Raw genomic sequence first — 72,089 nt, 5'->3', positions numbered from 1 at the left:
CAAACGCGATTTCTCTTTGGGGCTTTCGTTATGAATCTTTGAATAAGAAAAGAAGAAAGATCACTCCTTTCGGGAAAAAAAAAAGATCATGAGTTCTCAGCGTTCATTTCAGAAATTCAGAATACCAAACAAAATTAGAATAAAGAAAAAGAAAAAAGAAAAAGGGATTACCAAACCTCCTCCTCATCTCTCTCTCTCTCTCTCTCTCTCTCTCTCTCTCTCTCTCTCTCTCTCTCTCTCTCTCTCTCTCTCTCTCGGGCAACGGCATGGTTAACCGGATCAATATAATGGACCGAATCAATCATCGGGTCAAGCTAGGTCCGATGAAGTTTGTTTGGTCCAACCGATTGGATCGGATCAGTGGTCATGTCCAAATTGATCCGCTTTGATGTTTCGGTTTCACTGCATGACTGGGTGTGGGTCCTTTTTTTTCCTCCTTGGGCACAAGCGGATCCGACCTAATTTTCCTAGCATTGTGGCCCATAATCCAAACTCCTAAGGAAACCCAAAGTTTCAGCCCAACTTCTATGTCACAATGATACGGGTACGAGCTGAGTGGTGACACGAGTTTGACAAGCAAGTTGGAAATATTTTTATTTGGAAAATGGGATAGGAGGACACAATTTTTAATTAATAAAAAACCATATTTTGATATTTTAATATGAAAATATATTTTTACTAAAATATTTTTAAAACTATTAAAATAACATTTAAACTAATGTCCACAGGGGTTGTGTCGGCATGTCAGTGCTAGGGATGGCAGTAGATCCAGGCGGGGGACAAGGTCTCCATCCCCACCCCGTCTCAAAATCTTGCCTTCCATTCTTGCATGGGTTTTGATTTTAACCTTCATCCCCGCTTTCATCCTTGTTTCATGTCCTTCGCCTTCCGTCCAAACAGGGCAAGGCGGAATGAAGCCATGTTTCTCCTTTTTAAAGTAGGAGAGAAAGCTTTAATAAAGGGGATCAAGGATGTGGCAGGGTGAAAAAAAGGGTAAGTCCATCCTTGCCTCCCTCCTCGCATGGGTTTTGATTTTAACCTTCATATCCATTCCATGTCCTCCATGCCCGGTCCAAACAAGGCGAGGCGGGGCAGGGCCCAGTTTCCCCCCACTGCCATCCCTAATCAGAGCATGTCCCATTCGTATCATATGATAGCTCTCTACAACACAAACATGACCCATTTAATAAACCGGTTAGGCGGGCGGGTCAACCCATTTACACGAACCCATACCCCTTTACACGAACCCATATATATATATATATATGGGTTGTGGGTTTATCAAACGGGTTAGCAGGTTGGCATACCCCTAACACAAACATGACCCATTTAATAAACCGGTTAGGTGGGTCGACCCGTTTACAACACAAACCCGTTTAAGCCAAACCCTAACCCGGCTAAGAAGTGGGTCGGGTCAGAATTTGCTACCCCTAGCTGCCAGTGAGTTGGGTACCCGACCCATCAGGATGTAACCAAACATGAGATAAGGAACTATTTCTAACCTGAAATATATATATGGGTTCGTGTAAAGGGGTATGGGTTCGTGTAAAGGGGTATGCCAACCTGAGATAAGGAACTATTTCTATCTTACCATTTGTAGGTTATGCTCATTATTGCTTGGCCTTATATCCACGGAAATATAAGTTGGCATGTTCGTGAATTAGCCTATTAAGACATAATTACAAATATCTGCCCTTTTCAATTTCTTGCAGCATGATCTTGTGAACTTTCAAAAACTTTAATCTACTGCAATCTCTTGAATAATTCAAAAAGTCCCAGAACTTTGAATTTCTTGCAGACAATATCATGAAAGAGACATTATTTTTAAGATGTCACAAAATATATCGTACTTCTTTAAGAATGAAAAAAAAATCTATAAAAAGCTAACCACATTTTTTCTGAGAAAGGCTGTCTTTCCAAGAAATTACATTCTGGTGTAGCGTGGCTGGCTTGGCTGCTGGTCCCGGGTCTGCTGCCTTTCCTGTTGCATATTCACCCTTACCAATCTAGTAACCCCCTCTGCTTGCTCCACTTTGCTGGACACTCATTCTGAGAAGACACTTTTGTTAGTGACATGAGTTCTATCTTTGTGAATCTCAGTCACGAGATTCGGTTCAGACATCTCGCCTTGTACAACACAAACATGACCCCTTTACACGAACCCATCAACCCACAACCCATATATATATATATATATATAGAGAGAGAGAGAGACTTATCTAACCCTAACTCCTAACTTTATACTTTAGTCACCTACCTAACTCCTTCCTAACCCCCCCCCCCCCTTTATATATATATTGAAGTTTTATGTTGATGGTTTATATTAATGTTGGCAGTACAATTTCATATAGTATAATATGTATTTTTTTGTGTGTTTCTAATTGTGTTATTCAGGTTAGACAGGTTATTGGGGTTACTCGGGTCGGTTATCGTGTCTATGTTATCGGGTTGACCCGTTTAATAAATGGGTTGGTGTGTCATGTAAACGTGTCGTGTGGACCCGATCTGTTTATTAAACAGGTTAACCGTATTGTGTTGGGTTACCCGTTTAATAAATGGGTCATGTTCATGTTCATGTTTGCCACATCCGACCCGTTTAATAAACGAGTCGTGTTCGTGTTGATGTATTCTGACCCACCAACCCGTTAACCCACCCCACCAACCCCCAATTGCCACCCCTAGTTATAGACACATACAGAGTTTTAGGCTTAAGCCTGGCCATACCTAAGTCTTCCACATAAGCTATCATTATTTTCACTTTACATTTATTAACATGTGCCAATTTAGGCCCACAAGGCTCTGAACACCTGGCTAGGTAAGTTGAGTTAGGGCTTTCAAGTTGAAAAAGGTTGAGAGTTTACCTAAGTTTTTCTAAAGCAATCATTATTTTCACTTTACATTTATTAATATGTGTCAATTTAGGCCCACTAGAGCTCTTCCCATTTGACTAGATTAGTTGACTTAAGGCTGCCCCAAAGGTGTTTGAAGTAGTAGGCAGGCGGTCTAGGTTCAAACCTCTCGACCCATATGAGACATCCAAATCATAATGATGGTTCTCCATGCAATATAAAAAAAAAGCAAACGTGTACCAATCTAGCATGCCAAAGTTATCATCGTCATCATGGAGCTTTGATGTATGAATCATCTGATGTCTAAATTAGTCAGTACTGCGAGCCCTACAATGGGGGATAAGGCAAGAGTACACAATTCATCAACTTCTCAAACATGGTCATCAGCAGACAACTAACCAAGACCCAAAAATATGTCCTTAACAAATATTAAAAAACGCTCGTCCTTACGGACGGGTCACCTGTACGCATAAAGTCACACGCTGATCAAACATGACGTGTAAGCACACTTTTTTTTTTTAAAGGCAAGCTGGGGTTAGGCAGAACCACTTATACAACTATATCATTGGCTTTTGAACTTGCAACGTCTCAACACAAGGTGACGTGCACTGGCTGCTCCCACCCCCTCCCTTGGTGTAAAAGCACACATATAGTAAAGCATGACATCAAATAACAATGATAACTGCCAACATTGATTTTGGCAATTAAAAAAGTTATCTATAATTTAACTAACTTTTATAAATAAATACATTATTAATTAAGTATATAGAGAAAGAGAGGGTGTCATCAAATCTATGAGTGTAACTTGGTCGGGTAAACCCAAACCGGACCAAGTCATGAAATGACCCAATTTTGAGAAATCTATGGGTTTGGGTCAAGTATAAAATCCCAAAACATTTAAAAAATGGGTAAGCTCTGGATATGATAAACGAAAAATGATTGTACTGTACAAAAAAAAAATGACACATTTATCAAAATCTTCTAGAATTTTTGAAATCTGCCCTATGTCCAAATTCACAAATGCTCAACTTCTTTAGGACCTTTTTACTGTTTGCACGAGCAACCATCATGAGGTTCGCACTATATATCAATACACTCTCCTAGTATCATAAACTCTCACTAAAATGTAGGTTCACACTTTTTTTTTGCAGACCTCACGAAACTCGCATACTAAATTTGTGAACCTCCTGAAACTGAAACCTATGTAACTTTGCATATATAGTAAGACATTCACGAGATACCGTGTGAACCTCCTTTCAATAACAGATCCTCAAGAAGATATGCAAATATGTGACTATCTACACAAATTTTTGGCATGTGAATTTTCGTACATTCGCATGTTTGTTAAATCATATATAAAGTCATTTTTTTATATTTTTTTTCTTGCAAAGAACCTGAATCCTATTTCCTTTAGAACCCTCAATATTTTCCCTCTAGAACCCTTTTCTGCAAAATATTGTGTGATTCTTCTATATTTTTTTTGTTGTATTTCGATGAGGTTTTATTTTTCTTCTCATCGACTTCTCAAGTTAGGTTGAAATGTGAGTTCCATACAAACAAACAATATATATATATATATACATATTATTTTATTTCATTCCAAACTTTTTATTTTTTTGGTACATATGAGCATTTAATGACCCCATGTGTATTTTTGTTTTATTGTTGTTGCAGATTTTTTTTTTTATGTTTTCTTGTATTTTATTTAATATTTTTATCAAATTTATCGTTTAGGGTTTATTATGCTTAGTGTTTTTTCATAGATATATATTTATTTGTATTGTAAATGATTTGTGTTTGTTTGTTTGTTTGTCCTTTAGTTAATATTCAATGTTTTTGTGTTGGTGTATTGGAGCTAGGGTTGATTGTGTACAAGCATTGAATTAAGGTTAGGGTTTATTGTGGGTAGTTCGTTTTCAGAGTGTATATGAATGATCTTTTCTCATATGCTATTTTCATTAAATGAATGATATGTTGTGTGGTTGGTGCAGGCAGTTAATGATGACCTCTGAAATGGTTAAAGTATACTATCATAATACCGATCACCCTACTTAAAGATCTATAGTAGTTTTAAAGAACAATTGCTATAAGGAATTTATAGCTTTGATCTCTCATAAAATATAATATATGAAAGAGTCAATGATCATTTGGTATAGTTGTTCTCCAAAATTAGATAGCCAATATCTATTTATCTATCTATATGTATGGATAGATGTCTTAGACGATAATGATATAGAATCAATATTATTTAGTGTTCGCCTGATTGACAACAATACAAGGGGTCATAGACACCATAAGTTCATCGGCTTTTTCATGTGGTTGCATGCAAAGGACCTTTGTTGTTCTCAGGTAGCTACAAGCAGAGGAGGAGCGTTGAGAGGCCGCTCCTCTCTTCCTCAATTTTGCAAATCGAGGCACCGTAGAGGGGAGCCTCATCATTCACCAGTGGAGAGCTCTCTGGTGGCCGCTCCTTTCCCTCTCTCTGCCTTTCGTAGGCATATGTGGTGCAAAGGTGGCGGAGGCTTGCCGATCGACGCCGAGCCGCACTCTTGCGACGTTCTCCCTTCCCCACTCTCATGAGGTGTAAAGGTGGTGGTGGCTGACAGATCACCAGTGAGCTGTGCTCCTGTGATCATCGCAAAATTTTCCCTCTCTTTATGGTTTCTCTCTCTTCCTTCTCTTTTCCTTTTCTAACCTCTATTCTCCTCCTTTTTGAAGGGAGAAGGATAAAAGAAAGAAAAGAAAGAGAGAAGAGAAAAGAAAGAAAGAAAGAGAGAGAGAAGAGGAACTATTTTGCGTGGTTTTCACTTGACCTTTATTTGAAAACATTTAGAAAATTACTCACCTCCGTTTTGAAAATTCGCGAGAAAAATGGAGAGACGGGATTTGCTCGTCGGTACGAGGTTCGACCGTTCCTGGCGCCTTTACCAGGGGTAATCGAACCAAGGATCGAATCTATGCCTTTTGCTTTGCCTAAATATAATCTAAGGTTTTATTCTAACTCTAAATGCACAAGGAATCATGCTTGTGCAATGCGAGGATGTATGCTCTTTCGAAAAGATGTTTTGAAAAACCTCCAAGTATTGAAGAAATGATTGAATCTAACTTTAGAACTTGAGATAGATCAGAGAAGTTCTAAGTTTTTGAAATAAATCAGGATTGGAAGAATAAATGAGAAAGAAGGACTTTGAAGCTTTGAAACGAAAGGAAATGAAGTTTCAAAGTCAAAAATGGACTTTGAATTTGAATTTAAGAAAGGAAAATGAATACTTGAAATGGAATTGAATTTGAAATCTAGAATTGGGAATGGAATTGGATCTAAAGATGGATTTAAGATATGAGATCTGAGATCCGATATAAAATTGGGTTCTGGATCCTAAGATGGATTTGGATCTGAAGTTTAAGATTCAATGTAGAATTGGATTCCGGATCCTAGGATGGATTTTGGACTTGTAATTTGAGATCCAAGGAGAGGTTGGATTCTGGATCCTAACATGGATTTGGATCTGTATTCTGAAATCCAATGTGGAATTGAATTCTGGATCCTGAAATGGAATTGGATCTGAAGTCTAAGATCCAAAGTGAAGTTGGAGTCTGGATTCTAAAGGGGAATTGGATCTGAAGTCTGAGATCCAAAAGTGGAATTGGACTCTGGATCCTAAAGAGGAATTGGATGTGAAGTCTGAGATCCAATATGAGTGTCGAATCCTGGATCCTAAAATGGATTTGGAGTTACATTCAGAAGATGAATCAAGAACTTCCAAGTTTAAATCGAATCTTGAAAATGAGATTTAGAATTTGAATATACAAACAAATTTCAAGGTCAAATTAGACCTTGAATTTTTGAGTTTGGAATTTAGAAGATGAATCAAGAGCCTCAAAGCTAAAATTGAACTTTGAGTTAGGGTTTTGAATATAAAATGAATTTGGAGTTTTAAAGTCAAATTGAACTTTGAAATCTGATTTGATTTTGAATACAAAAATGACTTTGAAATCTCAAAATTAAATTGAACTTTGAGATTGAAAATAGAACTTTGAAAAATGAAAGGATGAACTGGATTTGATAAGGATAGATTGAGGAGGATATTTACATTTACTTGAAGTTTTTGAAAAAAACGAATTTTTGAAAGTATGATGTAATTCTATCCTAAATGATGAATGCATTTGAAGAATTTGAAATTGGAAAAAGCTATTCCATTCTTTAAATGAATTAAAACAAGATTGAGGATATAATACATCCTTGACTATGGTCATTGAATGTATTATATAATAATCTATATTTAAATTCAAGAGAAGAATAAAATACATTTGGTGCTTTTATAGGATTTAACATGAAATTAACCCTCAATATACCCTGACTATGGCCATTGGTATATATATTGAATTAATTTTAAGTTAAACTCTGATAAAAGATGAAATATTTGAAAATATGATGATTTTTGAAAAGGATCCAGTGTGGATCCAGTGTTATTTCATAAAAGATAAAAATACTAAGTCTTGTTTACATCTCGACTATGGTCGTTGATGTAAATCATCAACTTAGCATTAATTTACCTCTTACGAAATGGTGCATGTGCCATTCGTGTTTCACCATTGTGAGATTTTTGCAAAAAAAAGAGAAAATGATGTGGAAAACAAACAACTCTAGAGAAATATGTATGCTCCTACATTCTGATCTAGTGTAAGGAATAAGAATTTCTTATTACAATATTAAATTGAATTTGAGATTTGGATTTAACATTCCTAAGCTAAAATGATATTTTTAACTTACTTCCTACAAAATAGAGTTAGTGAAGCAAGGACATAACTTGAGAGAAATAGTGGAAAACATCAAACCAAAATCTATATATTTGACTAATGAAGATGTATATACCTGAATGCCTGATGACTGAGTCACCTACATGATTCATTTATATTTGTACAAGCAATTTGTAAGATGATACATGAATATACTGAGATATAACAATGTGGATATGAAAGCAATGCCACAAGAGGTATGCTAAAGGGGAATTGATTACTAATGTAGGTTGCTGATATATGTTGTGTATTGAAGGTATACAACAGATGTGCATAAGTGGTACTGGAGGTGCTTTTGAAACTGTACCAAATGTGTCACATTTGTGATAGCAGTGAATGAAGGCAATGGGGGATTGAGTGCCGACGATGGTATGCAGCAGTGGTGTGCACATAGCATCCATGCATGTATTTACAGCAGGAAACGATGTATGGTGGCAATGTGTTGAAGTTTACTACTTCACAACAAATAAAGACATGATAAAAACTCAAATGTAAGAAACAATTAGTTGTAAAACAATGATTATGACACACTACCTAACACACCCATTGCTAATCATACTCTAACTTTGTTAATAATATGCTAACATATACTGACTGCTAATATACAACATTAACCCCTCTTTTAACTTTTAGAAATACAGACCATTAACCACTAATGCTAGTGTATATTCGCTGTTAATCGTGATTTTCATTGATTGCCTTAACCATAAACCCACTCCTAGCCTAACTGCAGACATCATACCATTTTGCCTTGATACTAACGATACCAGCATTCTGTGTTAACACAATACATACTGACAAAGGCCAACACCTACATTATAACACATACTCATGATGTATCACACTGCTAATATACCTATCCACCAATGTTTAATATCCAGCTTTCAATTGCACTGTATACATTACATCCTATCACACTGAAGATACAATTTGTTTGCTACCCATATTTACAAAAAAAAAACTGACACGCCATACCATCAATATATATATAAGTATATTACACAGGTCAACCACCTCACACGACACTAACACGTTCTGTTAACACCTACTAACTACATACTGATTGTCACATTCTGCACTAGTATTCGATAACCAGTACTAACCCACTAGATATTCATCTATAGTAATCAAATTCCACTTCCAAACCTGCAGATAACATAATAGAGCTCATATTTAACAATGCCCAATGGCAACTGGCTGTGAAGCAACGAGTATGTATGCAGTGGTGATGGGGTACTAATGCAGATGCTGAAGTAGTGACAACAGCAAGTGAATGAGGTGCTGATGGTATGGCAGGTACGCTAGGACTGTAGTAGGAAACAAAAATAGCTGAAGATATGTGAAATGATGCTGTGTGACAAGTAGGTGAATATGTAATTGTGATATACAAGGACAAAAAGATGTAGCTGAAATGTGTAATATGAGACCGTGACAACAATGCAACAGAGGAATGAGCTGGGAGTGTTCGTAGTGTAATAACTGCAAATTTTTCCATTAAAAATTTTAATGTTTTATGCGTAAAATAGGTTGAATTGGGCACGGATCCAAGTTTCGGATCCAGAATCCATACTTAAGTAAATACCACTTATATATATATAAACCTATTAAATATCCATATATATACGTAAATGAGAAAAATAGATAATATATATATTATTAGTTGAGGTTTGGACCCAACTATGGGTCCACATCTTTAATGAGACCCGAATCCAACATGTTGGATCCCGGGTGCGGGTCGCAGTTCGGACTCGGACCCGGCCCACATTTTTGTAAAACGAAAAGGGGGGGGGGGGGGGGGGCAACCCGATATGGGTTGCCCGATAAAGCTATGAGGGAGAAACCCTCTTCCCCGATAAATCTCACGTTAGGGTTCTTTTGAACCCTAACACGCTGAGAGCATGAGCGAGGGGAAGGAGAGCACACCGCAGCCGCCGGGAGGAGGAGGAGCCCTTCCTTTTCGGGAGGCCACCCTCCTACAAAGAGGGGACCCCGAATATCTCTCTCTCTCTCTGTTCTATTCTCTCTCTCACTCTCTTCTACCTCTCTAAACTTCGAATCAACTTCCGATCTCGGGCTGCAGCTCGAGGCCTTGCAGTGAGGAGCCAACCTCGTCGGTGGTGGTGTTGTCCAGGCCGACCGACCCTCTTGTGGATGCCGCAACAACCTCGCCGGATAATGGTAGGTTACTGTTTTTTTTTATTCTGTGTAGGTAGCTCGCGTGCTCGGGGTATGAGTGAGTGGGGGAAAAGAACATCCCCAAATCACGAGTGGTGTGGTGACAGTTGGGGATTTCTACAAATGCAATGTCCATGAGTAGATCTCCCTGATTGTTTCTTGGGAGTTTGGGGTCAAGTATGAAGGGTTGTCCGATTATCCCCAAATCAACTAATTTGGGGGATCTCGGTTGTTGAGAAAAAAAATAATATTTTAAATAAATAAAAAAAATAGAACCCCAAATCTAAACTAGGAATCTGGGGTTTATCTTCCCAGATCGTTATATTGTATAAAGTTATGGAACCTGTATTCAGTGTTATGCAAATAGTTTTTTTTTTATTGTATTATGTAACTTCGATTATGCTAAAAAGTAAAAAGAAAAAAAAAATTCTGGAAATCCTTGTTACATGATTATTCTTTGAACTAAATTATGGTCGGCATACGTGTAACCTGTCGAAATGGGGCAGAATGGGTTATAATAGGGAAAAGTTGTAAATTAATCCCCTAGTATGATTCAGTCTGGAGATGGGTAAGAGAAATTAAGTTTTGCTGTTCTCACAAAAGAAAATATACATAAAGAGGTTAGCCACGCCCTTGGTATGATAATTTTGAATGTTCATTTGTATCCTATTAAATTGTTACAAGTTCTTTTGGTTATGTGTAACTGGATTAACAAGTAGGAAGTTTTAGTTTTAGTTTTTTTCATCAGTATATGACCTGTAATATGCAGCCTCTATGAGCTGTCTATGTTAGAGGAATGGGGATCATGAGGGTTGGTGTACTATGTTCTGGAAAATTTTCAGTAACAGAAATGATGCATTCGGGTAGACTGACACACAGTCTGTACACGTATGACCATGCTTGAATACCGTAAGGATCTGGACATTTGTTCTCATATGATTAATCAATGGAAATGCATGTTTAAATCTTGTGTTTTTAGTTTGAATTACTTATGATAAACCCAGGTGCTGCCCATGTTTGAGTCTTGTATATGTCCAGTAGTTGTTCTTTTGTTTTTGTTGGTTCTGCATATTACAACATGTTGTTTAATACTTAATAATCCTGTAAAATGCAGTAGAATGGCTGAAACCATTGTTGGATGTATATGCGGTATGAGGGTTGAACTAAAAAAAAAAAGTAGGGGTGTTTAGTTCATGCGGCTAAATAAATTCTTGGTTCTTTCCTTTATTTTCTGTGTAACACACCGTACTGTACTTCACTTAGTTAATCTGTGGGATATAGTAGAATGGCTGAGTGATTCATATGGGATTTTTTATTTTTGAATTCCTGTGTTATATAACTGAAATAGGTAGAATAAGTTACATGCTCTGTTATTTTCGGCATGTATTGTGATGCACATCAAAAGGATTTGTTTTGGTATATTGGCTGTAGACACTGCATATGTTAGTTTCAACAATTGTAATTAGTTCGAGATCTTTAGGAGATGCCTATTTTCCCTTTGACATGTTGTAAAGGGTATGCATAGAAATTTCACGTTCCTATTAAGGAACTATCAATAGTGGGTTTGTGAATGTGCAAATTATCATTTTAGTAAATTTTATCACCATGGATCCTTATAAAGGGCCGAGCTAAGTTAATGACGATTCCAGTCAAAGAGAGTTGTAACCACTCTTTTAGTTTAAGAAAACCATGGTAGTGATTGATAAATAAGAATAAATTTTCATCTATGTGTGGGTGTTATGGTTTAAGGCTGGCCTGTGAATCACCAGGTACTGGAAGGCTTTACCTTGGTACTCAAGTTAAAAAGGGTTAATAACCACATAAATTTTAACATCCATGCTTGACTGGTTTAGAGGCACCAGCGCACTTTGGGTGGGTTATGCAATAAATATAACAAAGGATTGTGATGGTTTTATACCCGGGTAAATAAACTAAGGATGGGAATTCTACTGCCGTGGTAGTAGAAGGAAGTTGGGGAAATGCCCTGTACTTCGGGAAATAAATTTAAATAAAAAGAGTAACCCACTCAGTTTCAGGCTTACCTTGGAGAGGGTAGGTGGTACAAAACTCTGGGGACATGTGTTTAGTTTCGAGCGTAAAGCGACTCGTTGGTCCCAGTCCTCAGAGTCGGGGGACCCGGACTACCAATTGTGTCCTAGGCGGTAGTTCCATGTTCTTCTGCAGAAGTTCGGGATGCATCCTGTCTTGGTTTTGGCCTTTGGGAGTTTCTCTCGGTCACTGGCCGCTCCCTTGGGATTTCAGTCACAGTTAGAATGTTCGGGTAAATAATACAACCCTGAATAATATACCCCCGGAAATTCTCTTCTGTGATGGTTGCCTTGGCCCGTGTGTACCCGCGGGATAAGAAAAGATAAACATTAATTAGAACAGTTAGGTATCACTATGTTGGAGTCATTAAAGAGACATTTGCATACTCTTTCATCATGCTTTATACTCGGTATTTATGATGAAGCGACATCCTAAAACTGTGCATAGATTAGTTAATTGAATTCATATTAATGATGTTATGTTGATGTTATTCATGTTAGTGTAAGTTCTGCTTTAATTGCTTAATACCTTACCTGCTTAATTGTTGTAGTCGCATAAACTGTTTCTTTGTGCTTAAGTATAACTGTTACATAATCTACCTTTCTATTTAGACATAGGCCTGTTATTGCTGTTGCTTCGAATTCCTTAGGTGTTTATGTTTAGACTGAAATTTAAATACGACACCCACATCACACACCTGACACATGATCTACTTGCAAGAATAATTACAGTTTTCCTACTTAGACGTGGTAGTCTAATTCCTATAATTTCTATTAATTTCAGGAGAAGAGTAGTTCTATGAGCGATGCGGGATGAGGCGCTGACCGAGACTTGATCCATTTGTTCCCTGGCGGTTCTGCTTACTTTCAGATTGAGATTTTTGTTTTGAGACTAAATGTGAAAACTCTGATGTTGGATTTTATTATTATTGAAGTGGAAATAAATGGTGTGGTTTGCTTTTACCTTCCTGTATCGTTCTGAAATGCTTAACCCGAGAATTATTAGTTGTTTCCGCTTGAAAAAAAAAAAAATCCCTAAAAAAATTTGGGTTAAATTTCGGGGCGTTACAGTTATGGTATCAGAGCCTGGGAACAATAAATCAAGGATCACGGTCATGCCACATCCTGAGATCGCTCTGTGAGTATATTTGTATCACTCTTACTTTATTAGGCCTGATAATTTCATTGTTTTCTATATAAGTTTAGATATATACTTGTGATGATTTTATGGACACTACAATTCAAAGACAGTAAAACTGTGTATTGAAATGATTATTAGATGTATCGTCGATCCCAAGCTAGTTCGAGCACGGCGAACGAATGGCAGGACCAAAGGGGTTTCGTGATAGAAACTCTCGGTAGTCTGGCTCAAACCATGGACACTCAAATGCGCCATCAGGCGGAGTTAGCCGCAGCCATAAGTGAAAGGCATAATACAAACACAATCACCTATGAGAAGTTCTTGAAGTTGAACCCGCCTACCTTCTCAGGCAAGGCTGATCCTGAATTAGCTGAGAGTTGGATTGCCGAGACAGAACGAGCTTTTCGGGTTCTGTCTGTTCCTGATGATAAGCAAACAGACTTCGGCACATACCGCTTGACGGAAGATGCACAGAAATGGTGGGACACAACCCGAACCATCCACTTTGCTGGAGTGGATACTATTCCATGGGAAGATTTCAAACGAACATTTCTCGAGACATATTTTCCCCAGTACGCTCGTGATCAGAAGCATCAGGAGTTCTTGGAGCTTACCCAAGGAAATATGAATTTGGTGGAATACACTACCAAATTTCGGACCTTGGAGCGGTATTGCCCAAATTTGTTCGCGAATGATAAAGCCAGAGCAACTAGGTATGTCCGCGGACTCAAGGACGGATTGCGACCACGAGTGATGATAAATCTGCCATCTACCCTCGCACAAGCCATTGAAGTGGCTACTATGCTGAATGAAGAATGGGAGAGATCAAGGAAGAGTAAAAAAGACACACCGGGGAAACGGGGAGCCGGTCCGCCGCAGCATCACAGTGGCAAGAAGTACCAGCCACCTTACAAGAAGCAAAAATACAATGGTGGAAATCGTCCTCCGCAGCATCAAGGACAAAATCGGGTGTGCCAGAAGTGCAACCGGTCCCACTATGGACAACCTTGCCCTAGAGACACAGGAGCATGTCTTTACTGTGGAAAGATGGGTCACTATGCCCGTCAGTGCCACAAGAAGATGGCGGATATGCAGAAACGAAATGCCGGGGGAGGACAGCAACACCAACCATCTCAGCCGCAGCAATCACCGCAGCAAAATGCACAGAAGAGGGTGCCGGGACGAGTATATGCCACCACTGCGGAAGAGTTGGAGAAAGGAAATCTGGTACAAGGTACGGTATTTGTCAATGGCTGTGCTGCACTTGTTCTATTTGACTGTGGTGCCACACATTCGTTCATATCCGTAGAATTTGCAAAATTACTTGGTGCACATACTGAATCTCTGAAACATGAATTATATGTGTATAATCCGATAGGATATAATTCGATATGTGTAAACTACATCCCTGATGTCATAATTGTACTTGAAGGGCAGAACTTACCTGCTGACCTAATCTTGCTCGATATGACTGAATATGATGTCATTTTGGGGATGGATTGGTTATATGAACATTATGCCAACGTTCTCTGTCGACAAGGGAAAGTGGTTTCGTCCCGACCAGGACTGCCAAAGGTTGAGTTTCGACTCTCTAGACCTACAGTGAAGGGCCGAATTGTATCGATATTAAAGGTTCAGAAGTATATGCGACAGGGGTGTCGAGCATTCCTAGTAAATGTATTCTCCGGCGAGTCGAAAGTCACACCATTAGAAGAACTTGAAGTGGTTCGTGAATTCCCGGAAGTATTTCCGGATGAGCTGCCTGGACTACCTCCACAGCGTGAGGTGGATTTTCATATCGAGTTGGTGCCTAGGACGGCACCGATCTCGAAAGCGCCTTATCGTATGGCCCCGGTAGAATTGGAGGAGCTGAAGAAACAACTCCAGGAGTTGATGGAGCAAGGTTTCATTAGACCGAGCGTATCACCATGGGGAGCACCAGTTCTTTTTGTGAAAAAAGAAAGATGGTTCTATGAGGCTGTGTATAGACTATCGGATGTTGAATCAAGCAACAGTCAAAAATAAGTATCCCCTACCTCGTATTGAAGACTTGTTCGACCAATTGCAAAAGGCTAAAGTGTTTTCAAAAATCGATCTTAGATCTGGTTATCACCAACTCCGGATAAAGGACGATGATATTCCTAAGACAGCCTTTAGAACAAGGTACGGTCACTACGAGTTCGTAGTTATGCCATTCGGACTGACAAATGCTCCTGCAGCATTCATGGACTTGATGAATCGAGTATTCAGAGCATACTTGGATACGTTTGTAATTGTCTTTATTGATGATATACTCATATACTCAGAAAGCATAGAGCAACATCGTGAACATTTGAGGATCGTATTGGGGACTCTCAAGGAACACCAGTTGTTCGCCAAATTCTCCAAGTGCGAATTCTGGCTCGAGAAGGTCATGTTCTTGGGTCATGTCATATCGCGTGACGGAGTCGCTGTAGACCCGGCTAAGGTTGAAGCTGTATTAAATTGGGGTCAACCGAGGAATATCAGTGATATCAGGAGTTTTCTGGGATTAGCAGGCTATTATAGAAGATTCATTCAGGACTTTTCACGAATCGCCATGCCCATGACCAAACTTCTAAGGAAAGGAATCAAGTTCGAATGGACGGATAAGTGTGAGGAGAGTTTCCAAATCTTAAAGAAGAAGCTACCACCGCACCAGTGTTGGCTTTACCTTCAGGTCATGGTGGTTTTGTGGTCTACTCAGACGCATCAGGTACTGGGTTAGGATGTGTTTTAATGCAGAATGGTAAGGTGATAGCGTACGCCTCTCGCCAATTAAAGATTCATGAGCGAAACTATCCAACTCATGATCTCGAATTGGCAGCCGTAGTGTTCGCTTTGAAAATATGGCGACATTACCTGTATGGGGAACAATTCGAGGTATTTACTGATCACAAAAGTCTCAAGTACCTGTTTTCCCAGAAAGAGTTGAACATGCGACAACGACGATGGTTGGAGTTTATAAAGGATTACGATTTTACCATTTCCTATCACCCAGGAAAGGCAAATGTGGTAGCTGACTCTCTCAGTCGCAAAGTTGGTTGCAGTTTGTCCAGTCTATTGACAAAAGGGTGGAATTTGGTGGAGGAATTCATGGATTGGAAACCGTTTTCAGATGTCGTGGGGAGTATCAAGTTATCTAATTTATCTGCTCATCCGGAGATCCTTACAAAGATTATTGAAGGTCAGAAAGAGGATCCCCAATATGAGAAATTGAAGTCACTAGCCCAACAAGGGAAGTCACATTTCTCACTCAAGGAAGATGGCAGTATTTGGATGAAAAAGCGACTTTGGGTCCCTAGTGATCCCAAGTTGAAGGAAGAACTATTGGGGGAAGCACATAGGTCCAAATACACCATACACCCAGGAGGCACGAAAATGTTTAAAGATTTACAACGTGGGTATTGGTGGAATGGAATGAAGCGTGAGGTCGCAAGTTATGTCTCGAAGTGTTTGACTTGTCAGCAAGTCAAGGTAGAACATCAGAAACCTGGTGGAATGATGCAGCAAATGGAGATTCCACAGTGGAAATGGGAAGAAATCACCATGGACTTCGTGGTGGGTTTGCCCAAAACACGGAAACAACATGACGCTATATGGGTAATAGTGGATCGACTAACCAAATCGGCTCACTTTCTACCCATACGAATAAATCAATCCCTCGAGAGCTTAGCAGACTTATACATCAAAGAGGTTGTTCGACTGCATGGAGTACCAGTTTCTATTATATCCGATCGAGATCCTCGATTTACTTCTCGGTTTTGGGGTCAGTTGCAACAGGCTTTGGGTACGAAACTGAAGCTGAGTACTGCTTTTCATCCCCAGACTGACGGACAATCAGAGAGGACGATCCAGACACTAGAAGATATGCTGCGAGCATGTATGCTGGATTGGAAAGGTGAGTGGGACAAGCATGTTGTGTTAGCCGAATATGCCTACAATAATAGTTACCATGCGAGTATCGGCATGGCTCCTTTCGAAGCTCTGTATGGAAGACCATGTAGATCACCTGTGTATTGGGATGAAATTGGTGAACGGTCGGTAGAATCACCAATCGTGTTACAACATTATACCCAACAGATAAAGATGATAAGAGATAGACTTCTCACAGCCCAGAGTCGACAAAAGAGTTATGCAGATCAAAGGCGCAGGGAGCTCACTTTTGATGTGGGGGATCGAGTCTTTGTGAAGGTATCGCCCACCAAAAGTGTGTTTCGTTTTGGTAAGAAAGGAAAATTGAGTCCCAGATATGTCGGACCTTTTGAGATTTTGGAACGGATTGGAGAAACGGCCTATCGTATAGCCCTACCTCCTCAGTATGCTTAGATACATAACGTATTCCATGTATCTATGTTAAGAAAATATCTTCAAGATCCGTCACATGTCATCCAATATGAGGACGTAGATATAAGAGAAGACCTAACAATGGAAGAAAAACCAGTGGAGATATTGGAACAAAGCGAGCGAGTCTTGAGATCAAAGACAATTCCTCTCGTCAAGGTGAGATGGCAACACCATGGCATCGATGAAAGCACGTGGGAACCGGAGGCTAATATGCGGGAGAAGTACCCCAACCTTTTCGAGTAAGCAACCACAGGTAAATTTCGAGGACGAAATTTCTTTAAGGGGGAAAGAATGTAATAACTGCAAATTTTTCCATTAAAAATTTTAATGTTTTATGCGTAAAATAGGTTGAATTGGGCACGGATCCAAGTTTCGGATCCAGAACCCATACTTAAGTAAATACCACTTATATATATATAAACCTATTAAATATCCATATATATACGTAAATAAGAAAAATAGATAATATATATATATATTATTAGTTGAGGTTTGGACCCAACTATGGGTCCACATCTTTAATGAGACCCGAATCCAACATGTTGGATCCCGGGTGCGGGTCGCAGTTCGGACTCGGACCCGGCCCACATTTTTGTAAAACGAAAAAGGGGGGGGGGCAACCCGATATGGGTTGCCCGATAAAGCTATGAGGGAGAAACCCTCTTCCCCGATAAATCTCACGTTAGGGTTCTTTTGAACCCTAACACGCTGAGAGCGTGAGCGAGGGGAAGGAGAGCACACCGCAGCCGCCGGGAGGAGGAGGAGCCCTTCCTTTTCGGGAGGCCACCCTCCTACAAAGAGGGGACCCCGAATATCTCTCTCTCTCTCTGTTCTATTCTCTCTCTCACTCTCTTCTACCTCTCTAAACTTCGAATCAACCTCCGATCTCGAGCTGCAGCTCGAGGCCTTGCAGTGAGGAGCCAACCTCGCCGGTGGTGGTGTTGTCCAGGCCGATCGACCCTCTTGTGGATGCCGCAACAACCTCGCCGGATAATGGTAGGTTACTGTTTTTTTTTATTCTGTGTAGGTAGCTCGCGTGCTCGGGGTATGAGTGAGTGGGGGAAAAGAACATCCCCAAATCACGAGTGGTGTGGTGACAGTTGGGGATTTCTACAAATGCAATGTCCATGAGTAGATCTCCCTGATTGTTTCTTGGGAGTTTGGGGTCAAGTATGAAGGGTTGTCCGATTATCCCCAAATCAACTAATTTGGGGGATCTCGGTTGTTGAGAAAAAAAATAATATTTTAAATAAATAAAAAAAATAGAACCCCAAATCTAAACTAGGAATCTGGGGTTTATCTTCCCAGATCGTTATATTGTATAAAGTTATGGAACCTGTATTCAGTGTTATGCAAATAGTTTTTTTTTTATTGTATTATGTAACTTCGATTATGCTAAAAAGTAAAAAGAAAAAAAAAATTCTGGAAATCCTTGTTACATGATTATTCTTTGAACTAAATTATGGTCGGCATACGTGTAACCTGTCGAAATGGGGCAGAATGGGTTATAATAGGGAAAAGTTGTAAATTAATCCCCTAGTATGATTCAGTCTGGAGATGGGTAAGAGAAATTAAGTTTTGCTGTTCTCACAAAAGAAAATATACATAAAGAGGTTAGCCACGCCCTTGGTATGATAATTTTGAATGTTCATTTGTATCCTATTAAATTGTTACAAGTTCTTTTGGTTATGTGTAACTGGATTAACAAGTAGGAAGTTTTAGTTTTTTTTTTTTCATCAGTATATGACCTGTAATATGCAGCCTCTATGAGCTGTCTATGTTAGAGGAATGGGGATCATGAGGGTTGGTGTACTATGTTCTGGAAAATTTTCAGTAACAGAAATGATGCATTCGGGTAGACTGACACACAGTCTGTACACGTATGACCATGCTTGAATACCGTAAGGATCTGGACATTTGTTCTCATATGATTAATCAATGGAAATGCATGTTTAAATCTTGTGTTTTTAGTTTGAATTACTTATGATAAACCCAGGTGCTGCCCATGTTTGAGTCTTGTATATGTCCAGTAGTTGTTCTTTTGTTTTTGTTGGTTCTGCATATTACAACATGTTGTTTAATACTTAATAATCCTGTAAAATGCAGTAGAATGGCTGAAACCATTGTTGGATGTATATGCGGTATGAGGGTTGAACTAAAAAAAAAAAAGTAGGGGTGTTTAGTTCATGCGGCTAAATAAATTCTTGGTTCTTTCCTTTATTTTCTGTGTAACACACCGTACTGTACTTCACTTAGTTAATCTGTGGGATATAGTAGAATGGCTGAGTGATTCATATGGGATTTTTTATTTTTGAATTCCTGTGTTATATAACTGAAATAGGTAGAATAAGTTACATGCTCTGTTATTTTCGGCATGTATTGTGATGCACATCAAAAGGATTTGTTTTGGTATATTGGCTGTAGACACTGCATATGTTAGTTTCAACAATTGTAATTAGTTCGAGATCTTTAGGAGATGCCTATTTTCCCTTTGACATGTTGTAAAGGGTATGCATAGAAATTTCACGTTCCTATTAAGGAACTATCAATAGTGGGTTTGTGAATGTGCAAATTATCATTTTAGTAAATTTTATCACCATGGATCCTTATAAAGGGCCGAGCTAAGTTAATGACGATTCCAGTCAAAGAGAGTTGTAACCACTCTTTTAGTTTAAGAAAACCATGGTAGTGATTGATAAATAAGAATAAATTTTCATCTATGTGTGGGTGTTATGGTTTAAGGCTGGCCTGTGAATCACCAGGTACTGGAAGGCTTTACCTTGGTACTCAAGTTAAAAAGGGTTAATAACCACATAAATTTTAACATCCATGCTTGACTGGTTTAGAGGCACCAGCGCACTTTGGGTGGGTTATGCAATAAATATAACAAAGGATTGTGATGGTTTTATACCCGGGTAAATAAACTAAGGATGGGAATTCTACTGCCGTGGTAGTAGAAGGAAGTTGGGGAAATGCCCTGTACTTCGGGAAATAAATTTAAATAAAAAGAGTAACCCACTCAGTTTCAGGCTTACCTTGGAGAGGGTAGGTGGTACAAAACTCTGGGGACATGTGTTTAGTTTCGAGCGTAAAGCGACTCGTTGGTCCCAGTCCTCAGAGTCGGGGGACCCGGACTACCAATTGTGTCCTAGGCGGTAGTTCCATGTTCTTCTGCAGAAGTTCGGGATGCATCCTGTCTTGGTTTTGGCCTTTGGGAGTTTCTCTCGGTCACTGGCCGCTCCCTTGGGATTTCAGTCACAGTTAGAATGTTCGGGTAAATAATACAACCCTGAATAATATACCCCCGGAAATTCTCTTCTGTGATGGTTGCCTTGGCCCGTGTGTACCCGCGGGATAAGAAAAGATAAACATTAATTAGAACAGTTAGGTATCACTATGTTGGAGTCATTAAAGAGACATTTGCATACTCTTTCATCATGCTTTATACTCGGTATTTATGATGAAGCGACATCCTAAAACTGTGCATAGATTAGTTAATTGAATTCATATTAAGGATGTTATGTTGATGTTATTCATGTTAGTGTAAGTTCTGCTTTAATTGCTTAATACCTTACCTGCTTAATTGTTGTAGTCGCATAAACTGTTTCTTTGTGCTTAAGTATAACTGTTACATAATCTACCTTTCTATTTAGACATAGGCCTGTTATTGCTGTTGCTTCGAATTCCTTAGGTGTTTATGTTTAGACTGAAATTTAAATACGACACCCACATCACACACCTGACACATGATCTACTTGCAAGAATAATTACAGTTTTCCTACTTAGACGTGGTAGTCTAATTCCTATAATTTCTATTAATTTCAGGAGAAGAGTAGTTCTATGAGCGATGCGGGATGAGGCGCTGACCGAGACTTGATCCATTTGTTCCCTGGCGGTTCTGCTTACTTTCAGATTGAGATTTTTGTTTTGAGACTAAATGTGAAAACTCTGATGTTGGATTTTATTATTATTGAAGTGGAAATAAATGGTGTGGTTTGCTTTTACCTTCCTGTATCGTTCTGAAATGCTTAACCCAAGAATTATTAGTTGTTTCCGCTTGAAAAAAAAAAAATCCCTAAAAAAATTTGGGTTAAATTTCGGGGCGTTACACGTAGAGTGGTAGCAGCACTGCGTGTGTATAGTTTCAGCAGATAGTTATGAAGGTAAAACACGCGAAAGCACACTTTAAAGAACAACATATATGTGACTACAGTGGATGTGTGGTATACGATTATACCCTATGGAATACAAGTGTAAGATGGGAAGTGAAGTAATGAGGAACAATGATGTTATGCATGTTAGTGGGGCATAATTAAATGGTGTGGATTTATGAGAAAAATAATTGTTGTGCTGAAAAGCAAAAAAAAAAAAACAACTTTCATTACAAAGTGGATACAGCAAGGGACAATGGTTGATACAAATGGAGGCATCAATATACAACTATATGGTGATTGTAAGTACGGTGGAGGTAAAATGAGGATGTGGGGAAATGGCTGGATGTAGCAGATGTAATCTGATTGTGATTCTGTAGAGCACCCAATTTTAATGCACATTTTACAACAAATCATGAATTTGATATTGAACTATCAAAACATCATGGATGACAGAACCATGCAAAAGTGAGTCTGATTCCTTTCTTTAAGGATGCCAGAAATGATGCATTATGCTGCAATTCTATGACCTTCCTATAGTCAAATATTACCGTGACAATATCATATGACCCTAGTACACCGACTCCCTGATAAGTTTTGTTATATCCGAATCATCACTTGTAGACATGCAGGTCTCCTGTTCACTACCAGCCATTGGGTCCTTGCATGCTTGTCCTTGACATCAGAAGACTATCCTTTAGCCTTTTTAATCATACCTTCTAAGTTACAAGCCTCAACAATACTTCTATATATAGAAACCTTAACATCTTTCTCAGCAACGAATGAACAATATCATTGTTTTCAAAATTCTGAAAAGGGTTGGGATTAATGGAATGAACAAAGACTACTGTGAGATTGACAAATATATTGTTGTGGACATACATGTGAAATTATTTGGTTGAGTTATCAGAGACAAACGTCTGGGGGAATTGACGTGGAGTGAGAATCACTGGGTTTAAATGTTGGAAATGGGGAGCTAGTGGGGAGTGATGGACTCAATAGGTATGCCTACTGTGTGTATGCATGCTGGTAGTATGTGATGAAAATATGCACAGATATATATGGAAAATGTGACAAACCGTTGTTAACATGTGATGGTATTTACAAGTTATGAATGCTAATACACATATCAAATGCAGATGAAGTAAACTAAATATCAGATAAAAGCAAAATAATGCTGAATCCAGGGGTTCAATGTTTACGAATATAGATGACACACAAAAGAAACACAGAAAAATGCTTAACATGAGAGTGATATTCAGAGCCAACCACAATAAGGAGAAGACTGCGAATCTAAATGACGATGGTTTGCTATGCCCAAATGAACCGGTGATATCATTGAGGGATATCATCGATTATTAAGGTGTAATGCTACTGTAGATGCAAATCAATCTTAACAGAGATTTCTGCAAAATGATAATGGGTTTTGCAATGCGCGTTACCAACAGAAGATTTAATTTCCCCAGAAGTAACTACATGAGGCAATGGGAGCCGAATGTCATAGTAATAATAATAAAAAAAGATAAGAAAAAAAAAGACAAGACTCAATAATTCAATAAAATGATTACAGGGACTGCAAAAGAAAATAAAAGCGTAATGATGTATATATAAAAAAAAAAAGGATGAGAAGGGCCGATGCTAATGTGATTACTTCAGAAAACTTATAAAACAACCACGGGTAATGAGAAATATGAAGAAGCCAGATGAATTTTGATACTGAAACAAGATGCAGAGGTAGATGAACGGGAAAATGGTGATGATTACAGTAAAGAAAATGGCGTAAACAGAATAAAACGAGTCACAAGAAGAAGGGAAAGGAAAAAGAAAAAAAAAATTTGTCGGAATATGGAGTATTCCGTTGATTTCACACAAATGTAGACCGATCTTGCCACAAGCAAATCGGTATTACATGGGTATTTCAAAATAAGAACAAGAAAGAAAAAAAAAAAAAAAGAAAAAAAAGAAAAAGAGAAACCAATCATGAAAACAAAGGGAAAGGAAGAAGAGAAAGGGGACTTACTGTTTATTCGATCCAGTGTTGGTGCCCCCTCTGGAATATGAAGATGGATCCAATTCTTTTGTTGTCGCTGCTGAAATTGAAGCTCACCTTGGTTCTTCGTTACAGGATTAATCTGGACTGCTGAAGGATTGATCGACCATAGCCTTGTTTTGCAGAAGAGGACTTAATGTTCAACCGCGTAGTTGATGCTTCGTGATTGAAGTTCTTTCAATCAATGGGGAAGACCAATAGAGCAGAAGAAGAAGACGGATCGGAGGGAGGAGGATCGAGAAGAAGAAGATGGAGGGGTAGAAGCTGGATGCCGATTGGGAGCCATGCGCGCTCTTTTTAAAGAGGAAAAGGGGAAGGTTCGGGAGGGTTTGTTGGAGATGGGCGGCCGGAGGTGAATTCGTTGGTGATGGAGGGCTTATGGAGGAGAGCACATGGGGGTTCCAGTGTGTCGTGGAAGGGAAGACGAGAAGGGGAGAGAGGTGAGAGTGAGGGGGCGGCGTTCTTTCGCCCCTTCCTCGTTTACGAAGGGTTTTCAAAACCCTAAAATCCGTTTTTACAGAGGAGCCTCCTTGAATTTTCAAGATTTTACAAAGAGGGACTCCCCTTAAAAAAAAAAAATTTGATTTTCTCGTAGATTTTTCCATTTTGTTTTGGTTTTTTTTTTTTGTGTTATTCTTCTATTTTTTTGTATTTTTAAAATAAAATCCTAAGATTTACGAGAGATAAAGATTTAAAACTGATTTTTTGTATTTTTGCAAAAATATTTACAAAAGAGAGTTTTCTGAGAAATTTTTTTTTCTCAAAGAGGGGATCGGATCCGATTTGGATCAAAATTGGGTCAGAGCTAAGACTTTGGGTCCGAATTCTAACGAATCCGAGGGATGAATGGAGTTTTTTTTAAAAATTGACCCGATTACTCAGATGACGGAGGTCAGGGGCAAAAAGGTCATTTTTGGAATTTTTGGAAAATTTGGGGTGTTCACAGCTCCTACGACATTCCCCCTTCTCCACTCTTGCCCCCAGCCCCCCTTTTCAAGTAAGAGAGAAGAAAGGGAAAAGAAAAAGAAAAAGAAGAAAAAAAAAGTGGTTCTTGTCTTAATGGATGCAGGCATGATGTTCAGATTGGTTATATAGACCAAATCACAATGGATCAGGTCTATTTGGATCCAGTAAAACAAGACTGGATCTGATTGAACCAAAATATCATAATGGATCAGACCCATTGATATAGATCAAATGCATCTAGAGTGGGTCAAGCCTTTGGACTGACTCAGTGCACTTTGGGCCAACTAAATTTGGACCTAAATGTTTGAATAGATCTTATTAAATTTGTTTAGATCCATTCAAACTAGATTGGATCCAAGTACTAGCATTCAAGCTCACCAGTCTTGGAGATTCAAGTGAACTGGATGGGATTTAGTCAACTAGATTGGACCAAGTGGACTCGTTTGAAACCAGTTGAACCAATGAGACCAGGATCGAAACTGAACCAATTATAATTTGGGACTCATGTACATGTATGATGGACTATTGTTTGCATGATATTAAGGTAAGTCCAACTTGATGATTTGGATTTATGTTGATTATCATATGTATATGGGTCAAACTTATGAGTTTTGTGGATAGTTTTGGGTTGGGTAACCCAATATTGGATCCAGATATTGAGATTCAACTGAATGGTTGATACAAAACTCAAAATATACTTTGGATCCAGTTATGATTTGAATTGGATCATCACCTGTTTGGATCCAGTTATGATTTGAATTGGATCATCACCTGGGAGAGGCTGATCAATCTGACAACAACACTATGCTGGAAACTCATAGCTCAACAAGTGCAAACTGCTATTTGGATCAAGGAAGCAAATCAGTCATGTCGTCTAGAGCATGCTAAGGAGAAAATTTTGAATTTATGTGTCTCAGGAAATGATAGGAAACCATCATGGCAAACACCACTAAAGAATTGTGTTAATCTTAGTCCTAGAGAAGAAGAAATTAAGAAGCTCCCTTCAAGACCAGAACGTCTTTCTGTATATTCTAAGAGTCTGGAAACTACAGGTTTGTATTTTATTTATATTCATCTAATCATCAATGTGAAATATTGTTTAAGTGCATAGTTTTTTGATAGTCGGTTCCAGATTGCCAATGCTCTAGAACAATGTGCTCTATGTTACAATCTTAATATGGTAACAAACACTGCACTCACAAAAGCATGCTTGTGTGTAAAATCTTTGTTGCCTATATGCTATGTCACATAGGTGGAGGTACAGATGCGGGTGCGGGTGGTGTGAAGGTATATATATATATATATATGTGTGTGTGTGTGTGTGTGTGTGTGTGTGTACCATAAAATATATTTACAATTCTACAATTATAAGTTTTTAAAACCTAGACGATTTTGGACTTGGTCAAAGTTGACCAAGTCCAAAATTGGACCAAAATGGTTGGTGCGGGGTTGACTGCATCCAACACTTGTTGATCTATACTCAGCTGTGTCTGGTGCTGCACCCACACCCATGTTGCACCATGTTGACATGGGTGCTTTGGAGGTGTAGAGTACCCATGTTACATAGCTTATACATCACTAGGATCTGAAATAGAAAAAGATAAAAGGCAAAAGTTGAGGCCATAAATTGGGCTTTCTTTTGCGCCTTGTTTGAAACAAGCGGATATGGTGTTTATATTTTCTTAGTAGTTTTTATCTGTTGGTGTCATATTTTGTTGGATATGTTGATGAAACCCACATTTTTCTGTGGCATGATCAAAGTCTCTTTTATCATCGTTTGTTTCTTTATATTCATTTGTTATTTACCTATTGCATTAGTAGCTGAAGGAAATCCTTTAAATGAATTATTCACAAGAAAATGGCTAGGACTGGTAAGCGAACCGAGCAGCTCATGACTCGGCTCAGTTTGGCTCGTCACATATGTATTCACGATCGGTTTGCATAGTTGATGAGCTGAGCCACGAGCAGCTCATTTAGCTTAAACAAGTCGAGCTCGAACAAAGGGTGTTTGGCTTGGCTTGGCTTGGCTCAGGTGAGCTTGTATAGATAAATATATATTTTTATGCATAATATATATGTTTGGCTCAGGTGGCTTGGCTTGGCTCAGGTGAGCTTGGCTTGGCTTGGCTTGGCTTGGTTTTTATTGATTTAGAGAAGGCATACGATAGAGTACCTAGGGACGTTCTCTGGTGGACAATGATGAAGAAAGGTGTTTCTCTCAAGTACATTAGTATAATTAAAGATATGTATGAAGGAGTAGTAACCAATGTCTGCACTTGTGGAGGGGTGACAACCAATTTTCCGATAACGGTTGGGTTACATCAAGGATCTGCTTTAAGCCCTTTCCTATTTGCGATAGTGATGGATGAGCTTACGAGATCAATTCAAGAAAATGTACCGTGGTGTATGTTGTTTGCTGATGATATTGTTTTGATTGATGAGTCTAGAGCTGGGGTTAATGCTAAGTTAGAATTATGGAGACAGACATTGGAAGCTAGAGGTTTTAAGTTGAGTAAGAGTAAGACTGAATATATGGAATGTCGGTTTAGTAAGCAACGAAGTAGTGATGGGAGTGTAGTGAAGCTTGGTGAGCAAGATATACCGGTGAATGATTATTTTAAATATTTGGGATCCATCATTCAAAAGTATGGAGAAATTGATGGAGATGTAAATCATAGGATAAAGGTTGGGTGGATGAAATGGAAAAGTGCTACTGGAGTGCTGTGCGGTCGTAGAATGCCATTGCGGTTGAAGGGAAAGTTTTATAGGACGACTATTAGACCCGCTTTACTATATGGTACGGAATGTTGGGCTGCCAAGAGACATCATATTCAAAAAATGAGTGTGGCTGAGATGCGGATGCTTAGATGGATGTGTGGAAATACAATAAAAGATAAGATTCGGAACGAAGAGATACGTAAGAAGGTAGGTGTTGCACCCATTGAAAATAAGATGCGAGAGAATCGTTTACGGTGGTTTGGACATATTCAGCGAAGGCCTAATGATGCTCCAGTTAGAAGGTTGGAGAAATGGGAAAATATATTAGTTAAAAGAGGTCGGGGTAGGCCTAGGAAGACTTGGATGGAGATGATAGGAAAGGATATGAATGCTTTGAACCTCACCGAGGACATGGCGTTGGATAGAAATGATTGGAGGAAAAGGATTCATGTGGAAGACCCAAAATGAATTTCTTTTTTGGTTCATATCGCTGACCCCAATTGTTTTGGGATGAAGGCGTAGTTGTTGTTGTTGTTGTTGTATGCATAATATATATGTAAGTGTAATATGTAAAGAGAAGCATAGAATATATATATTAATATATATATATATATATATATATAACACGAATTATTAAGTGTAGTATATAAAATATATATATATATATATTCCATGTATAAATAATGTGGAATTTTTTACATGAACCAGGTTGTGTTTGCCTCGTCTCATTCACGGATGAGCTCTAGCTCTAGCTTCAGTTCGGCTCAGCTAAATATGAGCATGAGCCGATCGGCTCGTTTACCAGCCCTAGAAAATGTTAGTTGCCTGATCTCTTGTATACAAAGAAGTGAAGTCTTAATTGACTTTTTAAAATTGAAGCGCACAGGATATTGGCCTAAACCTGCGATGCAGGTCCAATCTCTTTTGCCAGGTCAGATTTAAGCTATTTGTGTAGGTGGCTTCCCCTCACCATACATTAAAAACTCTACAGGGGCTGATGGATGTGCGATCCTAGCATGGCATTCTTCACTCACATATCTAATTCTCTTTGACATCTCCATTGTTTTTGAGGTTTAATGTGCACTTAATATGTATCATAGTCACCTATATTGTTCAAGGTATTATCTTGGCAAGGGTATTTCTTGGAGAGATTTTCAAAAGTTGAAAAAACTCAGAAAAATCTCAGGAGTTTAAAAAATTAAAAAATATAAATAATAACCAAAAAGATAAGAGAATAATAAGTTATGCATTATTTTTCTTCCAAAAATATAAAAAAACAAAAAAAAGGAAACACAAACTTGAAATATAAAAAAAGAGTTTTTTTTAAAAAATATTGTGATATTATCGCAATAATTTGTCTTCTGGCAACATTTTGAAAATATCACAAGATATTTCCTTTAATATCGACTACCTTAAAATATCAGTATTTCTTGCTCTATTTTCAAAATATTGCCGATACTGGTGACAGTTATATATAGGACATCTATTTAATTCAGTTGATTGTAGGTACAATCTAGTTGAAATCACCATGATGCAAGTTGTTTTAACTCAATCTAACTTCGTAGATGTGTTCAGCATGCTTGATTTAGTGGGAAACGACCCTTAGGTCATGTTTTTTCTGAGTCAGAAAAAATTGATGCATTTACAACCATCGAATTTTGCATCACTGGAAAAACCGTATACAAGTCGGATTCTGGCAATTCAAAAGCCGGTTGCCACTAAAAGCATGTAAATCACATCCATGGGGTCATTTGGACCAAGAAAAAAAAATATAAAAAAATGGAATTTGCTAAGTCATACATACAAATGATTGCAGCAAACTTTAATCCATTATAAATTTATAATACTGATCAGGCTGATCCTAGCACAAGTAATTGACTCAAGTACAACCCAAGAAGTATGGAACAACCTAAAAAATTCCCATGTACATCACTCTCAGTCCGACACCATTCATCTAAAGAAGCAACTTGCTGACTGCAAGAAAGAAAACCAATCCGTGTCGGAAACCAAGCTTAAATTGGCTTAATCAAGCCTGACAAACTCATTAGCCCAGTCAAGCTCAGCTCGTTTGTTTATTTTATCCATTCTATCTTGCAACCAGATTTGTTTTGCTTCTGTGTCACCTTTTGTCAAGTACAACTCATTTTGCTGCTCACTCTCTAAATTTTTTGAGCCAAGGAATTATCAACTAGGCAAATAAATTGCATGCCATTTCTTTTTCAACTTGATTGTCTAGATTTGTCTAACAAGTAGATAATGATTCATCCTTTTCAGCAAGTTGGAGAGAATTATGTAATGAAACACTAGGCAAAGAACAATGTAAAAAATGACTATAAGAGATGCACAAGCATACAAGTACGAGGCCACTAATGGGCAAGATACAATAGGCCACAAAGTGGCAAGTGACAAACACACAATATGAGAGAGGACTTAAAAATATAAATGAACTTCTTATTGAAAAGGGCTCTCAAAAGCCTTACGTTATAGTGGGGCAAGACCCCCTATTTATACAACAAGAGGGAGCAAATAGGGGCTCCCGTAGAGTCATTGGGAGCCCCTCCAACGGTCACATTTGTGACCGTTGGAGAGGGTCCCAAACGACCCTATTCCAACAAAAAGAAAATAAAAAATATAAAAACAAAAATAATAAAAATACAAAAAAGGAAGTTCCTAATGGACATGCGTATTTACAAGTGAAAAGATGAATTTGCCCCTAGTGGACATTACAAAAGTCATATATATATATATATATACTTTAACAAATTATTGCTCTTTTGCTTCTGCCTGGAGTGTCCAACCAAATTCATCCTTTGGTGTAGGCTAGATAGTCTTATTGCCTTTTTCTGTCTACCTGGAGAGTCCGTCTTATACACGTGCATGGGTTGACATATAATGCAACTTGTCAGACAGTGGGTAATGTGGGATTTCCCTGTTTTCTCACCCAATAAATATACTCTCTTTCGGCCAAGAATGATTGATTGAATTGTCCATTCAATTATTCACTCAGGACCCAAATGACTCAATTTTTGCCTATGAACTATTTGTGCCCATGGATTAGTTCTATCCAAGAGTATCTACAAGATGCAGCTGTTATGCCTTCAGTAGCAAATAACATGCTTGATGTACCATGCAAAAAATAAAAATTTGAAATGCATAAATGTTTTTCAGTTCAAATGTTATTTCTGAACAGGGCCTAAATGAAGAAAATAGAAAGTAAAATCAAAATTAACCAACTGTAGGAAAGAATATTTAATAGAATACTAGTAGTGGCAAGAGGGATATTAGGAGGGTACAAATCAGCAATGCATCTGCCTAGTGGTCAAATGCACTACTAATCATTCAACTAGTTGCCTAGTTGTCCTAGATCCTGGCTGACTGTCTTAGTCCCAGCACTGTCCAGTTACTAGTCGACCGACTAGTTGCCTTAGGTCTTCTATTTGTTGACTAGGCAAGCTGTTAACTAGGCAACCAGGACTCAAAATTTTTTATTTTTCTAAAGAAAAAGTAGTAGACTCTCTCTCTCTCTCTCTCTCTCTCTGAGCTAGCGCAAGAAGAAGAGGAACAGGATAGTCCAAGTACTCTTCCTCCCTCTCTCTAGAGAGTACTTGGTCAATCCCATCCATCTTCATCTTATTTGTCTCCCGACTCTCCCCCACCCTTTTGTTCTTCCTCTTCTTTTTCTCCCATCTGGTCCTCTTTCTTCTTGTTCTTCTTCTTTTGGTATTTTTATTTTTTGGATGCTTTGATGACGTTTAGGAGCATAGCAGCTAAGCAGCACCTAGGACTTTTGACTACTTAGGCATCTAACATATATGTGTTGTGTAAGAACCATATTTATGAGTTCTTGAAATATTGTCTTCAAGTTACCCATTAAAGGATGGCATGTTTTATGTACATGATCATGTTTCTAGAGTAAAAAAAACAGACTAATTCTAGAGCTTCAATTTATTCAAATGTTTTAGTTGCAAATAGTGTTGGGATTTTGGCTCAAAACTATTTAGGTTTGCTTACTCATCTTCCTACATTTACCTAAGTTAGTGGGTGTTCATTTATTCCTACAAGTTTAGTCCCACATTAAGGAGTGTGAGAGCTTCACTTGGCTTTATTAAGTGAGGTGTTGCCTTTATGGGAAAGACCCATTGGGGACATATCAATTTGAACCTTGAAGAACCTTGGACTTTGGACTATGGACTTTAGACCTTGAATTTTGGACTTTGGATTTTAGACTTGGACTTAGATTTGAGTTTTGGTTTTTGTTTTGGTTTCGGTCTAGTCTGGCTTAGCTCGACTCAATTCAATTTGGTTTGGTCTTTGACCAATCTTTTTTGGAATTTTGGGATGATTTTATCTCCAAGTATTTAACCTACCCATTATGAGCCTTGACCATACTCTTTTGTACCTTGACCCAGTCTTCTTATCCGTTGAAACCCTTTTGACTTTGACCAGAACCTGCCCAACGTCTTTTGCATGGGGCATTTATGGTCAAACTGTCTATTAGGCACTCCTCCCTATTGACTGCTGACCGCGACCCAAGATTTGAACCTTCTTGACCTTGGTAGGGTCGTTTTGGACCAAGGTTATACCTTTCTGTCTGTTGACCATGCTTAGCCAGTGTGCCTCCCTTGACAAGTCGTTTGGGCCATTAAGGCAGGTTGTTTGGCCAACCTAGGCTCTTTATTTCTGGTTGTTGGTCTGGGGCCTATATATACCCCAACCTTCTCTCATTCTCTCCATTACTCGCCTCTCTCTCTCTCTCTCTCTCTCTTGAGTTCCATAGCTCACTCACGCTCTCTTTTTCTCTAGTGCTTTTCCTATTTCTCACTCTAGTAAGTTCAGACCTTAACTTAGTCAAGGCTTTGCCTAAGTTTAGCCTAGGGTCAGTGCCTAAGTTGTGTAAGGAAAACAAGAGAAATACAAAAGAGCCACCAAGGGCATACAATAGACAACAAGAGAATGCTCAAACACAAGTTCACAAATGGATAATACACAAGCCAAACAGTGGCAAATACAAAAGATTACAATAGCCACTGGTGGGCATACAAAAGAACACAAAACACATAAAAATATGATTTTTATTATGAGAGAATGCTTTGAAAATCATTAAGAAACAAGAGAAGGCATTACAAGAGGCCATATAGCTGTTGAGGAGATCCCAATTAACCCATTTAAATAGGCATTACAAGAGGCCATATAGCCGTTGAGGAGATCCCAACGATTATATTGGACTGTCCAATATACCTCATACAAAAAAGAGAAAAGACAAAAAAAATATAAAAAATGTACAAGGACAAAACTGCCCCTAATGAGGGGTACCTATTACATAAGTGCAAATAACCAAAATGCCCCTACATGGACAAAACCTATACAATAATAAAATAGTTAATATATACATATATACTCCTATATGAATATATACACTCATATATATATATATATATGAATTAATACATTTTAACTTTACCCTTCAAACTTACAGTGTGATTATCGAAAGTTTGAAAATACAAAAAGAAACAAAGGGAAGAATCCAAGTCTTCATTGATAATCTTCACCAAATGCTCTTATCGGCTATCTCCATCTTCATAATGCATAAAAAATAAAATTTCTTTCTCGACCCATATCATCTTTAAGAACTTGCAGAGAGAACAAAACAAAGGTTCCAACTATACAAAGGAAGATATCATAAAAGAAAACATTTTAACCCAATAGTTATAAGATATATGTATATAGTTTCAAAACAAATATATATTTTGAACAAGAATAACACGGATTAATATATATATATATATATATGAAGAGAGGATGGTTAAGTTCCCCAACAAAACATAAAAACACTATAAACTAAACCATTTTTAAAAGCGAGTAAGATGTTCACCTTAAGCTAGAAACATTAGCAACAATTCAAGCAAGGTACAATAGTCGTTAAGATAAACACAAGGAATATACTTCAAAACTATTTTTTAAGAATTTCTTGTTTAGACAATCATATAAAAACAACATATTTTCAAGGAAATATAAATTCTAAACATATTAAAAATTCTTATCCTTAAAGTCTAAAAGACACACACATGTTAGACATAAAATAAACAATTTTGCAATAATGTCTCAAAGGCTTATGTAAACTTTCAAATAAAGATACATCTCATAAAAAAACCGAAAACATGTATATTAAATGTAAGAACTCAAGGGAGTTTACAATAAATGAGGAATTAATTAAATTCATACAAAAATGCAAGATAACCAACATGGAACAAATCTAAATATCCTCAACATATATATCCAACATGCAATTAAAGCATATTTAATGCACATAATAATGAATGAGAGCAATCTCATAAATCACAACCCATTAGGATTCACTCACACAACCCGAAATTGATTTAAGTACAAAGGGCCAAACAACAATCATAAAAGTATAAATATTATTATCAATGAAATACACATAAGATGCATGAATGAATAAACAATTTTCATACAAGGAAATGTGGGCAGCAAAAAAGATTATAAAGTACATGGAGAGATTTTAAAAATCCTACATACAACAAATCATATCAAAAGAAATGATATTTGCAAATTTCAACAATAGTTTGCTCATTACAATCAATCACCTCTTTGACCTCCAATTCAATATCTTCAAAATTTAAGTATATCAACGCGTAGGATAAGAGATAAAACACAAATGTTAGCAATAACCAAACCATTGACCATGCACCTGCAATACCGGCTATCTAAAATGATAATAACAACCAGCTACAACTACAAGAGGTGCACATCCCTCACCTCACAAATGATTGTAAAATTGTAAGCAACAATATCAATTTCAACGGGTGCACATAACTCACCACACTTATAAAACAAAATCTCTTAACCAAAGGAAAAATTACTCAAATAAGAGGAGAGAGTGAAGAAAACAAGCAATAAATAATATTTTAATGGAAACAAATTAATGTTGATAAGCAAGGAGATTTGAAAACAATACTCAAATCAAGGTAAAAGCAATAAACTTTGCAATATTATGAGATTTAATTCATAAGGACCAAAATAATCACAAGCAAATAACAATTGAACCATCATTAACGAAGATCGATACAAGCATCTAATAAACAACGGCCAAATAAGCAATTGAGTGATACAACTCACTCATAGAACCAAAGGTCAATCAAGTGTCCGTCAGAACCAAAACAAGTGTCAATACAAGGATAAAAAACACAATAAATTTGAAGTCATACGTAAGGACATGTTTTGATATTTATAACCACAAAGTGTTCAAATAAAGTATCTAAGTGTCAAGAACACATAAACTCAAAAAACAATAAATCACATACTTACATGTTAAAAAGATTTATAAAAGCATACACTTGCATAAATATTATTTCACAAAATAATATAAGCCCTGTGAAAGCATTTTAGCATAAATATGAGTGCAATTTAAATCTAACAATAAATTTGAAAAATCATTTTAAATATTTTAACAAATAACCCCATATACCCAAGGGAATTCAAAAAAACCCAATCATTTACTAATTAACAATCATAAAACAAAGGAAATTTCAAAAAAGTTTAAGAAATAATAAATAATTTTTCAAATATAAGAAAATGAGTGTTTTTTTCATGCATAAAGCATGAGATAGACAACTCAAGTAAAAATAACTAAAAGATTTAAGTTATATACCGAGTCAAGAACTCCCTTGAATCCCAAGCCATACATCGATCATGATTTCTTCACGAAGCATGAATCTAAACCAAGGAATCCCAAAACCCAAATAAGCAAAATACCAAGAATTTTTCTCTTGGCTTTGATACCATGTAAGGAAAACAAGAAAAATACAAAAGAGCCACCAAGGGCATACAATAGACAACAAGAGAATGCTCAAACACAAGTCCACAAAGGGACAATACACAAGCCAAACAATGGCAAATACAAAAGATTACAATAACCACTAATGGGCATACAAAAGAACACAAAACACTTAAAAATATGATCTTTATTATGAGAGAATGCTTAGAAAAGCATTAAGAAACAAGAGAGGGTTTTAGCTCATTTAAATAGGCATTACAAGAGGCCATACAGCCATTGGGATGCTCCCAACGGCTTTATTTATAGCCATTGGGGAGATCCCAATGACTATTTTGGACTTTGGCCAATATACCCTCATACAAAAAGGGAAAAGACAACAAAAATGTACAAAGACAAAACTGCCCCTAATGGGCAATACCTATTACATAAGTGCAAATAACCAAAATGCCCTACATGGGCAAAAAACTATTACAATAATAAAACAATTACAAAAATATATAATATATACATATACATGAATCAATACATTTTAACAAGTTGAGCTTAGGGTCTAGCCTATAGTAGAGATTAAGTCAACCATACATAGTCAAGAGGCTATTCAAGGTGGTTCATGTCGAGTTTATCGGTCTCACCCAGTGCAGAGCTTGGGTTGATCTTCGCGAGAAGGCAAAAGCTCAGCTGTATCCTGCGAGCAAAGTTGCACGAATACCCATTGCACAAAGGACTTGATCTTAAGTGGGGCAACTATCGCTTGAAAGACAGTGTGTGTAATGCGTGCCTTTAAACACACCTGATTCAAGCTCAGTTGCCTTATCCATTGAGTGAAATATTTTTCAACAGGTAGGGCTGGTAAACGAACCGAGCAGCTCATGACTCGGCTCGGTTCGGCTCGTCATGAACTTGTTTGTGATCTGTTCATATAGTTGGTGAGCTAAGCCAAGAGTAGCTCATTAAGATGAAACAAGTCGGCCCCATCATAGGGTGTTCGGCTTGGGAGAGCTCATATAGATAAAATATATATTTTTAATATATAATATATATTGTAAGTGTAATATATAAAAATAAAAATGCATAAAATGTATATAAAAAGAGAAGGATGAATGAAAAATATATACATAAAATATGAACGATTAAGCATAATATATAAAAATTATAATATTTTAAGTGCATTATATGTATATATATATATATATATATATATTCCATGCATAAATAACATGAAATGTTTCAAAACGAGCTAGCTCATGTTCAGCTCGTCTCATTCAGGGATGAGTTGAGCTCGAGCTCATCTCGGCTAAACACAAATACAAGCCGAGCCACGAGCTCAATCCATTGGTAAATGAGCCAAGCCCGAACATGCCCTGTTCGGTTTGTTAGGCTCGTTTACCAGGCCTAGCTGCAGGGAAGTATTCTAGATGACGTTTCATTTACTTTCAGTTTCTAATCCTTGTGATTTCTTACCTACTTTGGGGCTTTCTGTTAAATCAAAGGGTTTAGGTGTTAGTTTTGAGCTACCTTCCTTTTTTTTCTTTTCCCCCCCTTTTGTTAATCATGCTGGATGATGTCCCCTGGTATATGTTGAATCAGAGACCTGTTTGGCTGGTGACATGACTTATTGACCAAAGCAGTTCTGATAAGTCTTACCTAAAGATGGACATAGTTGCACATCACCAACTTAGTTTAACATTTGTCCAATTTGGTCAATGTGGAACAATGGCGATAGCTAGAAACAATCATGAAAACTTCTCAAGGGAAAGATGTGGAAATTTATGTGCCGCATATATAGTTTACTTTCATACAGATGGTAATTTGCATGCATTGCAAATGAACCATAACTAGAGGATATTTTTAGTTTATCATGTTTGTAAAACCGAAGAACACAAACCATAGTCTCCTTTTCCTGTGGATAGTTTTTTTTTTTCCTTGATTATTCTGATCTGTTGCCTTCTACAGGCATTAGTCCAGACATGTTTAGATTGAATACCATATTTTGGCAAGAGCAAGTGATTCAATATGAGCAGCTGATGGGAACCAACTATACAGAAATTCAGAATGTCATGGATATGAATGCTTATTGTGGTGGGTTTGCAGTTGCTTTAAGTAAATTGCCTCTGTGGGTTATGAATTTAGTTCCTGTGACTATGAAGAACACACTAGCTGCAATATATGACCGTGGGCTGATTGGTGCTTTCCATGATTGGTGAGAATACCTGCATCATTAGGTTTTTCTCTTTTCCTTTTGTGCATATTTTTTATGGTCCTTCTCCAACTTGTTGGTACCTCAGGTGTGTGCCTTTCTCCACATACCCAAGAACGTATGATCTGTTACATGCTTCTCACCTTTTTTCACACTATAAGAACCGAGGTGAAGGTTGTTTAATGGAAGATATTATGCTAGAAATGGATAGGATCATCCGGCCTCAGGTACCGTGCTACACTTTTTGCATGACCCTCTTATGGTGCTTCTTTGATTCTGCAGATAGTCCATTTTACGATGTCCACTTTATTCAACATTTCATTTCTTTTTATGCAATGCCTTGAGAAAGCTGCTTAGTTCTTATATTCTTCAAGTTGAAAGAACTCCATGGTTTCTCATGTGCCATGTTATTTGTTTGCATTCTTTATGCCAATGCATGTTTTGTGAAATTTTACTTGGTAAAAAAACATTGTAAAACTATTCTTCAATTTCTGCCTCAGAAAGTCAAAATCCAAATGAAAATATGCTATTTTGTCGTGTTTGAGTGCAAACATTAAATTGGCAGCAAATACCTAAAATCTTACTATGTTAGGTATACTAGATAAAAAGTTACAGTCATAGCATGGAGGGGAGGGGGAGGAGAAACCAACCTTCCTTACTACCCATGGGAGGAGAAAAAAAAAGGAATTTTAATCTGCCACCCCCGCTCCTAGTCAGCCATGAAGACTAACACAACAGGTCACTGAAAGAGTTGAAACCATGGTTGCCAGTCGAGGAAGCGGGAAGCGATACCGGAAGCGGAAGCTGAGACAACTTAGGAGCGAATCAGGAAGCGTCTTGGAAGTGAACCGGAAGCGACCTAGGAAGCGAGGGGGAAGCGAAAAAGAGAAAAAAAACAAAAATAAAAATAAAAATACAAAAAAAAAATGAAAAAATGGGGGAAGCGCGCTTCCCCCAAAAAATGTGCTTCGGGGAAGCGCGCTTCCCCAGTTACCTAGGCGTTTCCGGTAACTCTGGTTGAAACCCATTATGGCAACATTAGAAAGTGGACAATGGAGAAAGAGGTCTGTTTTGGAGGAGCCTGGGAAATGATGGCTGAGGATTTCAAAAGAATCTGCACATTTTCATTGGTTAATTGCATGGGAAACCATAGTTTGATACTAAAATAATTATGATGTTGAACACCAGATTTCAGATGTTTACAAGTTCACAAACTTTTAGTGCCACCAATATATTTCATAATTTCATAGCAGTACTTTGTTTTGACTAGCACCAAACCTAGTTTTACAAAGTTGCAAAACATATAAACACAATAAATTGTATTTTCAGTGGTAATTACATATGTTATAAGTTATCAGAAAATACTGTTGGTAGTCTTATTCAGGAGAGTCCTACAACGAGTTCCAAAAAATGTCAAGGGCAGTAAATGATGGTCAACTTGTTAGTATTTGCTATAGGCCATAGGCTAAACGGTAGTCCAAGTCAGTAGACAAATAAATAGTAGTGCAAGTGTGACTATCTAGAAAGCGTTGTCATACAATAGTTGATGTTCAGTATAATTTATAGATATATTCACGATGCATTTTTCAATATAATGACATCAGAGCAAAATATAGAGAAACTTTTAAAAGGAAGGATGGGTAGGACACTTTTCAAACATCTCCGATCGAAAAAAGGAGGAGTTGGAGTTGCTTGCAAAATATAAGTTGACAATCTGTAACATGTTTTTTACCATATAAACCATTTAGGTTATATGTGTAGGGCTTTTTTTTTTAGAGAAAAGATAATAAAATTATTAGAAATAGGCACAATGTAACAGATCAATCTAGTTAGGTGGCGTGTGATGAGGTATCACACCCCCATTCAAACCGAATAGCCAAATTCATTCCCAATACACAAAGTTAGAACATGACCAATCCAAAATCAGCAGCAAAGAGAGGAAATGTGCAGAACCGAATGTGACCGAGCATGGTGCTCATGTCGCAGCCCTGTTATTCCCTAACCAATCAGTTAGCAGTCCGGCCATTTGCGATGCACCCGTTCCTTGACTTCCCACTTCAGCTGGTACAAAATGCCTTCCAGATCAGGAGCCTTACCCCTTGAAGATGCGTTGATTTCTTTCGAGCCAAATAAGTCTCCAAGCTGTTAAGAACCATACACGCCATACAAATTTCCAGCGAGAGCCTTTTGAGTTCATGCGGGATGCAATCAAGACCTCTCTTAGGAAAGCGATGTTGTCCCAATTCATGAAATGGTCATTCCACGCTCGGTGCATTAAGGTGCAGATGAAGATACAATTCCAAAAGAGCCGAGAAGTGGACTCCTCCTCACAATAACAAAGCGAGCATTGGCTAGCAAGGTGACACCCCCGACGCTTGAGTCTAAGTTTCGTATTAACTGCCTCACAAAGAATCATCCAACCCATGAGAGACCCTCTAAGTGGGAGCCCACCATCCACAAAGATTTCTTCAGTAGCCATGTAGGGGGGGGGCATGCCAAGGAAACGGTACATGGTAGACACTTTAAAGTCACCTTCCTTAGCTAGTGGCCAACAAACCTCATCTTCCCATTGAGAATCAGGAAAACTATCTAATTCTCCGGAAGAGTAACCCTCCAATAATGATGCCATAAGTGTTGTCCATTCGCAAAAGACCATATCTGATGGCTCTCTTCTTAGTACAATGTCCCATACCTCTTCTAAACTCAACCAAAAATCACTATTTGGCTCTAGCTACATTATACAAGTTAGGGAAGTTATTCCGAAGTTTGGTATCCCCACACCAAACATCTTTGCCAAAACAAAGTACCAGAGTATCGTTACCCACCTCCACCCGAATAACCGAATTGAAGTGGTCCAATGTCGTGACCCACCCTTTCCAAATCCTGGAACCTTTTTTCCATTTATGATTTTCGGACCAGCACCAACACCAACACACCAAATCATGTTTTTCCAATAAGATTAGACTAAGTGTGCCCTCTTTCGTATATATCCTCCATAGCCATTTAGACAAGAGGGCAAGGTTGAATTTTCTCAAATTATGGATCCCTAATCCCCCAACTTGTAGTGGTTGGAAGACAAAAGACCAATTAATGGGCGCCTTAGACTTCCCTTCGATCTACCCGTGCCAAATAAATTTTTGAAAGAAAGTATTTAGGTGCTTTTCTACCTTGGGCAACTTGAAAATTTATAGGAAGTGAAGCGCGAAGCAAGAGATGTTGAAACAAACAAGGTTTATTCTACCCGCTCTTGAGAGCAAACGGGAAGCACAAGACTGAACTTTTTATCAAATTTTATCCACCATGCTCCAATGAGACTCCGTAGAGACCCCCAAATGTAGTTGCAGCCCCAAGTATTTCAAAGGCAAGGAACCCTCTTCACAATTAAAAATTGCCGGGGCTAATCTTTGGGAGTCCCCATTAGGGTCATTCAACGCCATTATTTGTCTCTTTCCTTCATTCATACGAAAACCGAAAATTTTCGAAAAACATTTAAGCAACACCCATCGGGTCCACATGTTATTCTCCGAAGCCTTCCCAAAAATCAAGTCATCCGCAAAAGGGTGGGAATTTGTAATTGAGTCTGATACTTTGCATCCCTTGAACACACCTGCCTCCTCGGCATGTGAGATCATCACCGATAGCGCTTCCATAGCCATGATGAAAAGAAGAAGTGATAACGGGTTGCCTTGCCTCAACCCTCTTTTTGGCATAAAGAAGTCACCATTCTCCTCATTAAGGGAGACCACAATCGAGGTTGCAGAAAGAAACCCTTCAATCCAATGCTTCCACTTCTCACCAAACCTCATCTTTTGCATACAACACAACAAAAATCTTCAATCTAAAGAATTAAAGGCTTTTTTAGGGTCTATTTTTAAGACAAAAGATTTCTTACCTTGGAGCTTGATGGAGTGGAGCGTCTCATGTGCAGTAACACACGCATCATGGAGGCGGCGACCATGAATGAATGCGCTTTGCCATTTTGAGATGAGGTGTCCAATAACTCCCTTGATTCTCATTGCCAAAATCTTTGATATGATTTTGAAGACGGTGCCCACCAAAGAGATGGTCTAAATCTTTCAATGTTTTGGGCTTGCGGGTCCTTAGGGACGAGGACAAGTGTCAACTTGCCCATAACCCCTGGTATCTTGGCATTTGAATGAAACTCCATCATCAATTAAAGTAGATCAGCCTTGACACACTCCCAAGTGAGCTTTAAAAACTCTATAGGGAACCCATCAATACCCAGGCTCTTGCCATTTGGAAGAGACCAAATAGCATTCTTGATCTCGTCCACGGTGAAAGCGCTAGTGATGCTCCTCCTTTCCTCTTCGCTTATGGATTTGAAAGCCATGTTAGAGATGTCATAATCCGCACCCACCACATAAGAGAAGCGGGCTTTGAAGAATTCGGTGGTACAAGGCAAGATTTGAGAGCCCTCCTTCCTATAGGGCTTGAAATTCAAGAATAAAAAACAAGGGTTTCTACTAATGTATGGTACTAATACAACTAGCCTATTTTTTCCACATGTATACATGTAACTATGCATTTATGTACCCTTATCCATGTCTTTATAACATAGTTCAGAGAATGTATTTCTCTTGTATAAATAATTGTTGTATTTGGTATATTTCCTGACATTTTCGCACTCTCAATGGGTATGTAAGATTTCACAACTCTTCTGCATCATTTAAGAGATTTACCCTATTTCCTGGAATTGGACCATAGGGTAGCTGTTTTATAAGATCATCTCCTTTTGCAGGGTATCATTATTATCAGAGATGAGGCAGTCATTGTGTCAAGAGTCAAAGATCAAGCTCCTAAATTCCTGTGGGATGCTGAATCACATGTTCTTTCGGATGAAAGTGGCAATAAAGAAAATGTATTGATATGTAGAAAGAAATTTTGGGCAATTTCTTAGTATGTATAGCTTTTTAGCTATTGGCTGAAGGCGGTCCCGATTCTTTGAATGCATTTTGTTGTAATTTCATTAGATGAGCTCAACTTTCTTTTATGATCAACAATCAGTTACTAAAAGTGCTGATTTGTGTTTTCCTCTGATATTCTATGTAGCATGCAATGTACTAATATTACTAGAGTAACTATTTGCTGGTTGGAAGATATTCATAGAATTGCCAAGAAAAATTTGGATCCTGCTGTGCAGCTTCTGCCATTTGAACAAGAGTACTCAATAATAGGTGACACTTTTTTTTTCTTGATAATGGGGAGAAACCAACACTCTAGTTTACATGTCCTGTTACAGGTTGAAAGGTGTCATGTTGACCATGCCCTGTTTTGGTGTTCACAGTATAAAACTCCTCGAGTACTCCCCCTTCCCTTAAGGCAGGGGTTGCCCTTCCCGAGTATCAAACTCTTGACATCCAACTTAAATGTCTTAAGCTGACCTACCCTAGCCAGATGTGTGGAGCCCCTGTGATCTAGAAGGCCTCTGCTTTTAAAAAGAAAAGGCGAGTAAAAATGGGAAGGGTCCACTAGCTCTTGGATTGATAGTGGATTTACCACCTACCATCTCATTGTTCCACAGATTGTACTCCCAGATCTGCACATCATTGGGGATGTCTTGGTGGCGGTCTAATAGATATGAAGCATTTTATCATGCCTATAATTTATTGATTTTGGGCACATGGTCTTGGATTTAGGGACCTCAATGGTTGTATTAGAGGTCAGATGTCCAACAGAATCCAAATCCATTTAGTCGGATTTAATAAGAGCGAATGACATTTGTTCAATAATCAGATACAGATTCAGTTCAGTGTATCACATCCCAATCAGTATCCTATGGATACTTGAAATCCAATTACGTGTAAAGGGCATATCCAGTTAGCTACTTAAATTGTAATCTGAAACGGAGTCAGGCCCCAAATATGCAACATTTGACTAGGTTGGATTTAGTAATGCCTACTGCATCCAAACCAATATGTTTCTACTAGGATCAATTTCAAAAAAAAAAAAAAACGGAGTCTGTATAGATAGAGTTGATCCAAGTAGGAACAGACTCCAATTAAGCTCTGTATGGGAGTTGTAGTTGAGAGTGGCGATGGAGGGTTCACCAAATCCCAAGCATCTCCATTGATTGGAGTCACCGTTTTGGGAGGGGAGCCGGAGATGGAATCAGTGTTGGGAGGGGAGATGGTATTATAAATGGATGGACTTCAAAAACGTCCTCATGAGGATGTTGTTGCAAAATCCACCAATTTCAACACCGCTCCCAACAATGGCTCCCAAACAGAGCCTTATTATTACTTATTTGTTATTTCAAGCGAAAGAGTTGTGAGAGAGGCGACGTGCTTATTGAGAATTGATTGCAATCGAAAGACAAAAAATCGTAAAGAAGTTCACTATTCTCCATTAGTTACTGCAGTGTAATTGGATGTGTATAAGTAAAACTAATTCATTCCAAAAAGTGATTGGGTTGCAAAAATAAAGAACTTATACTAAAGAAACATTACAAGTCCTGGGATTTATTTTTCATTGGATTTTGACAAAGCCATTTTTTTTTTTAGATATGAACTATGAATCATTCAATAATAGGAATCTTTATATCCTTGTATATAAAAAAACAAATACATGCATGTTATGTTCGTTTAAACATATACTGCATTTAGCTGTTGGAGTAAGAGAAAGTGCTAAGGTCCATCTGTCAAAAAGACAAGTAAATGATGAATATCTTACATAAAAGAGAGGGTTAAAATCAAAGTCAGCTGCTATGGTTCAACAAAAGGACATAATTTATAGATTTCAAGATAAATATTCAAACGATTAGGTATTTCAATTTTCATGGGGATAAATTTCAAAGCTCAATATGAACCATTACCAGAACATAAACACAAGTGACTCTTGGAAAAGGAAGATCCTTTCCAAAGTCAGGCCAGCTTCTTCCTGTTCATTCTTTGAATTCAGAGTGTTCTACTATTAGATTTTATATGATAAGGAACCATCCCTTAATCACAATCTATTGTATTCTGACTCAACGATTCAATTGTAAATTGCTAAGATCATGCGGTTTGATCTGAGTTATGGTTTAGTAACCCTGAAATATTGAGTTGTCAACCTAATCGATTCATCAAGAGAAAGACCATGATCCCAATCAATTCTCTATTTATACGAGATGTTCAGAGATAGAGTGGTTCATACCATCGAGCAGGATAGGGATGACCATTTTATACTGGACAAATGGAAGATTGAATCATGTGAGGATGGAGCATTTCCTATGTTCTTTTGGCAAATTCAGCCCTGCAGATGTGTTCGGCATGATCCATTTGCTAGGAATCGACACTTGGATCGTGCATTTTCAATAAAAAAATGACTTTTTGATCATTGAATATTTATGAAATTTCTCGACTGTTGATTCTCAAGCTGTAAGAAAACATGCTCACTTGTCATAATTGGGTAATCCAAGAGCCTACCCCTATAAAACAAAGCATGTAGGATGCATCTGTATGGTGAAACTTAAAGGTAAAAAAAAAAACTGAATCTTGGTTCAAACGAAAGTTCACATATTTCTAGTGCACAAAATAAAGTTGTACTCAAGAAAAGTTATAGAGTGCAACTGCGTGAGCACCTAAAAACAGAAGCAACAATGACTTCAAAGATTAGTTTGACACGAGACTAAGTGATAGAGACACATTGATAAATTAGTAACTGCGGATTTGTAAGAGATCATCCGGGGGAGAAGATATGGAGGGACGATCAGGTGCAATGTGATTGCACACTTTTAGTGTGCTGTTGCACCTGATCATTCTCCATCTTGGGGATACAGGATGTTAGCCATGGGGCCCAACAGCAAATGGTGGGTGATCAGGTGCAGCAGCACACCAAAAGTGTGCAATCACATTGCACCTGATCTTCCCTCAAAAATATGAGACTCAAAAGGATTCCTAGGTCAGTGTCCGAAGCCTGCTGCCAAGTTAGTGCTCTAAAAAGATGACTGGTTTCATGTCTCAGATCAAGTGAATCCAATTATGGCTTTGTTATGATTCTCTTCCAAGCACAGGGGAATCCAGTCATCTTGAGCAAGTCTGACCAAGGTGTTGTCCAGACAAGGATAAAGCCTTCCCCAGCCTTCAACTGAGAGATTATGCCAGGTTTGGTAGTTGATCAGCAAGACTCAGTTATGTGCAACACCTAATCAATAAAGCCAAACAAGACTACTGACATAAGGACCTCAGTAATGGCGAGAACCAGGTCTGTAGCCCAAGAGAAAGTTTGTTCAATGTCTATGCAATCAAGCCACCAGACTGGCCTAGCGCTTGGTCTGGTTTGGCCAGCCTTCCATTCGTTTTTTGCCTGATCAATACAGGGTCTAAACCTGACCCCATATTCATCAGGTTGGGTCCAGGCTGGGCTGATTGGAGGATAGGCCGGGTCAGTAAAATATTAAAAAGAAATAAAACAAATTGAACTAAGACTTTTTCAAGCTTAACGGACCAGGTTCAGCCTTGTTCAGGCCCGAAATTGCCTGATAACCTTGCATACTGGGTCAATGTGCAGGCAATGGATTTTTTATCTATAACTAAAGCCCTCAGTAACAGAAAGAACTACTCTAAAAACACCAACCTTCTTCGTTGGGAAAGATGCACAAATACATGGTAAATTCAAACGCATGTGGATGCATCAAAACTAAGTGTCCTAGATAATTAGCTAGCCAGTACATGCGTTGCATCTACTTTGATGGGGCAGTGGCTTCAGAGCTTGCTGCATCTCTGGAGCACTGTGCCACATAGGGCTTCAGCTGCACAAAAAGGCAAGGTTCACAAATATTAGGTTCACATCTTTATTGAAAACATGAATGACAGTTCACAGTAGAAGAATGATACTGATGGGAGCACTAAACAGGAGCTTTGGTCAATATCACAGATTACCAAGCTTGAAAGGTCGCACAGAAATGTAACAACCATAAGTATGCAAATTAATAGCATGTGCCCACCCAAACAACCATCAGAAAAATGTAGACCAAAGTGCCAAAAATTGCAGGCTTATGCTATCAAGTGAAGATGGAGTCCACCAAAGTGAGATTAGGATGACTTGGAAGATTAGACATTAACTTGGATATCTCAGGTACCCATATACATATCAAGACTGCAGCATTTAGTACTTTGTCCAACGGCAGCCAAACATGAGACCTTAATTGGAAGACCTCAAGTTCAAAATACATCTTAAAATGGTATCAATTTTTTAGTTGCCAGTAATGTTGATAAATAACCAAACACCAACGCATAGCTAGTAGTTGCTTGATTCAGTATGTCTTCTTCTTTGATAAATAACCAAATGCCAAACCAATTACTACACTATGTTTATTGTAGAATCTATTAAAGTGTGACCCACTATTCATATAGGATGATGTGATGCACTATAACATTAAATCCCATCTCTTTCAGGTGTTGTAGATGATAATGTAATCGCTCCTAACATTGCAATTTATAGTGAGAACATTGATGCTACTGCCAAATATACATCAAACCCAAAATTTATGCAGTTCCAAGTCAGATCTCGCTAAAAAATAACAGTTTATTAATGCTCGAGTATCTCACTAGGCAAAAACCAAGACTCAACAAATGCAAGAGTTACAGGCAGATATAGGATCTGTGTGTAAAAGCAGTAATATGAATTATTCACTAAATACCTAGCACTCATTCTTGGGCCTTCTTTGGCATATCTTTGTTATATATATATATATATAATTTCTCTTTTTGAGCCAGGGGTATTTTGGTCTTTTCTCCTTGTAATAAACTTTGTCCTCTAGGGACAGCCTTTTTCTTTTACTTTTTTTTTTCTTTTTGTCTTTTAACCAAAGACTAGGGGCTCTTTGGTCATTGGACCAAAGAGTCATTGGAGCTCCCAATGGCCTCCCCTTTATGTGTGGTATTATGTATAAATAGGGGTTAAACCCCACTTGTTCTTTCAATGCTTGTGTTAAGCATTTGATCAATAAAGGCTGATATTTTTACGTTCTTGTGTATTTATTTTTTGCCTTATGACTTTTGTATTGTCTCATAGTGGACTTGTGCATATGCACTTGTATGATTGTGATCTTGTAAGCCCTTAGTGGCTAGTGTTTCGTGCTTTCGCATATTTCATTACATGGTATCATAGTCATAGTGCTCTTCGATTTGTGAAAAGTTGTCATCAAGTGATTGTGTTCTAGACAGTTTTTTAAGAGATCATGCCCTCCTTCTCTCCATTTCACTCTCTTCCTCTTCCTCTCTTTCTCACATAATCAAGACCAAAATCAACCTCTCATTTAAGCTCAATAGAAAAAACTACATAATGTTGCCATCCGCTATGGAAAACAATCTCAAATGAAAGAAGCTTTGGGGGTATGTAATGGGCACTATCCCCGAACCCCAACTCAAGCTCACAAAAATTGAAGGAGCTTAAGAGAAGGCTTTAGAGGAAGATGCTTATGCCAAGGCCATTGAGGATCATCATAAGTTTAAGATTGAGAGAGCAACCATGCAAAAATTCTTGCATGGTTCATGAACAATGTCGAGCTTAAGGTATGTGCAAACATTGCTAAATTTTGAAAAGCCAATGAAGCTTGAATTTTTATGAAGGGTATGTATACCTCCAAAAAAAAACTTGCAAGAGCATATTTTTTTGCAAGAAAAAGTTAGAACCTATGTCACACGGACTCAGCTCCAAGGTCGACGCACCCGCATCGACACGCACGGACATGGGTGCGGCTCGGACTCGGTCAAACCGACCCAGGGTCAACGCACCCAGGGTCATTTTGGTCCATTTTTATTTTTATTTTTTTTAAAAAAAAAATCTGGGCTACAGAATTTAAGGAAAAATACCCCTCCTGTAAGGAAAAAAACCATGAATCATGGCTTCACAACTCATCACCTGTCCCCTAATGGGCACAACTTTGATCGAGTCTTATATATATATATATATATATATATATATATATATATATATATATATATTTATTTATATATTTTTTTAAAATATATATATATATAGCCGAGTCCCCGTGTCCAAAATTTTTGAAATTGCGCCGCACCCGCACCAATGTGACATAGGTTAGAACTACTAAGCAAGGGGACTTAAGTATCCAACATTTTTATAGTGCTTTAAATCTCCTATGGGATAAACTAGTACTTTTGGAGCCTGAGTTGCCATTGAAGATGTGAAACTTAGGCAAAAACAAATGGAACAAGAGAGATTTTTTCAATTCTTGTATGGGCTTCATTCCGAATTTGAGCAAATTAGATCTCTCTTACATAGATCTACTCCTTTTCTTCTTAAAGATGCTACTGTCGAAATTGTTCAAGAAGAAACTCGTCTTTGAATGAGTAAAAGTTGTGATGAAGTGTTGATAGTATCTAAACCCGACAACAATGTTAAGACCTATAAGCCTCCACACTTTGAGAGGCAAAACAACTATAATAATAATAATGATAACTATAGTGGTGCAAAAAAAATGAATATTTGTAATCATTGTAATGAGCCAGGTCACATTAAACCAGGGTTACCGAAAGCGCCTAGCTAAAAGGGGAAGCGCGCTTCCCCGAAGCGCGCTTAGGAAGCGCGGAACGTCGCGCTTCCGAAGCATGCGGGGAAGCGGCCGCCTTTTTTGGGAAGCGCGTCCCACTTTTTTGGGAAGCGCGCTTCCCTTTAATGGGGGACGCGCTTCCCTTTCATGGGAAGCGCGCTTCCCCCTCGCTTCCCCACGCTTCCCCTGTTTTTTCAAATTTTTTTGTATTTTTTATTTTTATTTTTTTCGCTTCCCCCTCGCTTCCGAGACGCTTCCTATGTCGCTTCCGAGATGCTTCCTAGGTCGCTTCCGAGACACTTCCCGAATCGCTCCTAAGTGGTCCCACGCTTCCCCGCTTCCTAAAATTTTGAAAGTGCCTCGCTTCCCGCTCCCGCTTCCCGTATCGCTTCCCGCTCCCGCTTCCTCAACTGGCAACCATGCATTAAACCCGCTTGTCCTAAGTTGAATGAAACCTTCAAGTATAAGGTTGCTTTCGTTGAAGAATCTACTTTCAAGAAGAAAGCAAAAGTGGAGGCAATCTTAAAGACACACTTGGTCAAATATCCATGACACTTCAACAAATTCTTAAAGCAACCTCATCTACATCGGGTACCGTCATTGCCTCCTCATCTTCACCCGGTATGTATTCTTGGATTCTAGATTTGAGAGCATCTTTTCATATGATCCCTCATGAGAATGCCTTATCTGATATATGCATAAACTCAAACTTGTCTTGTGTTTCTACTGCCGATGGAACCATTTTGAAAATTGAGAGTATAGGAACTTTGGATTCAAAAAATGTTCAAAATTTTCTTGTTACAAAAGTTAGAGTTGTTCCTAAACTAAAGTTAAACATTTTTTCAGATTCTCAAATTGCCAACCATGGGTAAGAAATATCTTTTTCATCTAAAAGTTGCTTTGTGCAGAATCTCTGATCCGAGAAGTGGATTGGGCAAGGCCATAGGAAGGAAGATCTTTACTTTATGGACTCATTGTCTCTCCCTTCAAAATCTTTTTGTAACCATGTCCAAAATAAGGGAATTGAAACTTGGCATAAAAGACTTGGACATCCAAACTATTCTAAAATGTATGTTTTTTCTTTTGAAAAGAAATTTTGTGGTATATAATGCGAGCCAGTACCTATCGATCACTTGACCTGACATAGCACATGTGGTCCATAGTGCGAGCCAGTTTCAACATGCACTTACCTCAGTTCACATGGTTGTTATGAGAATTGTCAGATATTTGAAGGGACACCATAACTAAAGGGTTTTTCTTATCCTCTTCATCATCTCTAAATTTAATTGCTTATATTGATTCAGATTGGAGAGATAATCCTAATTATCGCATTTCTACTACATGTTATTGTATTTTTCTTGGCTATTTGCTCATCTCTTGGAGGTATAAGAAGCAACAAAAAGTCACTTTCTTCCACCAAAGCAGAGACTTAGGCAATGACAACTACAACCACAAAGATTGTTTGGCTAAGAAGTCTGCTAAAAGACATGGGAGTCATTATCTCTACACCATCGAAAATGTGTTGCAACAACAAAATTGTCATTTACATTGCGAGCAATCACACATTTCACTTGCACAAAGCATATAGAGATGGATTGTCACTATGTTCGAGAGGAATTTCTTAAAGGGACCATAAAGCTTTCATATATGACATCAGAGTTCTAGCTCGTTGACTTCTTCACCAAAGCATTACCATCGTTGCATTTTTCTTTTCTCCTTGGCAAACTTTTGGTCATCTCATCGTCATTTTTAGGGGGGAGTGTTAAATATATATTCTTCATGAATATATATATATATATATATATATATTCTTTCTTTTTAGAATATATTTTAGAAAATTATGCATTTTTCTTTTTGCTTTTTTGTTTTTATTTATTTTTGTTTCATGACAAAAAAGCTATCAAGGGCATTTTTGTCTTTCCTGTTTTAGCCGTTGGGCTGGTCCAATTATTAGCTCAACTAGCCGTTGGACTAGCCCAATGGCTAGTTGAGTCTCTCTTTTCTCTCCTTTGTGTATATATAGGGGTTACACCCCTCTTGTGATTTATGCTTCTCTAAGGTATCTGTAAGATAAATAAAATTTATTTTTTATATTGTTTGCTCTTGTGCTTTCCCTTAGTGGCTCATGTGCTTTGCCCTTGGTGGCTTTTTGTATTTGCCTATAGTGGCATGTGTTCTTTGCCCTTAGTGGCCCTTGTACTTGTGTGCTCTTGATTCCATTACAGTATGACTCACTTTTCTTACCAGGTTCCCTAGGATGAATTGCTTATAGACATTGCTATATTAATTTAAAAACATACCTAAAAAAGTAATGATATTGTAGACAAGTTACAAATGCACAAACCTTGAAATTGATTAAATCAGGAACAACATAGTGGGGCAATTTTTCATCCATCACAACATATCCACCTGCACAAAAGTGATTTCTTTAGAAAGGACAATTTTTCATCCATCACAACATATCCACCTGCACAAAAGTGATTTCACCTTTGCGTGTAGGGAAACCAGTAGGCTTGCAATTTTTTCCCTTGTAATAATCACGAGGGCCTCTTTTAGAAGAGAGGATGTCAAGAGAGGAGCTACGCTTTCTTCTCATTGCTCGACAAATACCCATTATTAACCCCAATGCCATTGTTCCCCTTGCCTTAGATGTACACAAGTACTACTGTACTGGCGCCAAAAAGAACAGCCAAATTCAAAAGCCAAGACCTTGGCAATGGATCCATAAGCAAAAATGAGAAAATAAATAAACATAAAGCATAATTCTCTACATTCACAAAATGTATTTTCAAATAACTAGAAAAGAGAAATTTAACATTTCTTAATTCCTATGGATGACTACAACCAACAAGAAAATGTTTAGCATCATGATTACACAGTCTATTTCTTACTACCTTTTGAGCTAAGTAGGGTGAAATATTACAATTGGATTGAGAGAACTATCTCAACCCAGGGATCTCAGTTTAAATCACATCAGGGCTATCCATCAGTTTGACCACAAAGAAATAATAAAAACAGTAACTTGAACTGCATGACACATTTTTGTATAAGATATCATACTCTCTCGATGGCATTGAAGAAATTGCCCCATCAACACCATAGTAATGTAAGTGAACATTGCCAAACAAATATTCAACGTAAAAATGCCAGCAATAACTTCCATAAAAAATTGGATGAGCCTGAGCATGCCTATATCTCTAGTAGCACCCAAGTTCATTCTACTTTGTTAAATCAAACATAAATTTTACTCCCATAACCACTTGGTTATGAAGTAATTGCCATTTAATAAGATGCATCTCTGTGTTATGGCTCCAGTCATCATAAAATGACTTTGATGTTACTTGCTATACAATATATTCAAACTGAAGAATAACCAACAAAAGTCACTAATAACAATGTAACTTCTGATATTAAATCTGGAAACCATGTTGGAATCTTTTCCTGTCCATATGACACTGTAATGCATGACAACAAATGTCATAGGTTAATAATATCTATTAAAATTCTTAAGCGTACCAACAAAGATCCACAAGATGCATAAAAATGGATGCTCTTCTTAGCAAAGCATACATAAGAGCACCACCTAGCAGAAAGCCTAGCGTAGGGCCTACAAGCATAGAGCAAAGAAAATTCTCTTCTTTGAGCATAGAACTGCTACGCAGGACTATAAAAAGCCAATAGCACTAGGCGAGATGTCTGAACCGAATCTCGTGACTGAGATTCACAAAGATAGAACTCATGTCACTAACAAAAGTGTCTTCTCAGAATGAGTGTCCAGCAAAGTGGAGCAAGCAGAGGGGGTTACTAGATTGGTAAGGGTGAATATGCAACAGGAAAGGCAGCAGACCCGGGACCAGCAGCCAAGCCAGCCACGCTACACCAGAATGTAATTTCTTGGAAAGACAGCCTTTCTCAGGAAAAATGTGGTTAGCTTTTTATAGATTTTTTTTTCATTCTTAAAGAAGTACGATATATTTTGTGACATCTTAAAAATAATGTCTCTTTCATGATATTGTCTGCAAGAAATTCAAAGTTCTGGTACTTTTTGAATTATTCAAGAGATTGCAGTAGATTAAAGTTTTTGAAAGTTCACAAGATCATGCTGCAAGAAATTGAAAAGGGCAGATATTTGTAATTATGTCTTAATAGGCTAATTCACGAACATGCCAACTTATATTTCCGTGGATATAAGGCCAAGCAATAATGAGCATAACCTACAAATGGTAAGATAGAAATAGTTCCTTATCTCAGAAGGCCCAGTTAGCCACAGAAAAAGTAATTGAAGTTGCAGTTTCCTCTGTATCCAACATTTTCAAATTTTTAAGTATTTTCGACATTTTTTAGTAGCTTAAAGTTTCTCATTTCTTTTAACTATTTACTTTTAGGATCTGTTAGGAGAAGATAATTGACAGGAACAGATGGAAATGAGTTGGAGCGAAACAGATTTGGAAGGAATTGAATGAAATTTACTAGTTTGGCAGCACCTTGTCATTGTCCAAGGATTCAGGCTAACCAATTCTTTCTGATTCGTTATTTTGTTTGGTGGCGATTCCTTATTTACATAGAATAAGTTCGGGTTGGATCTATGAACTGCTAATTGCAATGGTTTCTAAAACAAAGAGTTCTTGTAACAGGGTGGGTTGGTATATCATTCGAAACACCCTTGAAGCTTTGAGAAGCTATCAACCTCTATCCCTCCCTCACGCTAAGCGGCCATGACATGAGCCCACATTCATTACCTTAATATGATACCTCACAAAAACGATATGAAGTCAGTGCATTGTAAGAGGTGTTTCAGCAACAAACAACAGAAAAATACATTGTGAAAAGGTTTCCATCTTTTCAACCAAATCAACATGTTCAATTTCAGAAAAGAATACCCACAATGTTGGACTTAAAGAAGCAATCAAGCAACGTCTAAGCAACAAAACTAGTCATGAATAGAGCACCCAAATTTAGAACCTTTCAGATAGCAGCATATTCAACATCTGTAACACCCAACCAATGGGAAAAAATAAACTAAGAAAAGAAGGATGAGATCCAGCAAGACCCCAATAATAAACAAACAAGCATGAATAATTTATCACTAGAGCCACTATCCTGGAAATTACAGAAGCTGCCCTCATATCTTTTCCCTTGAACCTCAAAATACCTTCAAGATTTAACATACAAACAAGCCAGAATCCAAAAACAAAACGCAAAAGAAAGGATCCATTCTTCATTCTATTAAGATTGAAACAACACCAAACGCGATTTTCTTTGGGGCTTTCGTTATGAATCTTTGAATAAGAAAAGAAGAAAGATCACTCCTTTCGGGAAAAAAAGATCATGAGTTCTCAGCGTTCATTTCAGAAATTCAGAATACCAAACAAAATTAGAATAAAGAAAAAGAAAAAAGAAAAACGGATTACCAAACCTCCTCCTCTCTCTCTCTCTCTCTCTCTCTCTCTCTCTCTCTCTCTCTCTCGGGCAACGGCATGGTTAACCGGATCAATATAATGGACCGAATCAATCATCGGGTCAAGCTAGGTCCGATGAAGTTTGTTTGGTCCAACCGATTGGATCGGATCAGTGGTCATGTCCAAATTGATCCGCTTTGATGTTTCGGTTTCACTGCATGACTGGGTGTGGGTCCTTTTTTTTCCTCCTTGGGCACAAGCGAATCCGACCTAATTTTCCTAGCATTGTGGCCCATAATCCAAACTCCTAAGGAAACCCAAAGTTTCAGCCCAACTTCTATGTCACAATGATACGGGTACGAGCTGAGTGGTGACACGAGTTTGACAAGCAAGTTGGAAATATTTTTATTTGGAAAATGGGATAGGAGGACACAATTTTTAATTAATAAAAAACCATATTTTGATATTTTAATATGAAAATATATTTTTACTAAAATATTTTTAAAACTATTAAAATAACATTTAAACTAATGTCCACAGGGGTTGTGTCGGCATGTCAGTGCTAGGGATGGCAGTAGATCCAGGCGGGGGACAAGGTCTCCATCCCCACCCCGTCTCAAAATCTTGCCTTCCATTCTTGCATGGGTTTTGATTTTAACCTTCATCCCCGCTTTCATCCTTGTTTCATGTCCTTCGCCTTCCGTCCAAACAGGGCAAGGCGGGATGAAGCCATGTTTCTCCTTTTTAAAGTAGGAGAGAAAGCTTTAATAAAGGGGATCAAGGATGTGGCAGGGTGAAAAAAAGGGTAAGTCCATCCTTGCCTCCCTCCTCGCATGGGTTTTGATTTTAACCTTCATATCCATTCCATGTCCTCCATGCCCGGTCCAAACAAGGCGAGGCGGGGCAGGGCCCAGTTTCCCCCCACTGCCATCCCTAATCAGAGCATGTCCCATTCGTATCATATGATAGCTCTGTACAACACAAACATGACCCATTTAATAAACCGGTTAGGCGGGCGGGTCAACCCATTTACACGAACCCATACCCCTTTACACGAACCCATATATATATATATATATATATATATATATATATATATATATATATATATATATATATATATATATATGGGTTGTGGGTTTATCAAACGGGTTAGCAGGTTGGCATACCCCTAACACAATCATGGCAAAATGGGAAGCAGGTCCAGCGTTCAGGGCACAACACACATAAACCAACACACATAAACCCACAACCCGTTTGATTGTGTTAGGGGTATGCCAACCTGCTAACCCGTTTGATAAACCCACAACCCATATATATATATATATATATATATATATATATGGGTTCGTGTAAAGGGGTATGGGTTCGTGTAAATGGGTTGACCCGCCCGCCTAACCGGTTTATTAAATGGGTCATGTTTGTGTTGTACAGAGCTATCATATGATACGAATGGGACATGCTCTGATTAGGGATGGCAGTGGGGGGAAACTGGGCCCTGCCCCGCCTCGCCTTGTTTGGACCGGGCATGGAGGACATGGAATGGATATAAAGGTTAAAATCAAAACCCATGCGAGGAGGGAGGCAAGGATGGACTTACCCTTTTTTTCACCCTGCCACATCCTTGATCCCCTTTATTAAAGCTTTCTCTCCTACTTTAAAAAGGAGAAACATGGCTTCATCCCGCCTTGCCCTGTTTGGACGGAAGGCGAAGGACATGAAACAAGGATGAAAGCGGGGATGAAGGTTAAAATCAAAACCCATGCAAGAATGGAAGGCAAGATTTTGAGACGGGGTGGGGATGGAGACCTTGTCCCCCGCCTGGATCTACTGCCATCCCTAGCACTGACATGCCGACACAACCCCTGTGGACATTAGTTTAAATGTTATTTTAATAGTTTTAAAAATATTTTAGTAAAAATATATTTTCATATTAAAATATCAAAATATGGTTTTTTATTAATTAAAATTTGTGTCCTCCTATCCCATTTTCCAAATAAAAATATTTCCAACTTGCTTGTCAAACTCGTGTCACCACTCAGCTCGTACCCGTATCATTGTGACATAGAAGTTGGGCTGAAACTTTGGGTTTCCTTAGGAGTTTGGATTATGGGCCACAATGCTAGGAAAATTAGGTCGGATTCGCTTGTGCCCAAGGAGGAAAAAAAAGGACCCACACCCAGTCATGCAGTGAAACCGAAACATCAAAGCGGATCAATTTGGACATGACCACTGATCCGATCCAATCGGTTGGACCAAACAAACTTCATCGGACCTAGCTTGACCCGATGATTGATTCGGTCCATTATATTGATCCGGTTAACCATGTCGTTGCCCGAGGGAGAGGGAGAGAGAGAGAAAGAGAGAGAGAGAGAGAGAGAGAGGGAGAGGAGGTGGTTTGGTAATCCCTTTTTCTTTTTTCTTTTTCTTTATTCTAATTTTGTTTGGTATTCTGAATTTCTGAAATGAACGCTGAGAACTCATGATCTTTTTTTTTTCCCGAAAGGAGTGATCTTTCTTCTTTTCTTATTCAAAGATTCATAACGAAAGCCCCAAAGAGAAATCGCGTTTGGTGTTGTTTCAATCTTAATAGAATGAAGAATGGATCCTTTCTTTTGCGTTTTGTTTTTTGATTCTGGCTTGTTGGTATGTTAAATCTTGAAGGTATTTTGAGGTTCAAGGGAAAAGATATGAGGGCAGCTTCTGTAATTTCCAGGATAGTGGCTCTAGTGATAAATTATTCATGCTTGTTTGTTTATTATTGGGGTCTTGCTGGATCTCATCCTTCTTTTCTTAGTTTATTTTTTCCCATTGGTTGGGTGTTACAGATGTTGAATATGCTGCTATCTGAAAGGTTCTAAATTTGGGTGCTCTATTCATGACTAGTTTTGTTGCTTAGACGTTGCTTGATTGCTTCTTTGAGTCCAACATTGTGGGTATTCTTTTCTGAAACTGAACATGTTGATTTGGTTGAAAAGATGGAAACCTTTTCACAATGTATTTTTCTGTTGTTTGTTGCTGAAACACCTCTTACAATGCACTGACTTCATATCGTTTTTGTGAGGTATCATATTAAGGTAATGAATGTGGGCTCATGTCATGGCCGCTTAGCGTGAGGGAGGGATAGAGGTTGATAGCTTCTCAAAGCTTCAAGGGTATTTCGAATGATATACCAACCCACCCTGTTACAAAAACTCTTTGTTTTAGAAACCATTGCAATTAGCAGTTCATAGATCCAACCCGAACTTATTCTATGTAAATAAGGAATCGCCACCAAACAAAATAACGAATCAGAAAGAATTGGTTAGCCTGAATCCTTGGACAATGACAAGGTGCTGCCAAACTAGTAAGTTTCATTCAATTCCTTCCAAATCTGTTTCGCTCCAACTCATTTCCATCTGTTCCTGTCAATTATCTTCTCCTAACAGATCCTAAAAGTAAATAGTTAAAAGAAATGAGAAACTTTAAGCTACTAAAAAATGTCGAAAATACTTAAAAATTTGAAAATGTTGGATACAGAGGAAACTGCAACTTCAATTACTTTTTCTGTGGCTAACTGGGCCTTCTGAGATAAGGAACTATTTCTATCTTACCATTTGTAGGTTATGCTGATTATTGCTTGGCCTTATATCCACGGAAATATAAGTTGGCATGTTCGTGAATTAGCCTATTAAGACATAATTACAACTATCTGCCCTTTTCAATTTCTTGCAGCATGATCTTGTGAACTTTCAAAAACTTTAATCTACTGCAATCTCTTGAATAATTCAAAAAGTACCAGAACTTTGAATTTCTTGCAGACAATATCATGAAAGAGACATTATTTTTAAGATGTCACAAAATATATCGTACTTCTTTAAGAATGAAAAAAAAATCTATAAAAAACTAACCACATTTTTCCTGAGAAAGGCTGTCTTTCCAAGAAATTACATTCTGGTGTAGCGTGGTTGGCTTGGCTGCTGGTCCCGGGTCTGCTGCCTTTCCTGTTGCATATTCACCCTTACCAATCTAGTAACCCCCTCTGCTTGCTCCACTTTGCTGGACACTCATTCTGAGAAGACACTTTTGTTAGTGACATGAGTTCTATCTTTGTGAATCTCAGTCACGAGATTCGGTTCAGACATCTCGCCTTGTACAACACAAACATGACCCCTTTACACGAACCCATCAACCCACAACCCATATATATATATATATAGAGAGAGAGAGAGAGAGAGAGAGACTTATCTAACCCTAACTCCAAACTTTATACTTTAGTCACCTACCTAACTCCTTCCTAACCCCCCCCCCCCCCCCCTTATATATATATTGAAGTTTTATGTTGATGGTTTATATTAATGTTGGCAGTTTAATAAATGGGTTGGCGTGTCATGTAAACGTGTCGTGTGGACCCGATCTGTTTATTAAACAGGTTAACCGTATTGTGTTGGGTTACCCGTTTAATAAATGGGTCATGTTCATGTTCATGTTTGCCACATCCGACCCGTTTAATAAACGAGTCGTGTTCGTGTTGATGTATTCTGACCCACCAACCCGTTAACCCGCCCCACCAACCCCCAATTGCCACCCCTAGTTATAGACACATACAGAGTTTTAGGCTTAAGCCTGGCCATACCTAAGTCTTCCACATAAGCTATCATTATGTTCACTTTACATTTATTAACATGTGCCAATTTAGGCCCACAAGGCTCTGAACACCTGGCTAGGTAAGTTGAGTTAGGGCTTTCAAGTTGAAAAAGGTTGAGAGTTTACCTAAGTTTTTCTAAAGCAATCATTATTTTCACTTTACATTTATTAATATGTGTCAATTTAGGCCCACTAGAGCTCTTCCCATTTGACTAGATTAGTTGACTTAAGGCTGCCCCAAAGGTGTTTGAAGTAGTAGGCAGGTGGTCTAGGTTCAAACCTCTCGACCCATATGAGACATCCAAATCATAATGATGGTTCTCCATGCAATATAAAAAAAAAGCAAACGTGTACCAATCTAGCATGCCAAAGTTATCATCGTTATCATGGAGCTTTGATGTATGAATCATCTGATGTCTAAATTAGTCAGTACTGCGAGCCCTACAATGGGGGATAAGGCAAGAGTACACAATTCATCAACTTCTCAAACATGGTCATCAGCAGACAACTAACCAAGACCCAAAAATATGTCCTTAACAAATATTAAAAAACGCTCGTCCTTACGGACGGGTCACCTGTACGCATAAAGTCACACGCTGATCAAACATGACGTGTAAGCACACTTTTTTTTTTTAAAGGCAAGCTGGGGTTAGGCAGAACCACTTATACAACTATATCATTGGCTTTTGAACTTGCAACGTCTCAACACAAGGTGACGTGCACTGGCTGCTCCCACCCCCTCCCTTGGTGTAAAAGCACACATATAGTAAAGCATGACATCAAATAACAATGATAACTGCCAACATTGATTTTGGCAATTAAAAAAGTTATCTATAATTTAACTAACTTTTATAAATAAATACATTATTAATTAAATATATAGAGAAAGAGAGGGTGTCATCAAATCTATGAGTGTAACTTGGTCGGGTAAACCCAAACCGGACCAAGTCATGAAATGACCCAATTTTGAGAAATCTATGGGTTTGGGTCAAGTATAAAATCCCAAAACATTTAAAAAATGGGTAAGCTCTGGATATGATAAACGAAAAATGATTGTACTGTACAACAAAAAAATGACACATTTATCAAAATCTTCTAGAATTTTTGAAATCTGCCCTATGTCCAAATTCACAAATGCTCAACTTCTTTAGGACTTTTTTACTGTTTGCACGAGCAACCATCATGAGGTTCGCACTATATATCAATACACTCTCCTAGTATCATAAACTCTCACTAAAATGTAGGTTCACACTTTTTTTTTGCAGACCTCACGAAACTCGCATACTAAATTTGTGAACCTCCTGAAACTGAAACCTATGTAACTTTGCATATATAGTAAGACATTCACGAGATACCGTGTGAACCTCCTTTCAATAACAGATCCTCAAGAAGATATGCAAATATGTGACTATCTACACAAATTTTTGGCATGTGAATTTTTGTACATTCGCATGTTTGTTAAATCATATATAAAGTCATTTTTTTATATATTTTTTCTTGCAAAGAACCTGAATCCTATTTCCTTTAGAACCCTCGATATTTTCCCTCTAGAACCCTTTTATGCAAAATACGGGTTCTGGATCCTAAGATGGATTTGGATCAGAAGTCTGAGATCCAATGTAGATTTGGACTCTGAACACTAAGATGGAATTGGATCCGAAGTCTAAGATCCAAAGTAGAATTGGATTCTGGATCCTAAGATGGATTTGGATCTGAAGTCTGAGATCCAATGTAGAGCCTGGACTCTGGATCCTAACATGGATTTGGATCTGAAGTCTAAGATCCAAAGTGAAATTGGAGTCTGGTCCTAAAGGGGGATTGGATCCGAAGTCTGAGATCCAAAAGTGAGGATTTTATACTTGGAAATCTGGATCCAAGTTGGATTTAGGATCTAATTTTGGATTTGGAATTTCAAAATTTGATTTGAGAATTTTGAACTTGGAATATAAATTTCAAGATCAAATTGGACTTTGAATTTGAAGTTTGAATCTGGAATTTAAAATATGAATCAAGAATTTCTAAGTTTGAATTGAATTTGGAAAATAATGAATTTTAGAAATTGAATCTTGAATATACAGATGAATTTCAAAGTTAAATTGTACTTTGAATTTGAGATAGAATTTAGAATTTGAAATATAAGATGATTCTGAAGTTTCAAAGTCAAATGGGACCTTGAAATTGGATTCTTGAATTCTTTTGAGAAATAGAGTTGAATTCGAATTTATGAATGGGGTTTGATTTGAGAAATGAAGGAAAGAATTACTTGGATTTATGGAAAAGAATTTAAAAATATGATGCAATTCTATCTATATGATGAATGAATTTAAATTTTTGAAATTGGATTTTGAAAAGCTATTCCATTCTTTAAATGAATCAAAACAAGATTGAAGATATAATACATCCTTGACTATGGTCATTGAATGTATTATATAATAATCTATATTTAAATTCAGGTGAAGAATGAAATACATTTTGGTGCTTTTATAGAGTTTAAAACGAAATTAACTCTCAATATACCCTGACTATGGCCATTGGTATATATATCGAATTAATTCTAAGTTAAACTCTAATAAAAGAAGGAAATATTTGAAAATATGATGATTTTTGAAGAGGATCCAGTGTGGATCCAATGCTATTTTATAAAAGGTAAAAACCCTAAGTTTTGTTTACATCCCGACTATGGCCGTTGATGTGAATCATCAACTTAGGACTAGTTTACCTCTTATGAAATGGTGCACGTGCCATTCGTGTTGCCATTTATGAGGATTTTGAGAAATAAAGAAAAAAAAATGCATGAAGAACAAGTAATTCATGATATTTACAATGCTCATTCATTCTATCTAAGACAGGAAATGTAAATTCTCATTTAAAATCTAACTGTTACAACATATAAAATCGATTTTATAACTCCAAGTAATGACCTTTTCCACAAGCTTCCCTGCAAAATACTTGGTTAGACATGAGAATAGAAGAAAATTGTATATGTCCCTTGGATGTCAATGGTAAAATATTTATATGTTAAGATATTTAAGATCTAAAGTATGAAAAGATGAAGATAATGTATATTTATGTACGTACATACATGGATATGTACCTATATATACGTTATGTCCATGTACATATGAATGTGTATATATGAATATATACATATATATATATGGGTGTGTACATAAATAAATGGGGAGGAATCATATAGGCAGTACACGACTTGCTGGAAGTTATGCATGTGTTGGAAAAGGGATGACTGAATCGGATGTCAAGATGCTGAAAAGACATACAGTCATATCTAAGATGAGTGGAATAATGTGGCTGGTTTGCAACATGATGAATTGGTGCTACTATGCAAGGCCATATGATATGAAATGTGAACATGAATGAAGATAGATGATAGGGGATGGGTCGACTGGGATATAATGAGGTGAACACAACTGATGGCTGTAATGCAACTGACTGACATGTAGTGGTGGATAGTGGCTGTAGGGTGCCACAGATGAGTGCAGAAAAGTGAAGTGATGTGTGTGTAGATAATCTAAATGAAAACCCAGGAGATGAAGCAAGATATATATATATATATATATATATATATATATATATATATATATATATACTTTATTTTTATTTTTTTTTGACCCTTTGTTCAACCGGGCCTCAAGTCTGTTGCCCTTCAAACTATTGATAATAAGAAGCACTCTTTAATCTGTACCTGTTATTTTGCAGAGATGATCATTTTGCAGCAAATAGTTACCAACCAAAACTTACCAATGATCAAAATTTACAACCTGTAGCTGCTCTAATCTAATTCTAATAGCATACAATTGTGCGTGGATCTACATGTGATACATGGGCGCAAATATGTAGCTTCACTTTGGGAGTAATCTTGTTGCATGACTTAACTGAAATTGCTTACCTTAGGCGTGCACATTATGCCTTCTCATACAACTTTGGTATGTAAGCTTTTGCACCTTCACTAACAGATATAAAAAAAAAAAAGAAACATGTGAGTATTGTGCAAAAACATGAAAATTTTATTGAACAGCCAAACATTATGCAAAACATGAAACAGGGGTATATACTGTAAAAGGAATATAGAGTGAGATTCATTGTCTACACACCGTTAAAATTATATGTATATATATAAGAAAGAAAAAAAAGAAAAAAAAAATTTATCAAGATTCATGAGCCATGGCTATTAAACATGATATTTAGCAGGAAAAAAACTGTATGATGGAGCTCCAGACTTTGCATCAGCTTTGGACTCTTAACAGAAATTAAACTTCTAGTATCCTGTAGAAATACCCATCCTCGGTTAAACCCACTCTCAGATGGGATAAACCCATCTATGTTGCTGAAGATTCAGATTTAACTGAATATCTTATCTCATATTGTGATAAAACACCGATGCTCACTTCTTGATTGATAGTCACATCTGAATTCTACTGACTGCATAGCAACAGTTTTTTTTTTTTTGTATGACTTTCAGATACTCAAAATTTCTTATACTTGGATGTACAGCTCTTTGGAGTATATCGATGCCACCCTCATTCGGTCCTTGAGTCTTCACAGCCCAAAAGTAAGCAAGATTGGGGCTCACTTTTATAGAATCATTCATGTCCCATGTTCTGATGATATAGCTGCTGGAGCAGTTTTTGGCGGTAGTCGCTGTGGCTGAAACAAGTGCTTGAGCACATATCAAAGAGGAAGTGAAGGTGGACTTACAATTTGGATGGTAGGGAGAGGTAGAAGACGCATCCTTTGGTTGATGATGCTTCCCCGCAGAGTTCTTTCTTAATTAGACATTCAAAATCACCTGAAGCAAGAAAACATATTCACAGTGAATGTGTCTGAAAACTCCTTCTCCACCAAATCGTCAACTCCAGTTCGAGCCTTTATCAGTTAAAACACGAATTGCTCTTTTCCACGAGCTCCACCAAGATTTCTGCTGGGATTATGATTGATGATTATTGTAACAAGTCCAATGATCATCACTATAGACTGATTCCATACTCTGTGTTGCAAAACTCTGGCAGGCTTCTGAAAGTGTTATTAAACAAAACCATCCAAATGCGTTGCCCATCTTTGTGACTTTTGCCCACAACTTCACCTTTAAATTTTACTGCCAATGTCATGATGGTGTTTTCCACAATCTCCAAACCTTCAGAAAAGATTTGTAAGATTACCCAAAATTCAAAACTCAATCGATGACGCTTATATTTATGCCTTCGCTAAAACCAGAGGCCATCAGATCAATCCTCTAAATCACTGAAATTTGAGTGGCCAAATAGGCGATGTTGTCATCGGCACATAGGTTTTTGGTAATAACAGGATGCTTATTAATAAGAATGCTAAAAATAACTCAGGAGAACAGTCAGGGGATATAAATGACGAAGCTAGGTGATAATCAAAGGGGGGAATGGAGCATATCTGTAACGCCCCGAAATTTAACCCAAATTTTTTTAGGGATTTTTTTTTTTCAAGCGGAAACAACTAATAATTCTCGGGTTAAGCATTTCAGAACGATACAGGAAGGTAAAAGCAAACCACACCATTTATTTCCACTTCAATAATAATAAAATCCAACATCAGAGTTTTCACATTTAGTCTCAAAACAAAAATCTCAATATGAAAGTAAGCAGAACCGCCAGGGAACAAATGGATCAAGTCTCGGTCAGCGCCTCATCCCGCATCGCTCATAGAACTACTCTTCTCCTGAAATTAATAGAAATTATAGGAATTAGACTACCACGTCTAAGTAGGAAAACTGTAATTATTCTTGCAAGTAGATCATGTGTCAGGTGTGTGATGTGGGTGTCGTATTTAAATTTCAGTCTAAACATAAACACCTAAGGAATTCGAAGCAACAGCAATAACAGGCCTATGTCTAAATAGAAAGGTAGATTATGTAACAGTTATACTTAAGCACAAATAAACAGTTTATGCGACTACAACAATTAAGCAGGTAAGGTATTAAGCAATTAAAGCAGAACTTACACTAACATGAATAACATCAACATAACATCCTTAATATGAATTCAATTAACTAATCTATGCACAGTTTTAGGATGTCGCTTCATCATAAATACCGAGTATAAAGCATGATGAAAGAGTATGCAAATGTCTCTTTAATGACTCCAACATAGTGATACCTAACTGTTCTAATTAATGTTTATCTTTTCTTATCCCGCGGGTACACACGGGCCAAGGCAACCATCACAGAAGAGAATTTCCGGGGGTATATTATTCAGGGTTGTATTATTTACCCGAACATTCTAACTGTGACTGAAATCCCAAGGGAGCGGCCAGTGACCGAGAGAAACTCCCAAAGGCCAAAACCAAGACAGGATGCATCCCGAACTTCTGCAGAAGAACATGGAACTACCGCCTAGGACACAATTGGTAGTCCGGGTCCCCCGACTCTGAGGACTGGGACCAACGAGTCGCTTTACGCTCGAAACTAAACACATGTCCCCAGAGTTTTGTACCACCTACCCTCTCCAAGGTAAGCCTGAAACTGAGTGGGTTACTCTTTTTATTTAAATTTATTTCCCGAAGTACAGGGCATTTCCCCAACTTCCTTCTACTACCACGGCAGTAGAATTCCCATCCTTAGTTTATTTACCCGGGTATAAAACCATCACAATCCTTTGTTATATTTATTGCATAACCCACCCAAAGTGCGCTGGTGCCTCTAAACCAGTCAAGCATGGATGTTAAAATTTATGTGGTTATTAACCCTTTTTAACTTGAGTACCAAGGTAAAGCCTTCCAGTACCTGGTGATTCACAGGCCAGCCTTAAACCATAACACCCACACATAGATGAAAATTTATTCTTATTTATCAATCACTACCATGGTTTTCTTAAACTAAAAGAGTGGTTACAACTCTCTTTGACTGGAATCGTCATTAACTTAGCTCGGCCCTTTATAAGGATCCATGGTGATAAAATTTACTAAAATGATAATTTGCACATTCACAAACCCACTATTGATAGTTCCTTAATAGGAACGTGAAATTTCTATGCATACCCTTTACAACATGTCAAAGGGAAAATAGGCATCTCCTAAAGATCTCGAACTAATTACAATTGTTGAAACTAACATATGCAGTGTCTACAGCCAATATACCAAAACAAATCCTTTTGATGTGCATCACAATACATGCCGAAAATAACAGAGCATGTAACTTATTCTACCTATTTCAGTTATATAACACAGGAATTCAAAAATAAAAAATCCCATATGAATCACTCAGCCATTCTACTATATCCCACAGATTAACTAAGTGAAGTACAGTACGGTGTGTTACACAGAAAATAAAGGAAAGAACCAAGAATTTATTTAGCCGCATGAACTAAACACCCCTACTTTTTTTTTTTTAGTTCAACCCTCATACCGCATATACATCCAACAATGGTTTCAGCCATTCTACTGCATTTTACAGGATTATTAAGTATTAAACAACATGTTGTAATATGCAGAACCAACAAAAACAAAAGAACAACTACTGGACATATACAAGACTCAAACATGGGCAGCACCTGGGTTTATCATAAGTAATTCAAACTAAAAACACAAGATTTAAACATGCATTTCCATTGATTAATCATATGAGAACAAATGTCCAGATCCTTACGGTATTCAAGCATGGTCATACGTGTACAGACTGTGTGTCAGTCTACCCGAATGCATCATTTCTGTTACTGAAAATTTTCCAGAACATAGTACACCAACCCTCATGATCCCCATTCCTCTAACATAGACAGCTCATAGAGGCTGCATATTACAGGTCATATACTGATGAAAAAAAAAAAACTAAAACTTCCTACTTGTTAATCCAGTTACACATAACCAAAAGAACTTGTAACAATTTAATAGGATACAAATGAACATTCAAAATTATCATACCAAGGGCGTGGCTAACCTCTTTATGTATATTTTCTTTTGTGAGAACAGCAAAACTTAATTTCTCTTACCCATCTCCAGACTGAATCATACTAGGGGATTAATTTACAACTTTTCCCTATTATAACCCATTCTGCCCCATTTCGACAGGTTACACGTATGCCGACCATAATTTAGTTCAAAGAATAATCATGTAACAAGGATTTCCAGAATTTTTTTTTTCTTTTTACTTTTTAGCATAATCGAAGTTACATAATACAATAAAAAAAAAACTATTTGCATAACACTGAATACAGGTTCCATAACTTTATACAATATAACGATCTGGGAAGATAAACCCCAGATTCCTAGTTTAGATTTGGGGTTCTATTTTTTTTTTTTTATTTAAAATATTATTTTTTTTTTCTCAACAACCGAGATCCCCCAAATTAGTTGATTTGGGGATAATCGGACAACCCTTCATACTTGACCCCAAACTCCCAAGAAACAATCAGAGAGATCTACTCATGGACATTGCATTTGTAGAAATCCCCAACTGTCACCACACCACTCGTGATTTGGGGATGTTCTTTTCCCCCACTCACTCATACCCCGAGCACGCGAGCTACCTACACAGAATAAAAAAAAACAGTAACCTACCATTATCCGGCGAGGTTGTTGCGGCATCCACAAGAGGGTCGGTCGGCCTGGACAACACCACCACCGGCGAGGTTGGCTCCTCACTGCAAGGCCTCGAGCTGCAGCCCGAGATCGGAGGTTGATTCGAAGTTTAGAGAGGTAGAAGAGAGTGAGAGAGAGAATAGAACAGAGAGAGAGAGAGAGATATTCGGGGTCCCCTCTTTGTAGGAGGGTGGCCTCCCGAAAAGGAAGGGCTCCTCCTCCTCCCGGCGGCTGCGGTGTGCTCTCCTTCCCCTCGCTCACGCTCTCAGCGTGTTAGGGTTCAAAAGAACCCTAACGTGAGATTTATCGGGGAAGAGGGTTTCTCCCTCATAGCTTTATCGGGCAACCCATATCGGGTTGCCCCCCCCCTTTTTCGTTTTACAAAAATGTGGGCCGGGTCCGAGTCCGAACTGCGACCCGCACCCGGGATCCAACATGTTGGATTCGGGTCTCATTAAAGATGTGGACCCATAGTTGGGTCCAAACCTCAACTAATAATATATATATATATATTATCTATTTTTCTCATTTACGTATATATATGGATATTTAATAGGTTTATATATATATAAGTGGTATTTACTTAAGTATGGGTTCTGGATCCGAAACTTGGATCCGTGCCCAATTCAACCTATTTTACGCATAAAACATTAAAATTTTTAATGGAAAAATTTGCAGTTATTACATTCTTTCCCCCTTAAAGAAATTTCGTCCTCGAAATTTACCTGTGGTTGCTTACTCGAAAAGGTTGGGGTACTTCTCCCGCATATTAGCCTCCGGTTCCCACGTGCTTTCATCGATGCCATGGTGTTGCCATCTCACCTTGACGAGAGGAATTGTCTTTGATCTCAAGACTCGCTCGCTTTGTTCCAATATCTCCACTGGTTTTTCTTCCATTGTTAGGTCTTCTCTTATATCTACGTCCTCATATTGGATGACATGTGACGGATCTTGAAGATATTTTCTTAACATAGATACATGGAATACGTTATGTATCTGAGCATACTGAGGAGGTAGGGCTATACGATAGGCCGTTTCTCCAATCCGTTCCAAAATCTCAAAAGGTCCGACATATCTGGGACTCAATTTTCCTTTCTTACCAAAACGAAACACACTTTTGGTGGGCGATACCTTCACAAAGACTCGATCCCCCACATCAAAAGTGAGCTCCCTGCGCCTTTGATCTGCATAACTCTTTTGTCGACTCTGGGCTGTGAGAAGTCTATCTCTTATCATCTTTATCTGTTGGGTATAATGTTGTAACACGATTGGTGATTCTACCGACCGTTCACCAATTTCATCCCAATACACAGGTGATCTACATGGTCTTCCATACAGAGCTTCGAAAGGAGCCATGCCGATACTCGCATGGTAACTATTATTGTAGGCATATTCGGCTAACACAACATGCTTGTCCCACTCACCTTTCCAATCCAGCATACATGCTCGCAGCATATCTTCTAGTGTCTGGATCGTCCTCTCTGATTGTCCGTCAGTCTGGGGATGAAAAGCAGTACTCAACTTCAGTTTCGTACCCAAAGCCTGTTGCAACTGACCCCAAAACCGAGAAGTAAATCGAGGATCTCGATCGGATATAATAGAAACTGGTACTCCATGCAGTCGAACAACCTCTTTGATGTATAAGTCTGCTAAGCTCTCGAGGGATTGATTTATTCGTATGGGTAGAAAGTGAGCCGATTTGGTTAGTCGATCCACTATTACCCATATAGCGTCATGTTGTTTCCGTGTTTTGGGCAAACCCACCACGAAGTCCATGGTGATTTCTTCCCATTTCCACTGTGGAATCTCCATTTGCTGCATCATTCCACCAGGTTTCTGATGTTCTACCTTGACTTGCTGACAAGTCAAACACTTCGAGACATAACTTGCGACCTCACGCTTCATTCCATTCCACCAATACCCACGTTGTAAATCTTTAAACATTTTCGTGCCTCCTGGGTGTATGGTGTATTTGGACCTATGTGCTTCCCCCAATAGTTCTTCCTTCAACTTGGGATCACTAGGGACCCAAAGTCGCTTTTTCATCCAAATACTGCCATCTTCCTTGAGTGAGAAATGTGACTTCCCTTGTTGGGCTAGTGACTTCAATTTCTCATATTGGGGATCCTCTTTCTGACCTTCAATAATCTTTGTAAGGATCTCCGGATGAGCAGATAAATTAGATAACTTGATACTCCCCACGACATCTGAAAACGGTTTCCAATCCATGAATTCCTCCACCAAATTCCACCCTTTTGTCAATAGACTGGACAAACTGCAACCAACTTTGCGACTGAGAGAGTCAGCTACCACATTTGCCTTTCCTGGGTGATAGGAAATGGTAAAATCGTAATCCTTTATAAACTCCAACCATCGTCGTTGTCGCATGTTCAACTCTTTCTGGGAAAACAGGTACTTGAGACTTTTGTGATCAGTAAATACCTCGAATTGTTCCCCATACAGGTAATGTCGCCATATTTTCAAAGCGAACACTACGGCTACCAATTCGAGATCATGAGTTGGATAGTTTCGCTCATGAATCTTTAATTGGCGAGAGGCGTACGCTATCACCTTACCATTCTGCATTAAAACACATCCTAACCCAGTACCTGATGCGTCTGAGTAGACCACAAAACCACCATGACCTGAAGGTAAAGCCAACACTGGTGCGGTGGTAGCTTCTTCTTTAAGATTTGGAAACTCTCCTCACACTTATCCGTCCATTCGAACTTGATTCCTTTCCTTAGAAGTTTGGTCATGGGCATGGCGATTCGTGAAAAGTCCTGAATGAATCTTCTATAATAGCCTGCTAATCCCAGAAAACTCCTGATATCACTGATATTCCTCGGTTGACCCCAATTTAATACAGCTTCAACCTTAGCCGGGTCTACAGCGACTCCGTCACGCGATATGACATGACCCAAGAACATGACTTTCTCGAGCCAGAATTCGCACTTGGAGAATTTGGCGAACAACTGGTGTTCCTTGAGAGTCCCCAATACGATCCTCAAATGTTCACGATGTTGCTCTATGCTTTCTGAGTATATGAGTATATCATCAATAAAGACAATTACAAACGTATCCAAGTATGCTCTGAATACTCGATTCATCAAGTCCATGAATGCTGCAGGAGCATTTGTCAGTCCGAATGGCATAACTACGAACTCGTAGTGACCGTACCTTGTTCTAAAGGCTGTCTTAGGAATATCATCGTCCTTTATCCGGAGTTGGTGATAACCAGATCTAAGATCGATTTTTGAAAACACTTTAGCCTTTTGCAATTGGTCAAACAAGTCTTCAATACGAGGTAGGGGATACTTATTTTTGACTGTTGCTTGATTCAACATCCGATAGTCTATACACAGCCTCATAGAACCATCTTTCTTTTTCACAAAAAGAACTGGTGCTCCCCATGGTGATACGCTCGGTCTAATGAAACCTTGCTCCATCAACTCCTGGAGTTGTTTCTTCAGCTCCTCCAATTCTACCGGGGCCATACGATAAGGCGCTTTCGAGATCGGTGCCGTCCCAGGCACCAACTCGATATGAAAATCCACCTCACGCTGTGGAGGTAGTCCAGGCAACTCATCCGGAAATACTTTCGGGAATTCACGAACCACTTCAAGTTCTTCTAATGGTGTGACTTTCGACTCGCCGGAGAATACATTTACTAGGAATGCTCGACACCCCTGTCGCATATACTTCTGAACCTTTAATATCGATACAATTCGGCCCTTCACTGTAGGTCTAGAGAGTCGAAACTCAACCTTTGGCAGTCCTGGTCGGGACGAAACCACTTTCCCTTGTCGACAGAGAACGTTGGCATAATGTTCATATAACCAATCCATCCCCAAAATGATATCATATTCAGTCATATCGAGCAAGATTAGGTCAGCAGGTAAGTTCTGCCCTTCAAGTACAATTATGACATCAGGGATGTAGTTTACACATATCGAATTATATCCTATCGGATTGTACACATATAATTCATGTTTCAGAGATTCAGTATGTGCACCAAGTAATTTTGCAAATTCTACGGATATGAACGAATGTGTGGCACCACAGTCAAATAGAACAAGTGCAGCACAGCCATTGACAAATACCGTACCTTGTACCAGATTTCCTTTCTCCAACTCTTCCGCAGTGGTGGCATATACTCGTCCCGGCACCCTCTTCTGTGCATTTTGCTGCGGTGTTTGCTGCGGCTGAGATGGTTGGTGTTGCTGTCCTCCCCCGGCATTTCGTTTCTGCATATCCGCCATCTTCTTGTGGCACTGACGGGCATAGTGACCCATCTTTCCACAGTAAAGACATGCTCCTGTGTCTCTAGGGCAAGGTTGTCCATAGTGGGACCGGTTGCACTTCTGGCACACCCGATTTTGTCCTTGATGCTGCGGAGGACGATTTCCACCATTGTACTTTTGCTTCTTGTAAGGTGGCTGGTACTTCTTGCCACTGTGATGCTGCGGCGGACCGGCTCCCCGTTTCCCCGGTGTGTCTTTTTGACTCTTCCTTGATCTCTCCCATTCTTCATTCAGCGTAGTAGCCACTTCAATGGCTTGTGCGAGGGTAGATGGCAGATTTATCATCACTCGTGGTCGCAATCTGTCCTTGATTCCGCGGACATACCTAGTTGCTCTGGCTTTATCATTCGCGAACAAATTTGGGCAATACCGCTCCAAGGTCCGAAATTTGGTAGTGTATTCCACCAAATTCATATTTCCTTGGGTAAGCTCCA

The 72,089-nt window shown here is 38.2% G+C and overlaps 1 protein-coding gene and 2 long non-coding RNA genes across 3 annotated transcripts; 1 reads left to right on the top strand and 2 right to left on the bottom strand.

The window, feature by feature from the left end:
- The first annotated feature begins 37,165 nt into the window (after window positions 1–37,165).
- LOC149849007 (uncharacterized) lies at window positions 37,166–42,286 on the top strand. Its single transcript, XR_016433204.1, has 3 exons — window positions 37,166–37,255; window positions 37,341–37,479; window positions 42,012–42,286. It is a non-coding gene; the product is annotated as an uncharacterized LOC149849007 (long non-coding RNA).
- Window positions 37,822–38,342, bottom strand: LOC149849008 (uncharacterized). The gene is made up of 2 exons (XR_016433203.1): window positions 38,247–38,342; window positions 37,822–38,111 (listed from the first exon to the last, which is right to left on the bottom strand). It is a non-coding gene; the product is annotated as an uncharacterized LOC149849008 (long non-coding RNA).
- A 3,522-nt stretch (window positions 42,287–45,808) lies between the features above and the next one.
- LOC149849006 (uncharacterized) lies at window positions 45,809–51,399 on the bottom strand. Its single transcript, XM_090013113.1, has 3 exons — window positions 51,255–51,399; window positions 51,112–51,176; window positions 45,809–46,001 (listed from the first exon to the last, which is right to left on the bottom strand). The coding sequence occupies exons 1-3, from the start codon at window positions 51,397–51,399 to the stop codon at window positions 45,933–45,935; spliced, it is 279 nt and encodes a 92-aa protein (XP_089869239.1). The 3' UTR covers window positions 45,809–45,932.
- Between the last annotated feature and the right edge of the window lie 20,690 nt (window positions 51,400–72,089).

This window comes from Nuphar pumila, chromosome 1 (genome assembly GCF_984573655.1).
Source record: "Nuphar pumila chromosome 1, dmNupPumi1.hap1.1, whole genome shotgun sequence".
NCBI classification, from domain to species: Eukaryota; Viridiplantae; Streptophyta; class Magnoliopsida; order Nymphaeales; family Nymphaeaceae; genus Nuphar; species Nuphar pumila.
This window is presented reverse-complemented; position numbering and strand designations above follow the sequence as displayed.

What these genes read in the sequence shown, in the direction of transcription:
- LOC149849006 (XM_090013113.1), bottom strand. Translation starts at nt 51,399, where the DNA reads ATGGCATTGGGGTTAATAATGGGTATTTGTCGAGCAATGAGAAGAAAG. An exon ending in TGGTTTCCCTACACGCAAAG is followed by an intron (nt 51,177 to 51,254) that starts GTGAAATCACTT and finishes ACTTTTGTGCAG; the next exon opens with GTGGATATGTTGTGATGGAT. An exon ending in CTGATTTAATCAATTTCAAG is followed by an intron (nt 46,002 to 51,111) that starts GTTTGTGCATTT and finishes CTTTTTGTGCAG; the next exon opens with CTGAAGCCCTATGTGGCACA.